At 30.0% G+C, this 72,089-nt stretch overlaps 3 protein-coding genes across 3 annotated transcripts in view; 1 reads left to right on the top strand and 2 right to left on the bottom strand.

The window, feature by feature from the left end:
* Positions 1-3,085: 3,085 nt before the first annotated feature.
* LOC119662087 lies at positions 3,086-3,880 on the bottom strand. The gene is made up of 2 exons (XM_038071638.1): positions 3,831-3,880; positions 3,086-3,735 (listed from the first exon to the last, which is right to left on the bottom strand). Exons 1-2 carry the CDS (start codon positions 3,875-3,877, stop codon positions 3,165-3,167), a joined length of 618 nt encoding a protein of 205 aa, XP_037927566.1. The 5' UTR covers positions 3,878-3,880; the 3' UTR covers positions 3,086-3,164.
* Positions 3,881-12,228: 8,348 nt separating this feature from the next.
* LOC119662161 (vesicular glutamate transporter 1) lies at positions 12,229-41,334 on the top strand. Its single transcript, XM_038071716.1, has 9 exons — positions 12,229-12,532; positions 17,412-18,203; positions 35,140-35,464; positions 37,523-37,759; positions 38,583-38,776; positions 38,848-39,307; positions 39,372-39,557; positions 39,624-39,827; positions 40,740-41,334. Exons 2-9 carry the CDS (start codon positions 18,154-18,156, stop codon positions 40,953-40,955), a joined length of 1,872 nt encoding a protein of 623 aa, XP_037927644.1. The 5' UTR covers positions 12,229-12,532; positions 17,412-18,153; the 3' UTR covers positions 40,956-41,334.
* A 14,314-nt stretch (positions 41,335-55,648) lies between these two features.
* LOC119689219 (lipase member H-A) overlaps positions 55,649-72,089 on the bottom strand; it is a 19,123-nt gene continuing 2,682 nt past the window's right edge. The window contains exons 2-4 of the mRNA XM_038103999.1: positions 56,202-56,915; positions 55,977-56,145; positions 55,649-55,898 (exon numbers count right to left, since the gene is read on the bottom strand). Of these exons, the coding sequence (XP_037959927.1) occupies positions 55,784-55,898; positions 55,977-56,145; positions 56,202-56,915 (998 nt within the window). The 3' untranslated portion in view covers positions 55,649-55,783. The remainder of the gene's footprint in view (positions 55,899-55,976; positions 56,146-56,201; positions 56,916-72,089) is intronic.

Below are 72,089 nucleotides of genomic sequence, written 5' to 3'. Positions count from 1 at the left end.
CAATTCATTGATTCACTGAAACCGAAAGGAAGTTCCATGTGTTCTGGGCTTCTGAGCGCATTGATTTTTTACAAATCGAGATAGATAACGAAATTGATAAAATATGCACATAATCACCACTGAGGATCCAGACTGACATCAAAATTGTCATCAACCGCGTATACAACGATTTTATGATAAAAACAGAAATAACTTTTGGGAAAGACAACATCTGTAAGGTAAGAAGAGCCTGCTACAATTCTTCCAAGAGATTTCTTATAAATTTTGTAGTTCGTTATTATCGTAACAGTTCGTAATAGTAATGATTTAAAGTAATTATTGTGACACTGATGGATCAGTGACTATTAAACCCGCGAAAAAACATTTTCTGATTGGGAGCAGAACCAGGAATACTTAGTTGTAGTCACCTTATTGGTGATTTGCGATCACACCCTATTAATTGCACTAAGTGGTATCGCTAAGGACTTTAATACCAAAGAGTCCAATATATTTTCCAGCTTGTAGGGTTTCTAAGAAAAGTTTATTCAAAAACGCCTCTAATTGTAAACATTTCAAATGAACAAAAATTTTCAGTATTTAAAATATTGATAAATTTGATGCCCTATTTATTATTAAATTATATAAATCTTGGAAATTGTCGTTACTGTAAATTATGATAAAGAATTTTCCCAAATAGATTCTTTTCAGCAATCTGTGTTATTGTTCACAAAGAAAATAGACTTAAAGGTCTCTTATTTTTATTTCCTTTTCCCCCCTCAGTGTTTGGGAAAAATATTATTTTTCTGTAAATTGAATGAATTTTGTATATTTAAATAAGCAAGCTAAATAGAAGTCAAAATTCGAATTAAATTTAACTTCAATTGAAAAATATTTAAAAACTATCAATCAGTCTGATTGTGTGTTAAAAAATCAGGTCCTTTGCTAGAGGTATATCGTACCAACCAATTTATTTTTAATAGAAAGCAAGAAACAACTTTTACTACAAACAGAGTCCGAGTAGTTTAGTCCATTGCCAAAGCTTAATAATGGATCGCCAGAAATTAAAACAAGTGGTGTCTTCAAATAGTGAAGCTGATGCTGCGACTGGAAAAGCACTTAGATGCAAATCTATTACTGTTAGACGCTCCATTATTGTTACACGCTCTGTCACGGCACGGATGTTAAGTGGAAAATGTGGTAAGGGTAAGGTTAATACAGATGCCGTAAGAGCCAGAAAGACTCAAGCGAAAAAAGACACTAAAAAGAAAGTAAAAGTTATTAAGAAGGAACGTGAAAACGTTAAGTGTATTAGGACCGAAATGCAGGATGAAAAAGCTAAGCCCAAGAAGAAGGTCAACAAGAAGGTCAAGAAACAGCGCGTAAGTCCACCTACACCCACCCAGACGAAACGGAAGGAAACTTGTAAAAAGAAAAAGAATGCAAAATCTAGGAAGAGGAACGAAAAGCTACTACTAGAAAATGTCAATCAACTTCCTCGCTTTAGAAAAAGGAAATATACTGAAGAAGAAAATCACTCAGTGGTTCCTATTAAACGGAAGAGGAAATAAAGTTATGTATTTTTATATTTTTCTAATTTCATAAACTTTGTACAATATTTTTTATGCTCAAAATTTAAAGTTCACAAATTTTAAGTTCCAATTTGAAATTGCAAAATTTGAAGTTCAAAATTTGAAGTTCAAAATTTGAAGTTCAAAATTTGAAGTTCAAAATTTGAAGTAAAAAATCTGAAGTAAAAAATTTGAAGTTAAAAATTGCAAGTTAAAAATTGTAAGGTTAAAAATAGGTGTGTCCGTCTTTAGTATATAAGATTGCTATAAGATTGAAATGGAAATGCCTAAAATTTTAAATAAATCAAAGTAAATATTCCACTGAATTGCAAATCATCATTGTCTTTCTTATTAAGTTTTTATCCGAGGTAACTAAGTTTTGACTGTGTTATACGACGAAAATTAATGAATTATCCAAATTAACACCAATTTGTGAGGTGGAGTGAGGTCGAGAGGTAATAACGTAATAACAGTAAACATATATATTAAATTATTTGCAGAGCAAATTTAATAATTAGTTCATTAAAACTGCTTCATAAAAGTAATTTTATTCGTAAAATCCTTCTGATATATGTTTTCGTCATCAATTTTGCACAAAAATTTTGGTAGTGTTTTTAAGATATTGAACTCAGAAGAACTCAGAAGAACTCAGAACCTCATGAATATAAAGGAAAAACATTAAAAAAATGTTAAGCTAACTTAATTATAAGTTCCTGCTGTTACGAACTACTATAGACCGTTTAATATAAAATCCTTTAAATATGGTAAAGAAAAATAATAACATCAGAAACTATTAATACAATAAATGTTATTTTTTTAATATTCGAAGCAGAAAAAAAATATAGCTGCCAGTAAAAAATATCTGTTGAGCAACTGAAACATTTGTAATTGAAACCAGTAGTTGTGCGCACTACTACTTATTAACGATGTCACCAACAGATAAGATCTCTTTCTGGCAGACGTGACTTGCTTGACGAGGCTTTTGTTGTTAGAATAAGTACGTGAACGAAACCTAAGTTAAGAATTAACGGAATCAATTGGATCCGAAAGTAAAAGACCAAGAGATCTATTGAGCTACTTGCATTCATGTGTGTAGATTATTTCTCCAAGCCGAATTTCAATGAATTGTAGTTTTGTAGTACGAGTATTTGCTACCTCTTATGTGTCTATCTTATATCTGCTACCAATATTATATCTACGACCACAAACTCAAATTGAGTTTACTTTCGTCTTCTATCTGGAAATTGAAAATCTGTCTAAACTTCAGTACTGCAGAAATAGTGTGGATAGTTGATTAACTTTCTCCCATACTCTCCGTATCATTGATTAATTGGAACTAAAAGTTATACAGTACTGGGATATGTTGTTGTTTCAATGAGTATCTAAGAAACTATCAGTTTAAATCGAACGTTTTAATTCAAAGAATTTATTCAGAGATATATACAAGATGTCAGAATATATATGCAAAATGATTATTTTTAATAGAATTTGTTAATCACTTTTAACACATAAATTTTTTTTTTTAAATATGTCTTACTATTTGAATATAATAAATACGAAAATAAATATTTATTAAGGTGGACTTTTTCTTTAGTTATATTTCAAGTTTTACTCTTCTTATTCAGCATCCCTTGTGTCCATATTGGAAGCATCATTTCCATCCTCGTCCTCAGTACGTATCCTTTTAGCTGTTGCAGCCTCATCAGTGCTACACCTTTTACGTTTTGCAATATTGAGTTTCTTCTCAAGTTTTGTTTCATTTATTACAACCGAACGGCTTATAGTATCACCACCACCATGTTGAGTTAATTCATCCTTCTTTCGCTTACCAAGATCTTGCGCATGAATGGATTGCTTTTGTCCACAGATTGTCTTTTCATCATTCACAACTCGAGAAGTTAAACCTTCTTCATTTACATTAAGGCTCTCTGAAATTGAATTTTTGCTACGACTACGTAAATTATAAACGTGTTCTATCTTGAGCTCTGTCTTTTCTACAGGTAACAGTTGCCTTTGTGGTAGATCATCACAAACGACACTACCGCGGATACTTAAATTACTGTCCGAAACTGAGGTCTCATTACACACCATCGTTACCTGTTCAATTGGAGGAGATTGCGAACTGCAGCTCGATCCTGCTAAGTCCGTATTTGGTATTGCATCGTTTCCAGATGCTTCTGTGTTCCGGCTGTGGTATGACGGAGATTAATCACAAAAAGAAATTAGAGAAAAAAGTTATTATGAATACTAATCTAATTTATAATTTTCATAAAAATTAATTACCTTTCTTCCACGTTTGATTTGCCAAATATTTTCTTAAATAACCACATAATTATTTTGATTGAAAAGTATAGTATATATCAGTCAAATTCTTATGAAAATATTAAGAAATTTTTATCGAAAATTTTTTATTAAGTTGATTTGACTGTTCTTTTTTGTCATAAAATACAAATATATTTGAAGTGTCATTATTATTTATATATAACTTAAAAATAAAAACAAGAGTACTGGATTAAAATCTGATTATAAAACTTGTTATCACAGATTGTAAACCTGGACTTTCTGGACTTTGTGTTCTACTCTTATTCTAGAACGTGTTATTTTCATACGAATATTTCTTATGATCTATTTATTTATGTAGTGGACACATTGAAACCTTTCATTAAGTAAAAAACCTACTATTACTTATCTGTTATGAAGTCAGGTAATTTGCGAATAAAATTATTTAAAGTTGTCGGACCAATGTTTAAACAGCAAATACTTGATCTGTCTGCGATGAAATATTAATATATGTGGGAAAAATAAAAGTGAGATAAATAAATATGGGAATGACAGGTAAATACGAAATAAACTGAAATCAAATTATTTCAATTACGAGTACTATCAGAGGACGTAGTTATTATTGATTCTCTTATATTATTATTAAAAGGGTTTCTCCCCTTGTGAAAACCCAATCAATAAGCAAATGTTACTATGACCTTATAAAAACACCATAAGTCCTAGAATGCAGCAGATAAGATAATATAAAAAATTTTACTAGAAAAAAACTCTTTATTGGTTGCTTCAAGTGCAGCGGCTACTCTTAAAGTCAGCAGATGCCCTTAAAATTATTTAAATCATGCCATCAACGGATTTGTATGCCGAAAAGTAGCGCAGACCAATAAAGTAGGGTTCCAAAATTCAAAGGTCTAAATTTTTAAAAAACGGACTTTGGACAAGTCAATCAACAGACATGGATTATAAATACTAAACAGCAACAAGAAGTAAATACAGATGGTTGGACAAAGGTCTGGTATCAAAACGCTGAAGGTTTCACTTTCATGGATGTGATCATGGATGGCTAAAAAATTGAAAACAGATCTAATGCTGCATTAAACTGCTAATAATTATATATCACGTAGTCATATTGGCAATCACATTATTGAAACATCTTCTATACAAAAGAAATATGTAGTCGTTTCAAAAGAAAAAACGACTATAATTGTTTATAGCTCGATTTTTGAATAGTAGTGAAATATAATAACAAAATGTCTTATTTAATACCTAAGCAGAATTGTTTTTGGTTTTTAAGTCAGTATAATTGTTGGACTACAAGTGGCAGTCTCAAGACTTTGAACCTATAAAATTAGAAGCTAAATCCGCACAAAGTAGTGAAAACTTTTATTGTTCAAATTTAAAGTGTAAAAATTATATACAATAAAAATTTTATACTGACAATCGGACTATATCGGATTATATTACCAACTACAGCGCACAACGCATTTTTATAAAATGTATTTAAATAGAAACAATCCATTGATTCACTGAAACCGAAAGGAAGTTCCATGTGTTCTGGGCTTCTGAGCGCATTGATTTTTTACAAATCGAGATAGATAACGAAATTGATAAAATATGCACATAATCACCACTGAGGATCCAGACTGACATCAAAATTGTCATCAACCGCGTATACAACGATTTTATGATAAAAACAGAAATAACTTTTGGGAAAGACAACATCTGTAAGGTAAGAAGAGCCTGCTACAATTCTTCCAAGAGATTTCTTATAAATTTTGTAGTTCGTTATTATCGTAACAGTTCGTAATAGTAATGATTTAAAGTAATTATTGTGACACTGATGGATCAGTGACTATTAAACCCGCGAAAAAACATTTTCTGATTGGGAGCAGAACCAGGAATACTTAGTTGTAGTCACCTTATTGGTGATTTGCGATCACACCCTATTAATTGCACTAAGTGGTATCGCTAAGGACTTTAATACCAAAGAGTCCAATATATTTTCCAGCTTGTAGGGTTTCTAAGAAAAGTTTATTCAAAAACACCTCTAATTGTAAACATTTCAAATGAACAAAAATTTTCAGTATTTAAAATATTGATAAATTTGATGCCCTATTTATTATTAAATTATATAAATCTTGGAAATTGTCGTTACTGTAAATTATGATAAAGAATTTTCCCAAATAGATTCTTTTCAGCAATCTGTGTTATTGTTCACAAAGAAAATAGACTTAAAGGTCTCTTACTTTTATTTCCTTTTCCCCCCTCAGTGTTTGGGAAAAATATTATTTTTCTGTAAATTGAATGAATTTTGTATATTTAAATAAGCAAGCTAAATAGAAGTCAAAATTCGAATTAAATTTAACTTCAATTGAAAAATATTTAAAAACTATCAATCAGTCTGATTGTGTGTTAGAAAATCAGGTCCTTTGCTAGAGGTATATCGTACCAACCAATTTATTTTTAATAGAAAGCAAGAAACAACTTTTACTACAAACAGAGTCCGAGTAGTTTAGTCCATTGCCAAAGCTTAATAATGGATCGCCAGAAATTAAAACAAGTGGTGTCTTCAAATAGTGAAGCTGATGCTGCGACTGGAAAAGCACTTAGATGCAAATCTATTACTGTTAGACGCTCCATTATTGTTACACGCTCTGTCACGGCACGGATGTTAAGTGGAAAATGTGGTAAGGGTAAGGTTAATACAGATGCCGTAAGAGCCAGAAAGACTCAAGCGAAAAAAGACACTAAAAAGAAAGTAAAAGTTATTAAGAAGGAACGTGAAAACGTTAAGTGTATTAGGACCGAAATGCAGGATGAAAAAGCTAAGCCCAAGAAGAAGGTCAACAAGAAGGTCAAGAAACAGCGCGTAAGTCCACCTACACCCACCCAGACGAAACGGAAGGAAACTTGTAAAAAGAAAAAGAATGCAAAATCTAGGAAGAGGAACGAAAAGCTACTACTAGAAAATGTCAATCAACTTCCTCGCATTAGAAAAAGGAAATATACTGAAGAAGAAAATCACTCAGTGGTTCCTATTAAACGGAAGAGGAAATAAAGTTATGTATTTTTATATTTTTCTAATTTCATAAACTTTGTACAATATTTTTTATGCTCAAAATTTGAAGTTCAAAATTTAAAGTTCACAAATTTTAAGTTCCAATTTGAAATTGCAAAATTTGAAGTTCAAAATTTGAAGTAAAAAATTTGAAGTAAAAAATCTGAAGTAAAAAATTTGAAGTTAAAAATTGCAAGTTAAAAATTGTAAGGTTAAAAATAGGTGTGTCCGTCTTTAGTATATAAGATTGCTATAAGATTGAAATGGAAATGCCTAAAATTTTAAATAAATCAAAGTAAATATTCCACTGAATTGCAAATCATCATTGTCTTTCTTATTAAGTTTTTATCCGAGGTAACTAAGTTTTGACTGTGTTATACGACGAAAATTAATGAATTATCCAAATTAACACCAATTTAATTTCTACTCAGCCAATTGAAACTTTAACTCAGCTAATTCGAGTATTTTTAATTACTTTTTTGAACTGATTGATGTAATATTTCATGCTTCACTAACATAAACAAAAACTTCGATATTGGTTGCATATTCTCTTAGGACCTTAAACTCAGTGTTTTGTGATCCATGTTCAAGACCACACTGTTATTAGTATCGATGTGTATGTTCTCGGCGGTTGGCGAAGGGAAGCATTGACAATGTGTGGCAATTGAATGTATGATGTCACATAATGACTGCTTCTTATTGAGTACAGAATCCTTCTAGGGGCCATTTGCAGATTTTTAAAAAAAATAGCTATACTTTACTGATACGCACCTTTCCATGAATGTGGAACTATTACCCAGTGACTCAAAAGTCTTATGAATAAAAACCAATAAAACAAAAAGAGTTAATACGAATTTTTAAAATGCATTTAAAAACTGCAGTATATGTAATTTAACATTGAGTTTATGTATTTCATCATTTGTTACTCTAACGCATAACTCTACTTCCAATAAAACTATAAATTTTGCACACTACGCTTATTATAAATGTACACTGCAATAAGATGTATATATATAGACTAAAAAAACTTCTATAGAAACTTCTCTGAGATTGAATTTTTGCTATGACTACGTAAATTATATTCATAAACGATACTACCACTGATACTCAAATTACTGTCCGTAACTGAGGTCTCATTATTCTCCAAGTTTACCTGTTTAATTGGAGGAGATATTGAACTACAGCTCGATCCTACTAAGCCCGTATTTGGTATTGCTTCGCATTGTTTCCAGATGCTTTTATGTTCTGGCTGTGATATGGCAAAAATTATTCACATATCTTTTTATTATTATCTTTATTACTAATTTATAAATTTCATAAAAATCAATTACATTACTTCCTCATTTGATTTGTGAAACAATTTTCAGAATAATTACATAACTGTTTTGACTCAAAAATGTACTATATATCAATCCAATCTTTATGATAAAATTATCAAGAAAGTTTTACCAAAATCTGTTTCTGATGTTTAAAAGCCGACGTTTTTTAAAACTTTTCAACTGATTTGACTGAACTTTTTTGTCCTCTTGTCGTACATAATTAACTGTCTATGTGGACACAATAAAATCCTTTATAAAGTAAATGTAGTACTACTTCTAAACAATTATAAAGTAACGCTGCCTCCTATCAAATATTAATAAATGTGGAAAAAACAAATGAGAGATAAATAAATGTGGAAATGAGATGTGAATATGAATAGAGCTATTTCCATCGGATCATTGCAATTACTTGCATTTCCAGAGTTATCACAGTTATCATCGTTTATCACCGTGGCAACTACAATATGGCCAGACAGAATGTACTAGTATTGTAACATTTTTTCAACACACACACTGTGAAGAACCCATTGCTTTAACTAAAGTAATTAGTTTAATGTCTGCTCACCGATCCTTAAGACACTTGCCCTAAATAAAATGCTAACACAATTCTGAGACGAACACCCACCGCTTTCAAAAACCTTTGACTTCAAAACAAATAGAGAGGACATGCATCTCTAAATCCATGACGTTCCTAGACGTTCTGAAATAAAGGCAAAAAAATTTTTTTATGGAAGAGATTTTAAATAGTGGTAAAATATAACAAGAAAATTTAATTTTTATTTTATAGAATTTTTTCCGGTTAACCAAATACTCGTATTTATCAATTGTTTTTGAAAATATTTGTTAGGTTTATAAGTCCGGGTAAAATTCTTAAACTACAAGTACTAGACTCAGAATTTTGAACCTCTCAAATTAGACCATCTACTCATTCCAAATATATCTGCACTAAACTTTCGTTCTTCAAATTTTATATTTCAATTTCTAAATTTAATAAAATTTCTAAACTGATAATTGGGCGACTATAGTATCGTTACGACCCACAATATCTCTCTGCTCCGTGTACATCGCTTGTTCTTGGGTTCTGAGATTCAGACGAATTCGCTTCTATATGCACACAATTATCACTGAAGAACTATGCTGACATCAATATGCTTATCAAGAACGCATACAACGATTTTAAAATAAAAACAGAAATAACTAATGACAAAGACAGCTCTAGTTTTATAGAAACGATTCTGAGTAATGATGGAGTCACTAATGGGCCATTGTTGCTTAAGCTCCGTAAGCAAATATTTTCTGATTAGACGCAGAACTAGGAATAGCCAGTAAGAGTTATTGCCGGTACGAATCAACAGTCGTTTTTAATTTCTTTGCCATCATATATGGCAAATTTATGAAATATTGTTGTATCGATTCTTGTAGATATGTAGTTAAACCTCAGTTTTCCAAAAAGGACACACTTTTTCAAAAATACATTAATTATGCATAATCTAAGCTGCAAGTGTGCAGTTCTTTAGTTCTTGATTAAGACCAATTTTAACTAACTATTATTTAAAATTTCTAGCTTCTATCTTTCGGAGTATAATGGCTTAGAAATTTGAAATTTGTTTTTCTTTCTTTACAGTTCTAGTTCTTTTATATGTTGTCAGCATATTAATGCATTTTTATGATGTTAATCGTGCAGTGGGAAGGACTATACTCTGACCTTGTTGCTATTGCTATTGGAATTGGTGATAGGAACTTTCAACCAAAATCGGTTGATGGATAGAACTTAGAAAAACAACTTAACAAATATAACAGAAAATCTGAAAAAGCACAATGGGTTGAATTATCTACTTTTGTAGAAAAGAGAAAGACATTAGAAAACAGATACTGGAAGTTTACTAAGCTAGCTAAGTTAGTATCTTATATACGATGAAAAAATTAGTGTCGTTAAAGTGGGTTCGATAGCACAATTTATAAAAAAAATTTAATTCAGACAATTGTTCTGAATACATAAAAGGACATAAAAGATCTTTAGGTTGGAATGTAAAATCTTCCCATTTCAATAATAACATACACATAATTAGACATAATTAGACATAATTATTTCAAGAATATGAGAAATAATTTAAAAGAGTTATAACAGTTATTTAACTTTATTTCATTACTTCATTTTTATTTCTGCTCTTTTAAATTTTAAAGTCTCTCTCTCAGTTGATTCAGTAAAAATATTGTTCCATTGAAACCGAAGAAAAATAAATCATTAAAAATTGTTTAAAACCTCTTCCATATTTTAAGTAAAAGTTTTATACAGGAAAAATGTGATACAAAAAAAGCAAAATGAAAGCTGGAAAATGACAATTTATTAATCGTACTATTTGCAAAAGACTATATGGGATTACATCTATATGGATTCAAGTATTGCACAAGAAGCATGCATATGGCAAACTAGAGTCATCGATTGCTGTCACACATACAGGCAAGCGTATGGGTGTCGCATTCTCCCACAGATATGTGAGGTACGCCTAAGCATCTTAGTAATTCATTTATCAGTGCCGTAACATTGGCATAGAATGTGGCTTAAAACAATGGAAGTGCCTGACGACAAGCTAGCTGGCAGTAGTATTCCATGCACGACTGCTATTCCATTATGCTGTTATACAACAGAATCGATATGAATACACAAGATGGCAGCAGCAAGCAAACAAACGCCAATGTTGCATGTGTGGGAGTCCATTTCGATTCTGTATATATAGTCAACAATGATTTGTGTTTATGTACAATGTACATAGCGAATTTGTACATAATAGCATTATATATATATAAAACTAAATTGCCTTAGATACAAAGCATTAACGTTATGCCAAAACTTTGAGACTCCTCCCGTGCGTACTTATGATTGGTCGCTTTTAGCAAGTGCCCACACTTTATTCAGCTATTCAAACCACCCAAGAAAAACAACAACAAAAATGCGGATACATTGCCTTATATTTTAACGGAAAGAACTACCCTTATGTTCTCTCTAAAACAGCAGTTAGGCATTCCTTGGCATTAATATGTAGTGAAAGCTTAACAAATGCCTGCGCATTTCATGGCATCGAAAGCTTTTCACCACACCATACCGCGCTCTCTTTTCGCATTTGTGGTGCGAAAGGGAAAGCCAGCATAATTTATGTTCAACTGACTCATCGTCAGTGACATGATTGTGGTCCACTTGCTATATTCCAGTCTTAGCATGACAGAAAGGATGCCAATGCTAGTTATTCGCGTGTAGTCCTGCTGTGTGGTGTAAACGGTTCAAACGGACCTTACTGTACCTTGTTACTTTTTCCTCAAATTGTGATTGTGTTTCTCAGTGGTAAATTTGAAAAAAAACTTCTAAATAATAATATTTAAAATGTTAAATAACTTATTATATAAATAATAATGTAAATTAAATAAATACCTATAAATGATTTACTATGACTATAAAATTGGTCATTTAATAAGTGATCTATTTTGAATAACAAAAATCCATATAACAAAAGACCATTTCTACGGGAAATAAGAAAGCGGGCCTAGTACTGAATCTGGAAATGGCATATATTGACATTTCCAGTCTCAAACATTAGTCCTGCCTTCCAGTGTACGTAAAAGACTGCAAGACTATTGATGGGGGTTAAAGGTTCTCTGTAGAGACCCACATTAGCAGTAGGTTGCAGTATTGTAGACTTTAGAGCAGGATAGACTATGTTACACGATTCTTCTAAACCAACTGCCTCCCACCATCTAATTAAATTTCTGTGTACAGATAAACTATGCGATCTCTACTGCTTAGCGATGCTTGCCAATGTATGACATAGCTCATACGGTCTTCAGACAGAGTTCCATTCAGGTCGCTAGTACAGCAGTCAACTCTGTCTGAATGTTGTTGCAAACGCTGCTAATAACTTTTTAATTAGTTTTTCTTTCCCGTATAATTTAAGACGTTTATTTTTTATTTAAAATTTTTTTATTTACTTTAATTTTTTTTGTGAAGTGCGCGATTGTGCAGAGAATTCGGGTACAAAACAGTTCACTTGGCTATAACGTCTCTACGTTCAGCCTAGCCGAATTATGACGTGATTTATCTTTCATCGAGAGAAACATTATTGAACATTTCATGTAATCTGTGTACCTTTTTTGTGATAATTAAATATATATATAGCTATATACACACATAGTTAAATAACATAAAAAAACGAATATTTACTTAATCTTAAAATACTTTCGTCCTCAAACTTGTGGATTTTTACTAACCGCTGGATTACATTATCAGTTGCAGAGCACCTAAAGGAATAACTTGCAAAAGAATATTTTTTTGGAGAGCAGTAAGTAATCAAAAATATCTACTTACTTACCACTTAGAATTCAGTAATACTTTGCTCTGGAATATGTTTGCATTTTATAACAAATTATAAATTTTTAAATTAATTATAAATTATAAATAAATAAATTATAGATTATTTATCAAATGCAAATAATAAATTACTTGCATTTTGCAAACATATATTTAACAAACTGTAAAAAGCTATTTACTCTCTTCCATAATATAATACATTATATAGTATTCCCTATTTACTCTCTTTCTTGCCCACGATACGCAGCACAAGGTTGTCAAGATAGTGAAAAACATGAGCCTCACATTAACCTAATTTTGCTATCAGTAATAGGTGTTACTTTCAAAAGTTCTCGGAAAGTTTCTGTTTTCTCTTTCTAGAGTAGAAATGACTGAGAAGGGAATTGTTGAAATTCCTACAGTATATATTCTAGACAAACTTTTATTTAAAAAATTTTTTAAATAGGATTATTAAAAATTTTTAAATAAAGAGAAAACGTAGAAAAACTGTTTGAATGAATAATTTCAGAAATTTCTTTGAAATAGGTTCTTAGTTTGGATCTTATAGTCTAGGGGATGTAAAGTAAAATTTTAAAAAATATTGTATAATTTTTAATACTTATGGCAGGAAAAAAAAATCAAGAAAATTTTCTTACCTAAAATAGAAGGAGTGTAATGGATGAGAGATAATACAATAAATTCTATTTGAATTGTAAAACTTAAAAAGTCTATGTCAGTTTCTATGGTTTTTCAATTATTTACACATATGAAATTATGTACATTTTTTATACATAAATGTATTTATTCATATAATATAATGATTCTAAATGCAACAAAAACATATCACCAATCAATAAAAATTTATTTTATTTTTTAAATTATAATTAAGAATTTTTTTTATATAAAATATACATATAGAATTATATACGTAAAATCTCTTAATTCTTTTATTCAAATGTTTTTCATCAAAATTTATAAATGAAAAGTGATTTAACTTTTAATTTCGCGAATTTAGTGCTGTAAGTTAGCACAGTGTATTTTCAATTCCTTTTTACTTTTTATTTTCACGTCGTTTCAGTAGTGTTTCAGTAGTGCTGGCTCTTTGACACGTCATATGCGATGCCATTTTCAAAGTAAATCCTCTTAAAAATGTATTTATTATCTTTTAATAGTTTATTATTCTATCTATTATATATCTACAAGTCCTGATTTTTTTAATACAAAAATATTTTTTGAACACACTTTTTTCGAAATAAATTTATGTTATATAATTGTGTTTAAGTTATAATTTATTTCCCAAAATATGTAATATTAAACTCAAATTTTTTTTTATCAGTGAGATATTGTCATATTATATATTATGTTAAAATGTGTAGTCCTCATATATAGCTTCAATAGTTTTTTTTTTCAATTTCTACGAAAATCAACATTGGCAAATGTGTAATCTATACCTTCCACGCAGATGAATTGGAACTATTTCCTACTGGCTGGTTCGCTTTAAAACTTACTACATCATATATTATCATATATGACATCATATATTATATTACTACTACAATAATATATCCCAGGCTTTGATCGATAAAAATATTCAATTTTGAGAATTTCGTCTATAATGTTTGATTTAATTTTAAAAGATGCATTCTAAGATGTTTCTGTTATGAAATATCGAGTATTTCGAAAATAAAATATTAAATCCATTACAGGCGTAAGTCGTCTTTACCCGCGGTCAGTAGCCTATGTCAGATAGTCTGATTAGTGGCTTGCTGTCGCTCTTTCACCAGTGGTTACCGAATCAAACACCTTTAAAGTTGATTTTATATAACAGCAAATATTTTTCTCCGGAATTTTATTTTTAGGCAAGCAAACATTAGGTAGTCGCTGCGACTCACAAAAATAGACTTTTATTTACACATAAATTAATTAACTCTTCTTTAATTTAAATTTTTTGCAGACAAAATAAAAATAAAATATATCAATGATTTCTGGAAAGTTGGTTAAATCATTTATTAATTAGTTAGTTTAAGTAGTCTTTAAGTGATTGATATTAGTCACGTAAGTGATTTATTAGATTGAAATAATTGTCACTTTAGTGTAAAATCCACAGTTAAGAATCCATTGAAAAAGTTGAATGTTTTGAATAGAGTTTTAAAGAAACTATCTAAAATAGTCCCATTGAGTTCTCATAGATGTTCTTATAAACAACGCAGTGGGTCTAAGTTTTATAAATACCTACTTACAGCTCAATTTTTGCCCACACATATAAACTTTAGTCTACGGAAACAAAACAGAACCAAAAAGAACAAATAATCACTCGAATGTGCAGTGTAAGAGGGATCCATGAATTTTGAATATAGTGATCACTGACCCACGATTTTTGATCCACTGAATTGTCTAGATGAAATAAAATAATTGATTCTAAAACTTAAGATGTTCATTAATCTGTCCAGTTATTGTTGAACCCTTTTCAATATTTTAAATCAACAGCCTGTTTAAGTCTTTCCAGATCGTCTGGTGGTCGTCTGGAGTAAAATCATATTTTTCAATCTGTTTAAAACTTTCTCATATTGTTTTAATTACTTCTAGATGCTTGAAATTTAATTATAGATATATGTTTCCTAAATAATGCAGCAGGTCCTTGTTTTGTTTATACCGTAAAGCGTTAAAATTGTTCAAGCGATTGAGTTGTTGTTCTAAACTGGCAAATACGATAACCTAGTCACAGATAGCTTTTTTATACCTATAACTTCATGCAATATTTTTCAATACTTTGCAATATTTTTCAAAACTTTCTTATTCTTATTTAACGATCCTCTTTTTTTTGTCCGCCACAGAAGTTTTTGACTATCCAGAACAATATTCATAAGCTTTGCTGTCATGACTTATTCGGTATCACCTGTTTACTATTGCTTATATTACTGCAGAGCCCTCATAGTGTACCTCTAATTTAACGAATTTCAATTGTATCGACATATTATTTTCTATTAAAATTCTTTATTTCCCCATGTATTTAACAAATAAAATAATATTAAAACTAAGTTTGATTAAAAACTCAACTGATAATTCAACTGATTTCTAAGCGACAACAGATATCTCTTCAGAAAAGGTTAATCTTTACAATTGCAGCAAAAATCATTAAGAAAAAGAGAGAAAGTAATCCATCACCAAGCCCTTTTATCAAACTGACATCTCTGCGGGTATCTAAAGATAGCTATTTTTTTTTTCTTATTCAGAATGAATCAATTATTATACAAATATTAGCATATTATTGCATCCTTACATCTTGTATTTAATTGCATAATATATATATCTGTCGGGAATTGTTTTCCTGATGCTTATGGTATACCCAGATCATTCAGTTATTTAAAATGTGTACCTAAAGTATCCTGTTCAGATAGGCCATCTGTTTTATAATTGTCTGTAATATACCTATCGCCTATGGTATACTTGTGAAATCTGAGGTGAACAATATTACACAACGTTCAATTTTAATTTGGAGACAAGTATCTATCGTAACCTTAACTTAAGGACTTCAAAGACTCACTGTCTGATAGTTTAGTTTTGATTGCTTAAACCATTTAAAAAATTGTTCATGGAGTGATTTCGCAAAGCAGGTAAATAAGATTTTAAATTTAAAACGGAAAATGACCTACCCCTGTTTTTACATACAGATGAATTGTAATGTGGATTAAAATCACATAAAATATTTTAGTGAAAATTTTAATTATCGGGTTTAATATCAAATAACGAATACAGTTGATTGATATGTGTTCCTGAGGTATCTCATCTAACTGGGTTAGGTTAGGTTATACCGGCTATCCCTGCTGGATTCACTTAGGCCTATTGGCCCATTGTGTTACCGCATATGTAGGAAAAACTTAGGGTTTAAAACCACCTAGAGCCTTTGGTGAAGCCTAAAATGCTGTTTAGGTCGTATGCGAGTTCGAGTAAATTGATGGTAACTTGAGGGAAATAGTAAATTATGTCGGTATAGTGGCGAATGTTGGTATTTACCAGAATTTTGAGTAGGGTAAATTAGATAAAAATTAGATAAATTAGGTATTACCATTGTGAAAATTTTATAAGATGTTTAATAAATAAATAAATAAATTTGAAAACTTTTAACCGAAAATTATAAATAAGTGCAATAAATAAATAAATAAATAAGTAAATAAATTTTTACATAAGTGCAGTGCAAAAAATCCCTGGGAAATTTTAATTTACTTTATCTCAATTTACTCAAACTCGCTCACGGCCTTAGTGTCAGATCTAGTAATTGATCAAAATCCTCAGAAAAACGGGATCTTAATGTGAAGAGTCGCCGGCCTGCATGAGCTGGACTAGCTGCGTTATCTACTTTTAAATTGTCTGCGATATATACATATATAGCCGAAAAATTAGAGATGAGATGAGAGATGAGAAAAATATTAAACAATAAGATGTCAATCTTGTTCGAAGACCCGTAGCTGTCACATTCCGTCATAGATGTAATTTTAACCCACATTTCAATCAATCTGTGGGTGAAATCGGAGGAAGTTAATTTTCCGTTTTAGATAAATACTTTCAGTTTCTTCCTTCGCGAAATCACTCCATCAAAATTTTTTCACAAAATCTGATATCCACACTCCCTGCTTGGTCTATTTTCTCATAACTCATCATTTTCTGTTGATGATAAAAACTGTTATAAACTTAATCCGCTTATATATTTGAATTGCGGAATATGAAAATAAAATTTTTCCAAATATACGAGTATAACAAAAATAATAACAATAATAATAAGAACAAGCATTTTCTTATCAGCATTGAAACACACTTGAATAAGCAGAATTTTATTGCAATTTATATTTGTTTTTTCCTTGCTATTTTTACAGAAAAGTCAAATATTCCCGACCCACGATCCACAAGTCACTAAAGCAACAACGATAGAAACTATAGCCATGGCAGTGAAAGCGGCAGCAGCAGCGACAGCAACAACAACAAAAATTATGCAAAGAAATAAAAAAGTTGCTAAATAAAAAAAAAAACAAAAATCAATTGACTTGGCAGAAATAAAAATAAATACAACAATAAAAACACTAAACACACTCAAAGCCAAGACAGTGCCCTGTATAGTTGGGAATTAGCGCCGTGGGGGGTGCGACGCTTTTTATCAACAACCCAAAATTTGTTGCGTGGATTTTGAAATTTAGTTGGCAATGCATAAAAATTATAGGCGGATCTAGATACTCCGTGTGAAGTTGAGATTAGAACAACAGCAATAAAGAACAGCGAAGTTTACTGCAATCCCCGAAATATGCATAGTTTAAGGAAGTGACAGAGTGGTTGGAGGTGTGAAGTTATAATCTAGTGAAGCAAAGTAAAGAAAGCAGTTTTTCTCACAGATTCCAAAAGTAAGCACACGTAAGCACAAGTACAAAACAAAAACGAAAAAAAACAACAATTGAAAATAAGGTAGCAAAAGCGCGTTTAGCAACAACAACAACTTGCACGTACATACTGTCCGAATAAAGTTTCAATAAAGTACCGTACTAACAACAACAACCACAACAATAATAACAGTAAGACTAAAAAACGTATCCGTAGGCGCAGCATCAATATCTGTTAGCAGAAATTATGAAGGGCTTGACTGCGTTTAAAGAGAAGGCAACGGGCGTTTTTGGTGGGTAAGTTAAACAGAGTTGGTATATCATAAATTATATTAAGCTTATAACGTATTACAACAAAAATATTAAGGATCATAATAAAAAAAGAACACAACAACAACAACAAGATCCATAGCAATGGTAATGATATTGTAATAATAATTGCAACAACAAAATAGAACGACGCTCAAAAATTTAATTTAACGGACCAATGCATTGGCTGGACACATACACACATAAAAATTCATGCACGCACACAAACGAAGCAGCAAGCCACGCATTGCATCGCTCGCTTGCAGTTTGTGTGTAGGTGTGTACGGTGTGTTAGGTGTGGGAGTGCGGTTGAGGGTGAGAATGGGTATGGAAGTAAAAGTGTACAAGTCGTTGAATGTTGAGAATGAGTGGGAGCTATTCTTGATTTTTTTATGCTCGTTTTGGAGTGCGAAAAAATGATTTTTATTTGTCATGGTTAATAAATAAATTCAAAACACCAAAAATTTTAAAAATGTCATAGTTGGAGCTTAACTATGCTTTTTGGGAAGCAAAAATGGACTTTATATATATTTATATCCTTTTATAATTAAATGCCAAAAAGAGCTACGACTGCACAAGGACCCTGTACTGGGTTGGTACCTAATAAGTCTATAATATTATGAATTTCCTATTTCAGAGTTTCTTTGAGTTTTCAGAGTATTGTCTCCCTACAGTGACTTACATCAGTGTAGCAAAGATCCAATATATTTGAGTGAAATCTCAGCTTATAGTGGACCTGTGAAAAACCTTGTTTGATATTCCATTAGCTGAGAAGAGAAATTGTTTTGCTTGTTATTAAGTCAGTGGTGTGCAAACTCCTTTTCCTCCCTTTTTTTATTAACTTCTTTATAGTTGTCCCTTTTTAATTTCGCAGTAAGACTCAGAATCTATTAAGGACATGTTTGTTCTTCTTTTAGCTGGTCATTCAGTGACTTCAGTACCATCATGTCTTTCATAACGTGAAAATCAACATAATTCTCTTGTTCTAAAATTTCTTAAAATTCCATTTTCGAGGTAATCATTACAAACTTAATAAAGCGTACTTAGTATCGCATTACCATTTGATAGTTTTCAAACAAATTCTTACCTACTTTGCAATAAAGGTCTGTTATAGAACATGCCTATGATTTTGATTGCCCTGCAGTTTATATAAGTCTTAGTTTTCACTATATATTTTGTTTGTATTCATTCCAATTATAAAGACTTTATCTTCAATTTGTTCAGCTAAGATGTACAACACACTTCCTTAATCTGTCCAATGTTGATTTGTTGACCACCTTCCCTATTAGTTCATGGAATACCGACATTAAAATGTGGAAAAACTAGTTTTAAGCTGGATTTTACATGAACCTTACTCTTGCGAATCAAAATATCTCAATGGCTTCATATTATTCGGAGTCATAGTCGCGGAAATAATATGTAAAAATTGTTCTAATTTCATAGCAGAAATGGGTTTCTGAAAAAACTCAAGAGTTGTGATATGTTATAAAGTATGCTAAATATAGGTTTAACTATGGTTTTGTAATATTAGATAAAAAGAATATTGCATAGTGAAAAGAAATAGAGAAGTAAAAAGTGATTAAGAATGGCAGGCAGTTACAGCACATATATCACCTTCACTGTATGGTTAGTTGTGAAACCCATAAGAAGAAAGAAAATATCTCCAATGTTAATATTACAATATTTTTCTTGTCTGTGCATCAGTTCTTAAAGATAAAGAATATCTCAATTACAAGGGATTGAAATCTGATAACCCTGACGATTATCGTGGCTTGTCATTATAACAGTACCGATTATTATCATCTGTACTTCATCTTAAGATTGTCAAAGATTTTTGAATTATTTTTTTTTTAGAAATGTTAAGCTGTTATAGATTATTCACTTAGAGCCGCATATGAAAATTGATCTCACAAAAGTATAAAAATATTTATTTTTTTTAAAGTTAGTCCGTTTTTAAATAAATTAAGTTAATCACAGAAGCTTGTTTATCTTCTCTTACGCAGTAAGGTGGTGAAACCTTTCATCAGTTATTTTAAGCCAAAAAAGATTTGACTTATTGAGTCAAAGGATATTGTAAGGTTCAACAAAAGCCTTAATATGTGCTTATGATTGCTTGAAAGACTTGCTCCTGAAATGGCACAATTCATGTCCTAGATAAATGTGTGTTATCGCTCCTTCAAATGATATCAACAATGAAAACAGAAATTATGGTACGAGTATCATTAAGACAAGTATTATTATTAATAACCAGTAGTAAAGTAGTAAAGCTTTAACTTTAAATTTTTGTAACTATTCTGTCGTTTTTCTCACACAAGTTGAAGCAAATTCAAAGTACAACTTTTGGTCAATGTCGATGTCTACGGATTTGTGTGTAAAAGTTAAAGACGATGTCTCGTCATTCGGTTAAGAAGTATAAAACTAAGTCTGGTAGGATTAAGCGAAGTACGTTTTGCCTGCGTTATGGCATCTTGCGGAATTTCTTTTAGACAAGAATAGACTACAAGAATGCATTCAGAAAACAAAATGAAGCACTCAACATGTGAGTTTGAGAGGGGAGTAAAACAGGAAAGTTGTAAAATTATTGGCATGCTTAACAAGTCATTAAAGACGATAAGTCGTACCAACATCGACACTACCGCAGAACAAACGAACACCACAACGGCTGCAATGCAACAAGGCAGCAAAAAGTGGAGTTCAGCTTTATATTCCACGCTTTCCTGAGGACGTACGCCTTGGCATCTCTGTGTTAAAGACAAAAGTCCTTTCATTGTGTTTCATGCAAAAATGGAAGTGAAACAACAACAATAGCAGCAGAAGTAATAATAAAAAATGTCTAAGCAGTTTGTTAGGTGGGAACGCACTTATGCCTTAGGAATGCGTTAGGAATTCCTTGCACGTTCCATGCACGTGTGCCGAAGGAAACGGTTATGAAGTGCCGTTTTATTTGCTGCTTCACATAAACAAAAGCATTCATTTGCACATAGTGCTAGTACTCGAGTTTGTGTGTAGGGTGACCAAGGTTGGAGTACGAAGTTACTTAGTGAGCAGTGCTCTTTAAGAGCTGTATTAATATCCACCACTGCCTTAACTGTTGGTATTTGTACACCAACTGACAGCTGCAAGGGTATTGGTTCCGTCTTCCTCACAGTTTATGCGTTTACAGTTCTTGCACTGTTTTCAAAATATATGACGAACTCGTCTCCATCTCCTAGTTGCTGCGACAAAGAATTAAAGGTGTTGCTCTCTCCTTCCTTCATTTATTCCAACTACTTTGATTGTCTTCATTACTTTCGCCTAAATGTAGGACACAAACCCAGTACATGAAATTGTTTTGAAATAATTGATATGTTTACGACGACTGTGGAGTAGGTCGCTGCTGTCAGTGGAACGTGAGTCAATGTGTTTTGCATGGTTTGGAGCATCGTCACATAAGACATCGGAATTCATTTCATATAAAACAATAGAAATTGTTTTGTGGGAAATTGATTTGACACAAAAGCATCATTCGATGAATGAAAGACAGACTGTTTTTGGAAGATAGGCATTGATTGCCTTTTCTATTTCATATTTCTGTGAAGTGATGGAAGTGCTGCAGGTAGTTACTCCTGTAACGTAATCAATTTAAAGGTGTTGTCATGCTCTTTAATAAATTGTTCAGAAGTTATGCCAATAAAATTGATATCAAATTAATTTAAAACTCATTGTACGTGACTGTAAGAATAATTTTTACATTTGTGGATTCTTCACAAAATATAATTATATTAAGGGTAAAGAATAGAAGGGGAGGTTTTGGGGAAAGTTTTGAAAGAATATTGCTTATATATGGTAAAAGTAAAAATGGAAATCAAGTAATTATTGAGAGGAAGATAATATTAGATAAAAGTAATATGAAAGTAATGGATTAGTTCTTAACTAAAGCGATGCTTTACTTGAAATCCGAAATAAATGTACCTTAAACTCTCCGCGTACTAACACAATTTTTAAATATTTTCTGCAGATATCCTACTGTTATTTTTTTTATTATTATAAGAAGAGAGGATTTTATATCGCAATCTTTGAGATCTGTGCCTCTGCCTAAAGGAAAAAAAATTTCCGTGGTTAACCCAGATATATTCAAGCTATTCATAAACATAACAATATCTTTGTTTCAAGATCCCAGTGCTCATTTCGTGAAAAAAAATGATGTGATAGTATTGTATATGCTTATCACAGTACGGCACCGAAGAAAACTCGTCATTTTACTCTGAGTTTGACATAATCCGCATTTAGCATTGTCTCTTAGTCTTACCTTTGAAGTATGGTGGTTGACTTCCCCACATCCAGGTTAAAACAAATAGAGGTTAGTCTGAGTCCAAATCTATTTAGCCTTAAACACTTGCCATTGTCTTACTGACTAAAAAAACATCGTTAATTCTGTTGTAGTCTAAAGTTCTAAATTATATCTATGAAAAGAAAAGCTGTGCATCTGCTTATACAAAAAAGGTTTCTCTGTGTTAAAATAATATATATGGTAGGTATAATATGTCCAGTAAATTTGTTATGAATGTTAAAAAATCTGTTTTATTTTATCTTATTTCCGGAAAAATTGCTCCCCGGAAAAATTGGCAAAGTGGAACTTGAGACTTAATTTCAATCGATATTTTTTTACGCTAATTATAAGTTGTAGATTTATATATAGTTAAATATTCTTCACCATGAGGTTACTGGAAAAATTTTTTCCCTATCACATCTATATACATATATATATATTCTGAAAGACGGGTTTGTTAATATTACCGCTTTATTTACTTGTTATTTAATTCAGTCCAATTTGAAATGTTAATCAAAATATGTATTAACGCATCATTGTAAGTTTCAGTTGTCAGTTGTCAGGTGGTTTACTTCTTCTTGGTTGGGTTATCAATCTGTAACTTGCTAATCATCACCTTTGTGGTATGTAACCATTCTTTGAATATGGCCCTACGGAGTGCTTTTTTAGAGTCCTTGACGGGCTTAGTACGTTCAATATGTTGTGAAAGTATTTTGAGAAAGTTTTCCAAAATGAGGTACATATGGCTTAATAGTTGAATCTTTATTGATAGAATCCTAAGCTGTCGTTCAGAAACTCTTATGCCAACAGCTTTTAAGAAATAACGTAAAGCATCTCCATCTAGTTTCTGAACTTCGTTTTCACCAACTTTCTTATTAGAAGTACCTGCAGTTGTACATTTTATTGACTTAACCTGCTTTTTTGAATATTTACTTTGCGCTGTATCTTTTTTACCACGTTGTTGTGCCATATTTTAGAAACTAAACACTTAGATAGTTGAATGAAAATGTTGATGTACAGCCTTTCTGCTGCCGCAGAAATAAAAGATATCTGTAACTTTACGAGTGCACTTTCCAAATTTAGGAAATACTAGTAACAAATTTTGATTCGAAACTGAATATAAAAGAATTCTTAATAAAATATTTTTTCTCTTTAACATAAACTTAACAATATTTTCTGACGCTATTGGCTATTGGCTGCTCAGTTTTTTATTTTTTATTTTCTAGAATCAAGTTTTTCATAAGTCTTGAACGATCGCTCTTAGTACAGTTTTCCCTCGTACTTATTGTAGTGTAGGCATAACATTGCGGTACCACATAGTCATCAATATTAGAACAGCTGATCGGACAAGCAGTAAGTATGCTTGGATTGTTGACAAGTATTGTCTAATATAGTCAATAACTTAATTTAAGTGATTAACTTTTAGTTTATGTTAATAGTACAAGTGACTTGTTCATTCATCACACTTAAGAGAATTGTAATAACGAATTGCAGATTACAGATTGCAGATCATCATATTAAAATACAATCATTTCATTGGAAGGTACTTTTCGCAATTTAACACAAAATATCATATCATAACATATGTGGCAGTTTCTACCCCTTTTAAAAGTTAATGTCTTCCGATCCAACTTTGATTTTAAAATCAATAGAACTAACGAAAACTCATTTGTGAACAGAAACTCGAAAGTTTCTTTCGATTGCAAAGGAATACATTTGCAATGTGTAATAGCGCCTTCAAGTATGCTTCAATTTTTAATAACTTTCCTTGAAGTGTTTCGTTGCCGCGTACTTTTCGCACTTCATACAATAAAGGCAGTTGAAAAAGAAAAATTATCTAAAAAAAATGAAATTAAAATAAATGTAAATTCAAATTTCTGAATAAAAGCGAAAAATGATATTCAATCGAATGGAATTGAAATGAAATGAAATAAAATACGTGAAAAGCGTGAAAAACGTGAAAAATGTGAAAAACGTTACTCGTATCAAAAGCAGTGAAGGATGTGTTTGTTAGGCATCTTAGCGTTGTCAAAGATATGCGTTAGTTACGTTAAACGTTTTCATGCTATTGTCCTCTCCTGAGATTTAAGTGGCTTTCATTGTTCGTGATATCAGAGAAAGTGTCAAGGAAAGATGCTTGTACTTTACAGACGGCGTTTGATAAAATCAACATATATCGCTCTCTTCAACGGAAGACATTTAGAAATAATTTTTGTGAAGAGGAATACTGGTGATGACACACAGAACACAAAGCAAGGTTGTTAATTATAATAAACCTTTATTTAATTATATTACTCATTGTTTTCCTAATTTTCAAAATATTTTGGTTTTAAGCAATTATTTTTATTAAGCTATTGAAGTGATAAAAAAAAAAATTTCCGAAGTTTTTTGGGAAGAGTTTCAATTTGAAAGTTATACTGTTTTATTTAAAAATATCTAACTACAATATTCGGAAATTTCGTTAAAATTGCGTTTCGTTATATATTCGTTAAAATAGACATAATATTTAATTTTACAAAGTATGACAATTTTTTTGCTCTACTCTCCATCATTCTTCTTTTTCATTGGAGCATAAAGACTTTAATCAATTCTATTTATTTATATTGGCCTCTATTCATATTTTTTCTTCTCGGCAGATAAGGATAATTTTTTCCATTCAATTTTTGATTGTTTGTCTTCCAAATTCCAGTTGAAACTTCAGAGCGTTGGTTTTGTCTTGTCATCAGACGCACGATATACTCGTTAGACTTTCGCTTACAATATTCTATTACAGCAAAAGTTTGGAGTTTATGTTGTAATTAATTCACATAATCTATGTTGTCATTATTTATTATATTGATTGGTTAAAGTGCAGCTATACCTACTAGTTATCATATTCGTGTTACCAATATTACAATCTAAACCAGTTACTATTGAACTCATATATAATTTTTTCCCATCTTCCCCATAACCTCTTGGTCTTCCTAGTCTCCCCCGGATATTCTTTATCTAATTCTGGTATTCGCTATTTATGTCTGTTTTTCTCCATTTCCTTCTAATCTTCCTAACTTGAACCCTACAAAGTAATAAAATATCGTCTGCATATCCAAGGCCATTTAGGTAACCGAATATCTTCTACGTTTTATTTTCTTTAACATTACATTTTCTTCTTGATATTCAAAGATGACAGCATTAATTCACTCTAACAAAGAGAAAGAATTGTAGTAGTAGTACTACATACCTTTGTTTGTGGGGTGAGCAGTGTGTTTCTCGTATAAATTTATACAAAACGTTCAAGAGGATATTCATTTATGACCATACTCCTTTATTTTTATGAACTATTTGACTGAATAATTGATTTGTAACAAAACTTTTAATAATCAAAATGATAGTTGATAGAACACTATGTGAACCGGCATCCATGCAGAGTCTAAATATTGGAGAAGGTTTTTATTATGTATATTAAACAAATAATCAAACTGGAATAATCAGTGAAATACTACAACAACATATATAGCATATATATAGCATATATAGCAACTGCCAAAACATAGTAATACTTGAAATTTGTGAGATATTTAAATTGATCAAACTGACCTGAAAAAGCTTAAATAGGATAGGAATTCTAACTCAACACCAGTCGGAGTAAGTAATCAGTTTATATAATTGCAACTTATACTCTCAAGTTAGACAACTAATTCAATAATTATTGCATATTTTAGGGATGCAATCAGAACTTATTCATAAGATTTCATTTTATTTTCATAACTTATTTTTAGGAGCAAAATAAATGTTTTTGATGAATATATAACAAATTATTGTCAGAGGAGATAAAAAAGTTTATATACGATAGATAAAAAGAAATACCACGGTTTTATATTATTTATTTTTGAAATTTTCTTCACTATTTTCACTATCGTACCTAAACTGTCTACTACTCTAATTTCCTTAAAGTGAAACGAAAGAAAAAATTATTATTTAATGCAAGCTTAGAGGAAAAAGTTTTGTCATACAATAAACGGAGCCAAATAGCGCACAGCTTTCTCCTGGCAAGTAGCTATAACATTTTGGCTAGTGAATGTCAAAATTGTACAATGTGGCGCCACTCTTTTTAATCTATTACACGCCATAAAGTCTGCGAATTTTTAAGTAACCTTCAACGGCGGAGAACGCATAAACACAAGGAAATAAAATTGGCGTCAGACTTGGCGGCGTTTAAGACCGCACATACGTGGAAACGAACATTCTTTCTTCAAAATAAATTGAGACATAGACCAACAAAATAGACAAACAGATACCCAGATAGATGAATAAACCGACGAACGGATGGATGGACAGATACATTAAACGGTGGCACTAAAACAGCGCATAATAAATAAATAAAAATGAAGATTGAAGCAAAAATTGCAAAAATTCATGCTTGACAATGTCACACAAACGGCACAGAATATTACCAAAACAAGTGGTAACGGAGAAAACTGGAAGATATGAGATGCAAGTTGTATTGGTGATGTTGTTCAAAAACAACTTGCTATTTCATGGAGCAGTCGATGAAATATAAGCAGGCAGTATCAGAAGCAGTGGAATGCGAAAGATATTTGAGTTATGGAACAACAGAAATTGGACAAAAATAAATGTATTTTTTTGTCCAGTAACGAGGGGTGGGATTATTAGATATATCGCTTTACAAAGCAATTGTTGGAGTTGCTGGAGTGCAAAGCTATGCTGAGTTCCGCTGAGCCATTTAAATGTGTTTGCTGATTTGTAAGTAGGTTGTTTGCGGTTTATGATTAGTTTGTCAAGCATATTTTAAGGGGTCATTCCTTGGTTTAACTACTGTAATAAGATTGCGTTCAACTAGTAGAGGGAGAGATTTTTTACTACTAAATTTTTACTGCAAAATATTTTAAGATCTGGAAAAATGCTTTAAGGTTTAATTTTTGCTATTTGCTATATGTTTTGACAGTGCAATATATAGTATAAAGGGATGATTATCAATACATTTCTACATATAGATATTTCCGGATTTTGCTAATGTAAAAATTTAGTCTTAATTTAAACTTAAATTAAAGCTTGGAAATAAGTAATAATTTTCGTCAAGTTTTAAATGAAAGTCTGTTTAGAATTTACCATTGAAATTACTCATATGCCACAGCACAAAAGATCAATCATGGTCGCAGTGCTCCGGTCCGTAGGGAGCTAGTACCCCGTTTATTCCTACCCTTTCTACTCATATGTCAAATACAATTGCAACATGTGAATTATTTTGGTTTGGCGAAGACTATGGTTGGCTGTTTGAAATGGCAGGTAAGCAGATTGACCTTAATTAGCAATTTTTGTCGTTAGCTACCACGTTCATAGCAAGAAATATTAAGATAGAAAGATTTAAACTAAATCCATTCCGTCGAATTTAGATAATTTAATAGGTCGTTTGTGTTTAACGATGAACTGTCTGATAAACTGTCAAAAAACACTTTCCTAAAAACCGTTTTCTTCTGGATGCCAGAGTCGAATATTCACAGAAAAAATTATTTAATAGTTTCCTTTTAGATTTCACAATTTCTGCAATTACTATTTTAAAGCTGGTTTTATTTTTCTTTTTTTAAGAATAGTAACTTTTATTTCGAGCGTTAATTTTTTGTATATTTCTATACGAATTTCGGCAAATTCGCTTTTGCCTTCATCAGGAGAATTCCTATACACCATTGACCAGAGTGAACTGTAGTAATGGATGAGTTTCCACCCAAAAATTATGTCTACCATTACACTTGTAAAGAAATTTTTTAGTGTAGCTTGAAGTAGTAATTAAATTTAGTTAGCTTTATATATGCTCATTATGTTTCTGTACTAACCAGACTTTCGAGTTCTTTGCTTTGTCATAATAAGAAGAATATATCTTTTGAGATATATAGCAGTATTTAATGTTAGCTTGTGAATTAATAACGACTCCAATTTAAAGCAGTTAAAAGCAGTGGATAAATATTAATCCTAAGTAGTAGGTATATACAGTATAAGTGTAAACAGGCCTGAAAACTAAAAAAAAGTATAAATTTTGTCTCTAAACAGTTGATTTATTACTTTATTAATGAGGACGAACATATCTTCCGTGACAGGAACATTGATAAACAAGCTCTAAACAGTCATAATTTTCTACCTAAGTACAGTATCATCTTCCTAATTCAGATCTTGTGATTCGACAACCTATCGTGTGAGCGCACTGGATAACTCAGTTTAATCGAACACCTTGAACTGTTTGAAAGCCAACATTCGCAGTGTGATTACCTACATAAGGACTAACTACTCAAATATCGGACTTCTTGATTGCGTTTGATTCAAACCAAACCATATGATTCAATATCATACGCAATTATTTATTTCAATTAAACTTTATCTTCTCAATACAGAAATTAATGTAGACAGGACCATTATTTAACATTTTTTGATTTAAAATTAAGCTTTTAAAATTTTTTATCTTATTATATAATGTAATAATTGTTTTGATATATACATTAAGACCGAAAAGTTTTCGGAAATTCTCATTTAAAATTCGCGCGCTGTATATTTTTCGATATTTTAAGTTTATGTAGTTTGGCAGCAATTAAGGACAATTACTATGCCAAAAATGAGCGCGATCTGTCAGACAGTTCGTTTACGGCAGCTGTTGAAACCAGTTCACCTCAGTAGTGCGTTGCGAAAAAAACAATGGAAAAAAATATTGAACAAAGAGTTTGCATCAAATTTTGTGTTTCGAACGAAATTTCGTGTGCAGAATCGTTGCGAATGCTACAAAAGGCTTATGGGGAATCAGTTTTATCGAAAACTCAAGTTTATGAGTGGTACAAAGCCTTTCAGGACGGTCGTACGACCGTCGAAGACATTTCGCAACGCACTACTGAGGTGAACTGGTTTCAACAGCTGCCGTAAACGAACTGTCTGACAGATCGCGCTCATTTTTGGCATAGTAATTAAGGACAGTGCTGCCAAACTACATAAACTTAAAATATCGAAAAATATACAGCGCGCGAATTTTAAATGAGAATTTCCGAAAACTTTTCAGTCTTAATGTAGTCATTAGGTAATGACTTTATTTTACTTAGTTGGCCATTACAGTTGTGAGTTTTACTTTGTCGCATCCCATAGCCTCCTCCAGCCAGCCTGATCAGTGACTTGCTGTTTGCAGTTGGAAGTATTGAGTGCCTTTATCTCATTGGCCGTTGGTCCAACTTCGACTTAAGATTCGGATGCCAACCACTGTAGTTTCTACTAACAAGACAAATTAAACATCTTTGTAATCGGAGCACTTTCCCTCTTTCGCACAGCACGACCAAACCAGCGAAGCAACAACATTGTAATAAGGCGATATAGCTTGTACAGCTCATCGTTCTATCAAATTCGATACTCCAAACATCTTCCGAAGTTTATTTCTCTCGAAAGCTTCTAGAGCTATTCATATCGAATTGTTGTATACTGAACTAGGCAACTAGTTTAATGGAGAATGTTGGTAATTGTTGCTTTAACCTTTGTGTTAACAACAACTCTGCCAGTTAGACATTTTTAGACTTCTTAAAATACGAAGATCCTAATAAAAATATTTGCTGTATGTATAAGACATATCTGTAAGTGTTATACGTTGGAAATGGGAATAAGGGGTAAGTTCAACATACCCCATAGAAATATGGGTACGTTTTATATGTACAATCGCGGGTAATTTAGATGTTAACTGAACAGATAAGTTTGGCTTTTTGTAATATTTGTTGCAAGAAATTTTGCTTTTTTTACGAAATATCTTAGAAGATAATATTTTAATACGTTACTGAAAACTTCATATCGACACGGCATCCGGAATTCAAGTTAACTTAATCCGAAAATGAGAAACACATCTGTATATTTGAACCTTAGTACAGTCCAGTTTTGTGGATCGATACGGCATCCGGAATTCAAGTTAACTTGATCCGAAAATGAGAAACACATCTGGATTTTTGAATCTTAGTAGAGTCCAGTTTTGTGGATTAGTTTGTTATCAAAGTACGATTAGAAACTACTATTCATAGGCAACTAATAACTGCACTAAAATTTCATCTCTTATAATTACCAGTTACTATGAGTATAGCTACTATTGTCAATAAAATTGATAAAATAATTTTAAGAATAGAAAAAGCAAATTCAACAGAAAATTGATTTAAATTCATTTTTTGAGGTTTCCGTGTTTCATTTTCTCTAGCTTTTTAACTTCAATTATTTTTATTATTATTATTTTCTTTATTTAGGTTTTCAATAACTGATGAGTTAAACGTTCAGTTTCACATAAAAGAAAGTTGATGAAGCCAAAGCACTTCAATTGATTTCTGGGATTGGTTATTTGAGCTTCCATGACAACATCGGCCTTTGTTCACTTAATTGATTTTTATTGATATTTAAAAGGAATCGGTTGTTGTCATGACTAACGTAGAGTCGCATTGACTACAGCGAGTTTGCAAAAGCAGAATACGAGTATTTTCCATTTCCTTTTAAGAATCATCAAACTTCTATGGCTGCCATGTGGTATGAAAATTCCTTGGCACACTAAGTAGAGAAGTGTGTCGAAAGGTGAGAAGGCATTACAAAGAGAAGAAGACTTTAACCCAATTTGCTGGTTTAACCCAATAGCTAGTTGGGACTTCATCAATCAGTGCGCGTTCCTTTGGTTTTGACATATCGTTTACTTAAACTTGCGGCGACGACATAAACATCACAAAATATCTAAAGTAAATGATGACATTGACAAAATTCAAAAAAAAATCTGAAAGATATTTTTAATAAAATCAATTTCCTTGAAAAATATATGTAAAGCAATCAGTCTGATTTCTTTGTACAATTTATTCAAATGTATCTGTCTCCTTTCATACGAAATCATTGCTGCAATAAAAATGAAAAAATATGTAACTCCATTGTCGTTTATTGTCAGAATAAGGGTAAGGGAGCAATTTGGCGTATATCGTCGTATCGTCATATCGGCACTTAATAAAATTGAATTTTATTTCAATTGGACACGTCTGTTTTCCAATGCTGCAGTAATGCCACAAGCTTCCAACTCCCAACGCAATCAACCCCTTGTCTTTGCTGTGTTGCACGTGGTGTCAGCGCCACTCGCACCCTTAAATCCTTAGAGATTTGTTTATATTTTTGTTTTTTCGTTAGTAAACAACAACAGGAAAACAACACCAAATCGTGTTGCGTTGCCACTAACGTTGATTAACGTCTATTGCCGTGTAAAAACTCCTTGCAAATAACACCTTGCCAAAACGTGTGCTTGTCTTTGGAAGCCTTATGGGTTGTGCTGATTCTGTGGAAGTGTTTAGAAAGTAGAATCCAACAGGTAGCCTAACTTAGATGTCATGTGCCTGCATTTGACTTTATGTGGGTCTTTCTAGGTATAACAATTCAATTGACTTGTGTGCTGCATAACATACTTTCTGCCTCTTAACTAATGATGCATAGAGTGGTCGCTTGAATATATTTTCTGGCGTTTTTTATATCTGAATCATTCGAGAGAAAGTTTAAGTTTGCAAATGTGATGATTATGGTTGGTTAAACGACTTTCATTTCAATTGAATTGAGAATATCACAGAGTATATCACTGTTGAGTTAATACAACTGCGAAATAATTAAAAAATAATTGCTATTTTAATAAAAACGAATGGTAAAAATGCATTTTTATTTTCTTTATTTTGTAGTTTTATTAGAAACTAAGAAAAAACTACTCAAAAACGTATATTTTTGTTTTTTTTTTAATTCAAAAACTAATAGTGTAGTTTAAATCATAATCTATTTTATTATTCTAAAGAATTTTGAAATTTCCAATAATATTGGATTATCTACAACATAATCCAAATATGGCAGCCCTTCTTTAATAAGACATGCGAAACACCATAGAACAGTCATTTAGGGTATCACTTTATAGTTCTGCAACAATTATAAAGTAAGTGATGTTAGTGATACCAAATCAATTGTTCTAATAACATAAGTGCAGTTTTATACTATTTAAAAATACAATTTATCAAGAAATTCTCCTCCAACTGCAACAAAAAAGAATTTTACGAATTTATCCAGGACACATTTATACTCTTCATTGACTTCAAACAATTATTTGGGAGCATTGTTTAGAATATAATCTGTCTCTTATTATCTAATTAAACCTCAAATTTATATAAAGAAATAGTTATAATCTGAAATATACGAGCTCAGACTACAGAGAATATCACAAATGGTGAAAACAGTTTTCAAGAAACCAATAGCCTTAAATACCTAGAACCTCTCTCAAAAAAATAAAACATGAAGATTGGTGTATAGGAACGGATGCTAGTAACTTATAGCGTTTTATTTGGTCATATCAAGTTATTTAAATAACGTATTGGTATGGCAAGTTTCAAGTATCGAATTAATTTCGATCTATATATTGAAATCTGTATGATACTCGTAACGCGATAGATAGAATAAGGTATATGGTTCTTCAAAATAATGATAGTACGAAAAAGGTTCAGTCTTATAAAAATATAATACGACAACTACGATTTCAATAGATCATTGAGCTGTTAAACTTATAAAAGTAAGACGATTATTTTGGCTAACCGTCTACAGAAGATAATAATCAGTTGTAGACCCATTACCTGCCTAACGAAGAAGCAAGCGAAGTATGGTTTAATGAAATCATTCCAATAAAAAAATAGTGGATGACGGCACTCACCATAAAGGTTTTTAATTATGTAATTTTAAACTTTTTTCGAATTCATATAATACGTAATGACACTATTAGGACTTTTTTAATTTAATCACTCTAAATCATCAATATAAGCTTTACAGTGTAGTTGGAGTTGCACTTCGACTAGTTTATATGTACCTTTAAGCTAGATTCAAGAATTGTTCTTATTGTTCTATACTATTCTTACGTATGAATGATACAGAGAAACAAAACTTTTGAACCTAATTAGAATTAGCTAGTCTATATAAATACTAGAAATATAACACAAAAAAATGTGATTTTTACCCATACCTCATCCCTGCAATAGACATACTGAGAGCTACTTAAGGGCTGTCCTCATATAGAAAATTTTGTTATAAAGGAATGGTACGATACAAGGTCCTTTATCGTGATATGCATTATAAATATTTTTTTTTTCATTCTTAAATGTATTGGAAAAATCGAATACTGATCATTGCGTTGTGCATATTTTTTTATTGTATGTTATTAAGTAAATAATTATTTAAATGTTTGTGTTTATTTGCTCTATTAATTATTAAGACATCAGTCTGTTCGTCTGTTTGTGTGTCTATCACTATGTCTGTATGTCAGTGCATGATATCATCATACACATACTGAAAGGCAAACGAACAGTCATAACCAGAACAACCTAGCTCCGGTTGCAGCGATACTTTTATTTCCACCAAATATGTACTCGTACGCTCAGCAAAGGGAAGTGGTGACAGTGATTATTTTACAGTCGTACGGCTTTGTTGGATATAAGGTTCGTCTACATCTCCCACTTTGTGAGAAGACAATTACTTCTGAAGAACAATAAGTCTTTTGCATTTAATAGTAAAAAAGGGTGATGTGATGATGTTACATTAGTAACATCATCATCATGATTATATTGTTCAAGTTAGAAATAAAAGGTTATAATATTTCTTAAATTAATGTTTATATAGCTTTTAGAATATTTACAATTATTTTTTATATGTCTAAAAAATATCTGAATAGTGCTTTCGTTGTTTGAAGAGCCAGTTTGAAATGATATACATGCAGAGACACCAATGTCACAGACGTTCTCACACAACTCTTTTTGGAAAAATATCTTATATATTAATGTAATTATTAAAATTGGGTGTTTAATATTAAAAATTTTTTTACATATGTATTATATACTCTGAAGCCGAAGTAATCGAATAAATTAATATTAATAATACCCTACACTGTTTAGAAGACGGACGCTTTTCAACAGAATTTTCGACAGCCGTTTCAACCTAGAAAATTAAGAAAAATTTCTTATGAATCTATCACTTCTTTCTGCGGTTCGAAGAAAATTCAGATTATTATCATTCTTAAATTGTGGAAAGAAAAACTGCTTCTGTATATAATTTATCATTTGCTGGGGTTACTCTTTTGAAGATGTTCTGTTTCAAATTAATTACTATTATTTTAAAGATCATATATGAAACCAATTGGGTGTTATCACACAATAAACACATCTGAAAAAGTAGATTTGTGTGAAACATAACATTAGTCTGTCTCGATAAAGTCCATGCTTACAACTGAAGACTTTATTGTTTCTAAAGACTATCCACATTGTTAACTACTGCTATTCTTCTTCTTCATTCCATTATGTTCCCAGGGGAACATTGGGCCATAAGCTACTGCTATTACTATATATATTCGATACTTAAAATCTATCAGAACATTTAAATTGAAGAACATATATTTTGGATTTGATTGTTAACTTCATTTGTTAACTTTTGTTATTATTACTGTTTTACGACTTTTATTTCCTTCCATAATTACTTTCTAAGTATTTCCATAAATATTATTGGTCAATAAACTGAATAATTGTGAATAGTTTTATTGATATTTATATAAAATTATTATTAAATTTTTTCTTTTTTCAGCATAAAACCAAATTTCGAAAAATTTGAAATCTCCAAAGGCTATCATGGCGGTCTTGGTGGTTATGAAGAAATGGAAGGTGGCGATCGTCCCGGTGATGGACCTGGCGGTGGGCACAGATATGACGATGACAGACCAGATTCTCCAGCTTCGTTCGAGGAGATTGAACGTCCACCATTACGTAAAATAGACAAATACTTCAAGGCCGAGTGTCCATGCCTGCCGGCGCGTTACACAATTGCCGTCATGGCTTGCGTTGGCTTCATGATATCCTTCGGCATGCGTTGCAATATGTCAGCAGCCAAACTGAAAGGCGAACACAATGGTGTAAGTGTGACTATTTAAACTCTATCAAGCGTATATCATATTCCCTAATTATAACATTTTAGAACACATACATTTCGTCCACCCATCCGTACTCATATCCATACATTGGTTGTATAGTAGTTAAGCTCAAATTTGCCTAATTTGCTGATAATATGATTTCAAAATGCGTTCAAGGAACTTCAGTGGCTTGGTTACTTTGGTGGCCCATCCGTACTCATATCCATACATTGGTTGTATAGTAGTTAAGCTCAAATTTGCCTAATTTGCTGATAATATGATTTCAAAATGCGTTCAAGGAACTTCAGTGGCTTGGTTACTTTGGTGGCTGCTTTGGGGCTGTTCTCATTAGTAACGCGCAACAGTGTAAATGTTTCTGTCAATTAATTTCTGACAGTTAACATGTCATTTAACGAAACCGAAGTCACGTTCCGCTCATACGCAAGTACACACCCATTACACAGCACTCTGCACGAGTGTAGGAGTGTATGGTCATGTATGGATTTCATCTTGACTGACTCGGTTTGCCTTCTATTGTGTGAAATTTTTTTATTGTGTAAAATTTAAAAGCACTTTTAAGTACTTCATTGTATTTGTAACAACAACAAAGCACGTCTTTATTCGCTTTCCATTCTTTTCACTACCGTACCACTCCACTCTCTCTTTCAGATTATTTTTACTCATATTTTGTGCATGTTTTCTAAGTATGCGAAATTTCGGAGTGATGGGTGTAATTCCGTCACGCTCGTTAATAATGCCTCGAGGGGTTTTTAGCTTTTTGGCGTTTGTTACAGGATATTATTTTCTAACTTCCTGTTTTGCTCCTTTTCAGCTACTGAATTTCGTAAATTTTCAAATATTTTTTTATCTGATGCAAATCATTCACATTGTAGAATTATAGACACAATTGTTGAAAATTTGTCATTCAGTCCGTGCTGAGTACAAATTTTTACTGAATTTCGACTTGATTAATTACGAGCGATATTTTTGCAAGGAGAAAAATATTATGAAACCACTATATAACATAATGTGTATTTGGAGAAGTTTGTTACTGAATTTCTATAAGTAGACTTCTGAAATTCTAACACTGGTAGTACTGGCATTGAATAATAGTACTGGTGAAAAAATAAGTATCATTAGCTTATTTATGATTCTAATTTTTCAGAGTCAATTCACATGCTATCTTACTTAATATAAAAGAGTTAAGTTTATGAAGGCATTAAAATCGTTGATACTTAAGCAATCCAGAACACATATTATTTGGACTCATAATCTTCGTTGAATCTTTTGTTGAAGCTACATAGAGTGGAACTATTTCGTGGCTTAACTTTAAAGCCAAACTCAGCACTACATAAACATTTTAGTTAGATCAACAGTATTGATGACTAGATAATCTGTTCATTGCATCTGTAGTGCTTCATTACATCGCGTTTGAAAGACAATACCAAACCCTCTTCTAAAGAATTTATATTTCATTATGCAAACACATCAAGAAGATACGCATTTATAAAATCAGATGTTTGATAGATACATATAGCTATATCTAACACAGCAATGTAGATACAGATTTAAATGTAAGAGCTTAAAATCAGTATGCATGTATTATTTATTTCGCTGACCATGTTTCAGTTTCATGATTCATCTATTTTGATAGAGTTTTCGTCTAAGGACTTTATCAAACGAAAGGCAAAAGACGAAAGAGACTGTTTTTTAATGTAAACTATTGTTTTCAATAGAAAGGTTTTTCGAGCAATAGTGAATTATAACAACAAAATCTTACTATTTTTAACTAATTGAAGGACTATCCAATATATGATATATCATTTATCAAATAGCATTAACATTTGGGAGAAATGTGTTATTCATTGTAGGATTGTGAATTTTTGTAAGAAGTACATTATTAGAATATTCTCAATTATTTCTCTGTTATAAATTAACAACCTCTCAGCAGTCGTAAAGTCTTCAACAATAAAATGGCTTTTATTGCTTCTAACGGCGCTCTAGCTCTAATGCATTCTATTATGAAATCAATCTCAATTTCTTCTTCTTAATTTTTTCCAGACTGTTTTCATGAACTGGACCGTTGCAGTAGAGAGTCATGTGGACAGCAGCTTTTTCTGGGGTTATTTGATAACGCAAATTCCAGGCGGTTTTATTGCATCCAAGTTCCCAGCTAATAAAATTTTCGGTTTGTCAATTGTCAGCTCAGCATCACTGCATCTCTTCGTGCCATTTGCAATGACCCTGATGCATGGACATGTCGTAATTTGCGTGCGAGTACTGCAAGGACTCTTCGAGGTGAGTATACGAAATAACAATCACAAGGTGAGATTATTTCCTTCAAATCTGTCGAAGTACTTATATGAATATAGCCTTCGTGTGCTTGTGTGTAAGAGACTATTCGATTTAGTTAGGCGGATCAAAGCCATTTGGAATATTTTTGTAGTAGCGGATTACAACTCCTTTTTCTGCGTTTCATTTTTATATTATTTTTGTTACTTTATCATATACTTTTCTATTTTTTTTATTGTGACGAGTCATGCGTGTCATTTGATTTCATTTAAATCACATCATACTCGTATTGCCACGTACATGGTGAAAACTATAATAAAGATGTAATCGAAGAGTAGCGAGGCAGGGTAACGTATGTACGAGGATATCTGAGCATTGATAAGATTTGCAATAGGCATTATCCTTAAGTGTTTTGTTGCAAAATGAAAACATGTTGTAATCTGCTTGCACGTATATGAAAACATCTTTAATCTTGATTTAGTATGTGGCAGTGTGTATGCATCTTACGATGGTGTTGGGGTTGTAAGTCTTTGGTTTTGTTAAAGTTCAGCAGTCTGCACCCTCCTATAGCCATAACAAAACAAATGAAATATTATTAAATTCATTCAAAATCCTTTTTGAATTTTCACATTTCCTTTGCCAAAAATTATTACAATATAACAAAGAAATTTTCTTAAGATCCTTATTCCATTCCAATCTTTTTGCCTTGTGTATTTCCTTTAATTTTATTATATATTCTTCTATTTAGTTTTGTATATCAATTCATCGGTTTAGTACTTTTTATACTTTTGATTGATGTGCATGTTGTGTTTGTTGTGTTCATTTATAGGGTGTCACGTATCCTGCCTGTCATGGTATCTGGCGTTTTTGGGCACCACCCATGGAGCGGTCACGACTTGCTACTTTGGCATTCAGCGGTTCTTATGCGGGCGTTGTGGTTGGTTTGCCGTTGTCTGGTCTATTGGCTGATGCCATAGGATATCAGGCACCATTCTACGCCTATGGCATATTTGGCATTACATGGTTAGTGCGAATTACTGTGACGGAAAATATTTTAGGTTCATATCATAATTGTTCTATATCCTGTTTCTCAGGTATATGTTTTGGCTTTGGCTTTGCTTTGAGAATCCGCGCAAGCATCCTGCTATCAGTGTACCTGAACTCAAGTATATTGAAAAATCACTTGGCGAAACATCAGTACAACCGTCTATGCCCTCGCTAACGACTACGCCTTGGCGTGAAATGATGCGTTCCATGCCCGTCTACGCGATTATCGTTGCCAATTTTTGTCGTTCCTGGAACTTTTATTTGCTTGTTTTATTTCAGTCCTCATTTTTGAAACACAAATTTGGATTTAAAGTTGAAGAGGCTGGATTTGTTGGATCATTACCACATTTAATAATGACAACTATTGTACCTTTCGGCGGTATGTTGGCCGATCATTTACGTAAGAATGGCATTATGTCTACCACCAATGTACGCAAATTATTTAACTGCGGTGGTTTTGGTATGGAAGGCCTCTTCTTTCTATTTGTTGCACACGCAGACACATCGGTAAGTGCTTTTTGATAATAACGAAAGCAAAAATGATTTAAATACAATATGTACAATGGAATAGACTGGAGCTATGGCTGCTTTGACTTGTGGTGTAGCATTTAGCGGTTTTGCCATTTCTGGATACAATGTCAATCATCTGGACATAGCACCACGTTATGCTAGTATACTTATGGGTCTTTCGAATGGTATTGGCACATTAGCGGGTATAATTGTACCGTATGCTTTGGATGGACTTATACAAAAAGATGTAAGTAATGAAGCAAAAATGAAAGTAGAGGTCTATAAAGTAATGTTTTGAAATTATATCTTATAGCCTCATGGTTGTTGGACTACCGTCTTCACATTAGCAGCTTGTGTGCATTTGATTGGCTGCACTTTCTATGGTATATTTGCCTCAGGTGAGTTACAGCCTTGGGCGGAACCACCGCAAGAAGAAAAACACGTGTGGTCACCACCTGCTGCGGCTATAAATGAGGACACTGGCAATCAAATTGGTTACATGAAGGAAACTGCTTTTGTAAGTAAAGAAAGGATAAAAGAAGAACTTAAAATTTATTTTAAAAAAATATCTGGACTTAAAAAGTTGTTTACTCTAATGAGTTGAGTTCAAAAAACAAGGTGTCTCAATAGTTTCCTGTGTACATGTGAAGACAGCAGTTTTGAAAAGAATAAATGTTCATTTATTTGAAAAAGTACAAGGTGGAGAAATAATTCAATGAAAAGAATGAAAATATATTTGATTTGTGATTAATGATGGATGTAAAACAATTTGGCATATGATTCTTAGGTCTCTGAAAATATAATAATGCAAAATTCTTTGCGGAATACTATGGACAAGTATTTCAGTTAATAACTTAATTATATTTAATTATAAATTAAAAAGCTTTTTCCCTAAATAAATTTCCACTTCACAATACCAACAACAAATAGTGAAATTTAAAATTGATAATTAATTACAAGGGCTGCAATAAACAATTCTAATTAAATACATATTTAATTATTTATATATTTTTATTTTTAATATTTTCCTATTTACATTGAAAGCAGGCGGATTAAAATATTTTTAATTATACAGCCTGTTTACTGCAAATACAAATGCATTTAATTGCATCTCAATTTACATACCGTAGTTTTTGATTAGGTGTAGGATTGTCGAATATCATATCTTGTAATGTTAGATATTTTCTGATGTAATAGTAAAGACGATAGAGACACCAATAATAAAGCTTAACGCCCTTTATAAGGACGAACATGCAAAATATGTATTAGTGAGAATAAACCCAAACCAAGAAATAAAATAAACATTAATATGGAAAGGTCATTGGAAAAACTTTAGAAATCCATTGAAGCCAAACATTATATATTATTTTTATAAAAATAATTTTATTTTATTTCCTGTTTCTTTTTTTGATTGTAACAAAAACGAAAGGGTGAACCTCAGTACACTGAGCAAAGTCAAATGCAACAATCAAATGCCATTAATTATGGCGCGACAGGACACGTGGCCAATAATCCTTTTGCATTGACAACAACAACAATCGCCGAAGAAAGTATACAACCGGAAATGGTTAATGATAGTTATGCCTACGATTATTCACAACAACACCAACAACAATATCAACAACAACAGCAACAACAACAATAACCATTAACAGCAACAACGCCGATGATGACAATGCCATCGTCCACACATGAGGAACAAAACCAGTAAAATTAAAAAAGTTAAGATACATATAACTAAGGATACGAATATAACAGTCAGATATACACAAATACACACATCCACACACACACGACATAAAAAATTGGTAGCAGGATGATATACCTTGCTATCGATGGATTGCTTTAATGGAACAGCTAAACAAAGCACAATATAATTATTATGCATTTGGTTAAATTGTTATTCAAAAAATAGAAAACCATATGTAATGGTTAAAGTTACCTTAAAGGTCTCATATCTTCAAGACCTGTAATACATAAAGTACGAATTCCACAAAAGTTCTTAAAATAACGTCAGTTATTGAAGAAATATCAAAAGCAAATAATCAAATGCATTAAAAACTAGTGACATATATAAAATTTTTAAAAATTAAATATAATTAATTAAATAATTTTAAAAAATATACAAATCAGTAAGAAAATTCGCTTTAAAAAAAGAAAACTTAACACAATCAAGATATATAAACCAGAAAAGATATCAATCGCTCTCAAAGTCCACTTATAACAGACAAGTTTTGAAACAGATGAAACATTGTAAAAACATAAGATCAATGAATCAATACAGAAATCCAAACAAAAAAAATTAAATCTATGTTAAACATTGATGGATGAAGAAGAAAAATAAACAAATCTATAAATTTACTAAGACGCCTATAGATGCAAAGAAAAGATAAAAGAGGTCATTACATATTTCGGAAATCAGTGAACCTTAAATCTCAATTACTAAAAATAGACAGACATAGAAAATAATATGAAATATATTCTAACCTTATATAAAAATCTCATTTATGACTTTTAGATAAATTGTTCAGTGTATAACATTACATATTTAGCTCAATTCCGAATTTCCTAAATAAATCATATAAGATGGTATTTCTTTCTGAGTTCGTATGTTTAAGACCCATGAGTGTAATCCTTATGAATACAACGTAAACTCAAAGCATAGAACTCCAATTTAAAACATATGTATATGTTTCTAATTTTTTCAACAAATCCAATCTATTAAGAGCACAAAAAACTTGTTTGATGCCAAACTACAACTCTCACCAAACTTCCATCTACCATTGTGGAGGAATTGAAGTCACTGCGAAAGGCAGCAAGATCTATACTTCTAAACAAACTGTACTATCGTGGATCTATGTCCAACTCGCAAGTCTTTTATAATTGATGGTGTTGTGTTTAATTGCAACATTGCACTTACAAATCTAAGTCGAGTTAGCATCTGGCTCCATCATAACTAGTATCCGAAATCACTAAACCTTGGCACGGCCTATTTAGGTTGATTTTATTTGAAACAGAAAAATAAAAATAGTTCCGTGCTCCCTAACCTCACCTATCTTCCCTCAAATATTTTATTATTAAAAAATAACTAAAACTTATATATTCAAAAACTAATAGTCTATTTGGAAAAAAATGAGGAAATTTTTAATTCAAAAATTTAATTTCTACTTAAGTTGATTCTCAAGCTGACCGTACAGCTATTCCCGATAAAGCCATATATCCATTACCAGTAGTTTTTGAAATCTACTATTGGTTCAATTATCTGCATGTAATTTTATGAAACTGGTATTGTCAAAAATAGAACCCTTTCAATTTTGAACCATAGACAAACTCAATATACATTCGATTTATGTTATTCTTACTTAGGTTGTTATCAATTTTTGTTTGATAAAAATCTGGGCCGTAATAGCTATAGTTGTACCTAACGAAGAGATTCTGTTCAAACATGTGTTTCGCACCTCCAAATCGGTTGTGCGTACTGCCGAAGTAGGTGGATTCGCCGTATATGTACGTGTATCACTTGGAGACTGTAATTCCATTGCGTTAAGACTCAATCCTGTAAGCTTTGCACGTTGAAACAGGTCACTTTTAAATAGGCCGCTCCTAACCTGAAGAACAGACGCCTTTTGCAGCCGCTCAATATGAGTGCCGACGCTAAGTTGCGGACTGCGCTTAGCTTCATTACTCCTCATTCGACCTTACCGACAAGGAGACCCTACCAGTAGCATGCTTCCGCCGGCATCGCTCGAGTGTTCTACGTAACTAATGGGCCTCTGCACCACATCAAGGTGCCACCTTCTTACTTATCTACTCAAACTCTGTTGTCTGTAGAAATAATGTTGCATAATTACTTTAAACCAATAACAAAAATTAAGTTTTTTGTTCCCGTTATAAAATCCAATAGGGATTACAGAATCTCTTATTAATCGTTCAATGTCCCCAAAAAAAAATTTTTTAGTTATACATATATCAAATTATCTTACGATAATTTTCTGAAGAATAATTGGGTTGCATGATAAAGACATAAGAGAGTTCCGTTTTATGTATTGCCTCTAATCCTCTTTGACTAACTTAATGCCCACAAGGTGATTGCATTGATTCTTAAGAAAAACGAAAATTTTTTAGTTATTTAAACTATTATATATAGATGTGAAGAAAATAAATACGCATATATATATATATATATATATATATCAATATAATATAATTGTATAAGTTGTTGAAGCGAAGAATATAAACGAAGAGAGCAAATTAAGAATCAACTAAAGTTACAAAATAAAAATATCATTCACGATCAGTTTATTAAAATATATATATATGAACAAAAACCCTCATATATATAATTATATGTATATATAATAAATTCATTCAAACTAAATAAAATAGTAAATTTTATTGTTTATAAAGTATAAAAATATATTTTCAAATTAAATAAATGTTAAAACATAAATATCAAAATGAAAAACTAATCATTAATAAAAATTATATAGTGTTGTTATTAATATATAAAAATTATATATAGAAAATGTGTACTAAACATAATTTGTTGTTTTTTTAATAATATATATGAATGTTGTGTAATATAATATGTAAAGTGTTTGATGGGGAGTTGAGCAATTATTTAAATGTTATAATTATTAATTTTAAAGCACAATAGTAAAAAAAAATAAACTTATATATAAATATAAGCAACAAGCAAATATTCACTTCAAAATAGCTTCTGCATTATTTATGCAAAATTTTTATAAACTCCGTAAAAATTTTGAATAAATAATGCTTAATTAAAATAAATTCAAATAATTATAATTAAATAACGAACATATAAAAATATTATTAAAAGCGTTATTTTTGTTGTATATTTTTATTTTCAAAATATGCAATAATCAAAAATATTTCATATGAGAAAATTAAACTATAAAAAGTTCATATTATTAATATATCAATATAGTAACTAATTGTTGTTGTAGTCTATATATATATTTAAAATATATTTTTTGCTGTTAAAATTAAAAAATTTTATATATGTAATAAACAAATTTTTGTTTCTAAATTTTTGTTAAAACTTATTTAAAGGAAACTAAAAGTTTTTATTACCGTTGATGATATTCTATGTGTAAGGAAATTTATATATACAATATATATATACATATATATATAAATATATATAAATTCATTTATAAGCATAAAAATTCATATATAACTGTATATGTAAATGTAGTATTATATTTAGTAAAATTATTTTAAAAAATTATGTAAATTAAAACAAAATCATTGTACAGTAAAAATAACTTGTACATGTGAAAGTCAAATTTTATACAAAAACTAAACAATATGTTATATATAAAATGTATAAAATAAGTAGTTACATATAAATAAACTAGATGTATGATTTATATTTAATTTTACAAACCGTATATAGTAGCTTAAAGGCGATATTCACGTACAAATAATATAATTTAGGTTTAAATTTGTCAAATGTTTGTTGTTATATTAAAAATATTTTATTTTAATTTGTTACAGATTTTTTTACTCTTAATTAATTTATTTGGAGTCAAGATATTTGCTTTAATATAATCAATTATAAGTTTCAATCAATTTCAAAATTTTATATAAAAAATTTAAGTAGCTAGTACTAATAATTTTTTTTATATTATTTCTGTTAAAGAAAATTTATTAAACAGCAATTTTGGTAGCATCACAATGAGATCCACACTTCCACACTTCGGGTAGAAGTGCAGAAACTTATATCAGTCAGCGTCCTCTCAACTTAACCTGACCTATAATAAAAATATTCTTCTCTATCGAAAAGATTTTGCTCGTGAACAAAGAGTTTACTCTTATCTACAAAGAGAGTAGGTAGTTTACGCTCTGTGGATAGATTAAAACATTATGGTCTTCAGTGTCTGAGCAAGATGTTTATTTGATGTGTACTGAATTCTTAAGTATTAGCTGGTCAATAGTATTGCCATCATTCGATAATACTAATTGATGCCGATATTATTTTCGATAACATCAAAAAAAAATATTTTTCTTTTACTTCTTCACATTTTTATACTAACTATTTTATAATATAGAGACCTAACGTAGCTCTCTATATATTGAACTGATCTTTATGTCAAAATGTAAAGCTAGCTCCTTTACTCATATGAGTTAATATTATGTGTTATCTTGCAACACTGTGATCATAATGAAATCTATTTGAACAAGTTGTACAAGAAAGGGTTGTACAAGTAACTGATTTCTGGTATAATAGGTCTCTTCTGGCTGCAGTACCGGCTGTTGGGACATTTTCACGTATACTTTTTTAATAAATAATAATAAAACTGATCATAAAAATCTATAAACAGTAGAATAATTAATACTATTAATATCATATATTAATATTATTAATATATGATATAATATAATATTATTATTAATATATTGTGAAATCAAATAAGTCATAAACCTCGGGTAAGGTATTCTGAAAGAGCTGTGTTTATAATAAACTAAGTTCGTTTTGATTAGAAGTTGTAACTAGACAAGTTAGCAAAATCAGAATTCCTACTAATTCTTAAAATGAATTTTAGCTTATTAGTTTTTTAAATAGAAAGTTTTTGTTTTATTTTGATATTTTATCTGAAATTTATTCTTATTAAAACAAGACCTCTTATTATATGAAAAGAAAACAGAAAAAAAAAATTGAATTCTTCAATTACTCAAGAATAAAATCTAATCGATCTGGTATTACCCCTTAAATGTGACAAACACCGTTTACACAATTTCAATAGAGTATAGATCAGTGTTAAGGTATGGCTCTTCCGATTTTTCTGATGAAAAAACGTGTTTTCTTAATGATTAAAATAAAACTCTTAATAAACCTAATTTTTTAATTTCAAAAAGGAAATGTTTTAAAAGTATCTTATAATATATTTGCATGCATTAAATTTTAATCTCGATGTTATATATAAACTCTTCGCAAGATCTTTCCCAAAAAAACATCAATGAAGCCCTATTCGAAAGCTCATAAATAAGAACTGTAGTTGGTTTATTAATTGATATATAAGGGTATATCCACATTTATGCAATTGTGGATTAAAAAATCTAAAACTATGGAGTTCCTTTGAACTGATGGGCTACGTAGATATGACTCCCATATTCCTACATTCTAGAAAGTTTTATATATTTTTTGTAAGGTCTTATCTAATAATTTGATTTAAACTTATTAACATTTTATATTGTATTAAATTTTTTTTTAATTTTTGTAAAAATGGTAAAAGTTACACAAAAACTTATGTATGAAATGTGAACAATTTTCAAACTAAAAGAGTCAATTCTTATTCAGTAATTTGTACAGCGCAGTAAACTACATGAATCTAAATTATATAATTAAATTTACATATACATATATATAAACATATAATATAATAAACACATACATTTAAGTACATATATATAAATAAATCTATAAATAATTCTTTCAAAAAAAAATTATAAAGAAGCGGTGTTTTATAAAATAGTTAGCTTCAGTTTAGTTGGTTTTAATATATTAAAATAATATCTTCTAATATAATTATATACGTTAAGTACTACATATATATATATATATATACAAATATATATAAGCAAATATATGCAAAAATTACTTTAATGCGAAAAGGAATTTCAAACAAACACTGCTTGTGAAAGCGACAATAAATTGAATAAAATATTTAAAAAAATAATTTAGGCATATAACATATATATAAATAAAAAACTAATTAATTATTTCAGTAAATATATTATGTTATATATATAATTTAGAAATTAATTGTAATTTTATAAATATTAAGGTGCTCATAGTAAGATAAGAAAACTTCATAATTACTGTAAGTTTAAGTCTAAGTTCTTAAAAGTCTTAAGAATTAATTACCTAAAGTATTAATTAATTAATGTATTATTTAATTACATGTAAGCTGCATGCTTACTCATTGTTAATGAGTGGTGTAATGGATTAAAAGGAACAAACTAATAGTAATTAATCAAAACTTTGTTTGCAAGGGGCAGGTTTTACTGGCAGTCATCAGACAAAACGTACTTGGTCATTTTGGCGAGATCTGGTGGTGTCAGAAACTATGGTTTCTCAGCCATTACAATGAGGGTTTACAAAAAGTATGAGGAGCAGTCCTCATCGAATTAAGTGGGTCCAGTAGCTTTACAAAGCACTGGAAATAGGTGACATTACACCGGCTCGCAAAAGTTAAGTGAATCAATAAATTAATGTTACGTAGACCAGTGTACTGAGAATCCAAAAAATATTCGTTGCATTGCAAACACCAGTACCAATATATATCAAAATTATATATTGTTTTTAAAGCCAAAAATACAATATTTAACGAACTGTAGTTCGGAAATTCTGATTATTTACATCAATTTAAATCAATAATAATCAATAATTTTCTACTATTACTACTACTTTTGTGGATTTGCTCAATTTAAAGCAATTTGTTACTTAGCGGCATAAATTTTGGCCTTTAAAAGTAGCCAACACTGTTTTGAATAGAGTGACAATATATAAAAAATCTCATCACATTGATTGTAGTTTTATCATATTTTACTTTTCCACTTAATGTTAACTTTTCAATTTTCATTAAAGACAACAAGAATTTGTCATTTGATGTGACCATGACTGTCTGCATTACATACCAAATAGGTGTGATTAAATACGAGCTCGTATATTGTGATTAATACCAAATTCAAACGCATATTTTTTCAGTTTGGTCATCTCACCGATCACCTCTCATAAACCTGATTGACAAAAAGATATTTATATAAATATGCAAGACTTAGCTTCATTGCCGGTTGTAGAGTGAACACACGTCCAAAACATTTTTACAAACCAAGAATTAGTGCTTGATTGACGGGGACGTGAGGAGCTACAATTGCAGTATCTTCAGGGAATATCTATCATTAACAGTATTAATTCGAAATATAAAATTGTACTTACAGTTTCTTCTATTCTTCAAACGTATTATTTCCAAAAAACATTAAAATGCCCTCAAAATAATATCCAAGCATGTCTTACATGTCATATATTGCCAGAAAGGTCTTGAAAGTAATCAATGATGTCGCATTAAGTCATTAAATTATTTTTTTTATTTACATAATATTCCTTAGTTTTGATTACGATTCTATCGTTTGTAGAAATCTTTAAAAAGTATAAAGAGAACTTCTCTAAAAAGAGAAGTACAGAAGAAACATCGAAATTATCTTTGCAGGTTTCCAATGCTTTTCTCTGTTTTTGAATTTTCTTACTCTTCTTTCAACAAAGACTTTTACAGTTTTTTCTTCTGCCTTTTTTGTTAACAATCTTTAAATTTTTTGACAATATTGTTTCATTTTTTGATCAGTTAATTTTAAATTAACATATTGCAATAATAGCTAATAATGAAATAATAATAACTTGCTATTCTTCTTCCTTTCTTAGTCACTTTTACTAATTTATTTCAGTTTAATATCTTTAAAATTTAATTCCGAAAACAATGAAATATAAATTTATTAATATTTCATTAAAAAAGTTTCATTATTTAAAAAAAAAAAAAACAAGAGCTATATACATACATATAACGAAATAATTAAAATTCTATAAAGTCCTAAATATCAGATCAGATCAAACATAATATCTGAATATTTTTTTAAGATTTTCATTGCCTAATAGTTTCACTAATTAATTAATTTAATTTAAATTATATTCTTATAGAATAATTAAACTAATGGCGTTTTCGATTGGTAAATCTGGATTCAATCTAAATTTACTCTAGATCTCTCAAATTTTGTTGCCCAATCGAACATTTTTAGAGTAATCTAAAATTTTTTTCTGTTCAGTTGTACGCAACATTCACCACAAAATCTTCAACTCTACTTTTTTCCGTTTTCGCAAATGGTAACAAGTTGAAAAATATATCTTTATTTGCATTTGCAGCCAAATGTACTATATATCTTTCTTCAAACCGACAGTCAAATACATAAACAAACAACACACACATTTGAACAAATCATACTTCTTTATCCGTCAAATCATGTAAAACAGCTGTTAATTTCAGAGTAATCCTGCTACTCTGGCAAAATATACAGAGTGTTATAAATTAATCTCGAGTGTTATAAATTTATCTCGAGTGTTATAAATTTATCTCGAGTGTTATACAGATTTAACAATCGAAAGTAAAAATTGCGTTAGAGTGTTATAAATTAATTTCAATTGTTATAAATTTTGCCCCAGATTTCCCAATTGTAAACCGCATGACTTACTGAAAAATAGAAATGAAATTGTTTTTCTCACCACCATCAAAGGAAGAGACCAAAATATTTGAGCACCTGATCCTTTAACTAGCTATATAATTTTTGATGTATGAAAATTAAACCAGTACTTTCAATTCTTCATGCATTTGGTTAACAATGACATGCTCTTCTATTTTCTTATTATAATTTTAATAAAATTTCAAGATCTTTCTTTGGACACAGTTGACATAATAATTAATTAATTTAATTAAGTATAACATAATTATTATGACTATTAACTTTAGAAAATTATTAGGCTTAAAATGTAATAATAAGACATTCAAACATTTGTAGTTACTTAGTTGCTTATTAGTTATAAAAAGTTTATTATAAATTAGCTAATTAAGATAAAATTAGTAAGTTTTCTGTCAATTTAAATATTTAAATTTATAAAAAAAAGTAATTTCAAATTTTAAACATTTTTAAAACATTTCTCTTTTTTTTTAAAAGAAAACTGAACATTTTAAAGTCGGGAGTTGTGCAGAAAAATACTTATTCGCGTAATTAAATTACAAAATAATTAATTTGTATATAGAAGAATGATTAGTTGAATTAAAACTACACAATGAATTTAGTTAAAACTTTTGTTGATTAATTAATAAGAATTATTTTTAAAACTTATAATAAATATTATACATTTTTGTTTTCATTTTGGGAGGTACTCACTCTCAAGGCTGTGTTGACAATATAAAAAACAATTTGAAATAAAATAATACTTTATTTCAAAAGTGCATGTATTAGTTATTCATTAAAATAAGTATTAAAGTAAAATTTAAAATAAATAAAATCAATACATAAAAAATTTAATTTAGATTGCAATGCTTATTGCTTATATTTAAATAAAAAAAATAACATTATAAGTATTGAATAAAAAAAAATTATACTATAATAATAATTATATATATGTTCATTTAAATTATGAACAAAATTCAAACAGTATAGCCAATAGACTATAGGCTTTAATTAATAAGCCTAATAAGATAATTAAAATAATAAGTATAATTAATTACAAATAGTAATTAGTACACGAACCCAAATGTATATATAAAGGAATTAGCAAGAAATCATTAAATGCTTTTGTGAATAATTTAAGTAAACAGTCAAAAATGAAAAAATATATTTGTATATAGAGCAATTGTATAATAAAATGGCTAGAAACCCAAATAGTTGGGAAGCATATAGTTGCAGCAATTAATTATAATTATAAAGATTACAAAATTAAAATTATAATCATAAGTAATATAATATAATATATAATATATCATAAGTAATGTACTTAATAATATATATAAACAAAAATTACCTATATTATTAACATAAATTATTTTAAATAATTATTTATATAACTTTTATTAATATAAGGTAATTCTAATATAATTTAATTTATTAAAAATTAAAATACTAGTTAATTTTAATATAAATTTTAATTTAATAAAATAAAATATGAAAAATATGCTTTAGTAATTCATCATAATTCATAGTGTACTTTTGTTTTTTTTCTCAATTTATTTATATGAATTATTTACTAATAATTTAAATTAAAAAAAAAACTTAAAGTACATTTTCATATATAAAAATAAATAATTAATAATTTAAAATATATTATTAGAAAATTTATTATTACAATTACTATGTTTCTAAATATTGCTATAAAAAACATTTAAAAATTATCCTAAACAAAATTAAAAATTTAAATATAAAAATTTAATTTCTAAATTAATTTGAATTACTGGAAATCTTTTCTAGAGATATAAATCATATAATATATAAAAACATCTTCTACATATATAAAAAAATATTTATAATTAATTTTAATTTATAAACAAACTTTTACTTAAATAAGCTAATAAATAAATTAATAATACAAGATCCTACATAAAATACAAATTTATTATTAAATTTAAATTGCAAATGATGCCAATATAAATAATAAATTATACACAATCACTTATATACATACACTTATATGATATACACTTACATATGTAATGCTATTAAAAAGAGAAATGACATATATATGAAATATTTATATATACTAAAATTTTATTAAATTAGATTTTATTAAATTTAACTGAAAATAGTTGCTAGTTATATATTATATAATAATGAAAATTGCTTCAAATGAGCAATATAAAATGAGCTATAATCGGTCAATAACGATTATTACATACCTAACATGTTATGTGAATATAATGAAATGTTTTTTTCTTAAATGTTAGAAATTTGTTTATGTCATAGTTAGAATAGAATTTCCATATAAGATTACAATTGTTATTAATCTAACTTCATTGAGTATGTAAAGATGTAAGGTTTAATGTAAAACTCCTTGCCTAGCGATTTATAAATAAGATTTACAAGACTTTTCACTTATAATTGCAAATAATAAATTTTACCTTAACTCAGTTTAATAGTAATTTTATAGCATAAACTATTCATTTTTATTATTTTTATTTATTTATATATGTACCGAAATGAAAAATATTTTTTTTATCAACAGACTTTTTCAACAATTCTTAATCTGAATTTCAAATCTAACAAACAAAAAATGCTTGTTCTTCTCTATTTTTTTAATGTTTGGAGGATGAGAGGTCCAGAAAAAATTACAACTTTGCATCTAAGATAGATATTGTTTATAACCAGATTTCTATAATGTGAGCACACATAATAACAATTTTTGAGACATATAAATTTTTCTTATAAGTGACTTTTTCGATATTTTTAATTTGAAAATGCAAATCCAAGAGTCCAAAGCGCAATCCCACACAAACTGAACCAAATATATTTCCCTAATGGATAGAAAAAATAAGACGGAAAATAAACTTATGATGCTCTGAAAAGTAATGAACTGCATGTAATGATATCTGTTTATGAAACTTATAAATTGTCTATAATAATTCTTATACATGATTATTATGTTTGGTTCTGGAAACAGTAATACTATGACGTTTATGTACTATGTACTTTTAAGTATAATAAAAATAAAAAATTGTAATGAACTGAAGACGTGTATTAGACTAAAGATATACCGACATCTGTAGACACCTTCTAGAATTGGTTTACTTATAGAAATTCAAAAAAGAAATCATTCCAAAGTCACATGTGAAATCTAAGTGTAACTTATTAGACTTATGACTTACCTCCTTATTTGTATGTAAAATATATTTATTCCATTCGAAATGCCTGTTGGTCTATAATAGTAAAAATATATAAGTTTTAGTAGTCCATTTTAATATAATATTGTTACTTATGGACTTCTAAAATTTTATATCAATTCTTAATTTGAACTGCATAAAAAAACTTTATTAAAAAATGTTTACATATATATATAATTATTATGTCAGTTTGTGCAATAATCTTGATTCCAAAATAATATTAGATATACACACAATAATTACAAAAAATCGTCCTCAAAACTTAACGATAATTACTTTCACTGAAAGTATTTGACTTAAGATCATTTTAAAACTACCGAAAAAGTAATTATATCTTGAAAAGCTAGTTTATAAGTGGTATGAAAATGCATACATGCCACCAGACGCATCACCGATCTACACCTAAATAATGTCTAATCATGTTACTCTTTGAGTTTCTCGTAAGTAAATTTAAGATAGATGTTAGCTATGATGCATTCACTAGAGATGATAAGAGAACCAATACTTAAGCACAACAATAAATGTTGCTTAGTTTGCGCTTCTATAATAACTTTCGAAAATATCTAAGTACCTCTCTGCGTTACAGATAATATGTTTTCTTCTATGATTCACTCTTCGTTAATTTCAATTACAATTTTATATTCTGCGTTTTAAGTCTTTTGCTATTATATTTCTCAATTTCCATTTTATATTTGGAACGTATATTTCCGAATCTGCAACCTCAAGTAATTTCAAAGACCTTATTATGGATTTAACTTATTTAGATTTAATTAAAAAGGAATATAGTATAAATTAATGTTGTCTCTTAAACAATTTAATTAAAATTGTACAACATTACTAATACATGTAAAATAAATAACGTTTGTAAGTATTAGTTAATTTGCTTTTCTTATAAGTCCATTTATAGTACATTTAAAGAAAGTATTTAAATAAAATATCTATTATGCATATAAATAGTACACATATATAAATCCCTTTCCGGCAAACACCCGCCCAATAAATATTTATTAGATATATAGTATGTATAGAGAAAGAACGAGTAGTACATACATTTGTACATAACACATTCTACAGACTAACTGAAATAAACAAAAAAAAAATATTATCATTCATTTAAATTTTTAAAAAATTTATATAACTATATGTGTATTATAAAATAATATATATGAAAAACAAATTATTCGTTTTAATTTACATTTAAAGTATATAAATACTTTTTTTTTTTTTAATTAAATATAATCTCTAATAACAATTCCAAGCCATATATTTAATTTAATTATTTAAATAATTTAATTGAACTACACATGTAACTAATGTACAACAACAAATGTTAAATAAATTAAATTTATGTGTTGGCATTTTAAATTAAAACTATAATAATTATTTGAGTTTTAGTTAATTTAGTTATATCATAATAAGAATTTACAGTTGACTGAAAAATTATTATTATTATATACATTAAAATATTTACGATACCTATTATGAATAATATATTATTAATACTAGTAATAAAGAAAGGAATTAAATAATAATTAATAATAAATACATACTGATATGTACACACATATATATATAAATATATATTGAAAAGAAACTTATATATATATATTCAGATATACGTACTTATATGCGTATATATGGATATATATATACAATATATATATATATATAAGCATGTTAATTTATTACATATGTATGTATATATATATATATAGATGTACATATACATATATATATATGTATATATGTATGTACATATTGAATATATATTATAAAAAAATAAATTCCATATAAATTAGGCAAATTTCGTCAAAGTTCATATATAAAGAAATTATTAGCATAAAATTTCAATTAAAAAAAAAAATTACAAATTAAAAATATAAAAAATCTTACACAAAACACATAGACACGAATTAATTATGTGTAAAAAGTATATACATTAATAACTTTTAATCCATTTCTGAATGTTTTTCATTGAATTTTATTTACAAGAATATATATACGTATATATGTATATGTATGTATACACATATATACATATAAAAGATGTTTAATGGACTTTTTCAGACACAAAAATGTTTGAAAATTTTTTCTTTAAGGCAACAAAATTGTACGTGCATTAAATTTAATTGCAATAAAAAAAAACTGTATTCGAATATTCAGAAGAAAAAAAATAAATTGAATAAAATGTTAAAATTAATTAAAACAAATCAAGTTTTAAATGAATGGGTAAATGTGGGTATATACTTTAAATATATTTTATATATCTTAACTAAGAAATTGGTTATGTGCAGCATCTTCGAAACAGGTTAAAAATACACGGATCAAACTTATTTACATATACTATATTATATAGACTTATTTACAAATATAATATTGAATATATATATACCGTAATATTTTTGAATATAGCAGATAGCAGATAGCAGATAGCTGTAGATAACGATGATTATTCATCCACATATGAATATATATAAGTCATTCTTATATAGTCTTAAAGCTCACTTTCATTTTTATCGAAGTTTAGTTTTTTAAATGCTATATTCTACCACGTTCAGTTACACTTGTGAGCACACTTCCACACCTCTTCCGGATTATTGCAGTCCCTTAGGCATATATGCTGCGATTCGATTCTATAACATTGCTTAAAGCTTTACTTTAGTTGCTATAGGGTAAATATAGGGTAAATACAACGAAAAAAAAAACTCATTTCTATTCAAAATTAAATGCTTTATTTAAAAATTTAAAGAAAAAAATAATCACTAGAATTCGTTACGAAAAAAAGAAAATAATTATTTTACAGTTGACTTTGAATTTGCAATTGAAATAAAAAATGCATAAGACTAAAACGAAAACAAGAAATGAAAAGAAACTCGTTTCACACAATAAATACAATTTTTCATACTTAAAACGATTATTTTTTTTAGTCTACAAGTCTAAAAAATAATCTTAAAAAACATCACAACAAATGGTACTAAATTATCTCCCCTTTGCGAGTAACCGAAACAGCTCGAATAAAGGTATTTTATCTACGCCGCACACCATGATATTCGCCATTCCGCACTGATCTCGCTTTGCCTGGAAAACCGCGCGCATAGGGTGGCTTTGCGTTAGTCGTAACATAATACGTACCACGTGCCCTGAAATGTCAATAAAATCTATTCGTTAGTCTATTCGAACACACCAATAATAAGGCTCTAGCCCTTGAGGATACTTACTTATGTGAGACATGTTCACCCATTAGCACATATTCAGAATCCTTGGGCTCACACCAACCGATTAGATATGTGAAAAGGTTTGGGCAAGGACCCGCATAAAAACCCCGCTGTGTTGTGATTGACTCAATAAAATAAGGAGTTACTTTCGTGTGATCGCAAGCTAGTGTTTCTATAAGTTAACAAATTGTTATATTTATTTTCACATATTTTGTCACTTTTACTTACGAAATAGTGTAGATGAACCCACACAGGCAGGTTGTCGTGTACCACCATTTACATAAAAGTCAGCATGTCCACTTGAGTGCCATTGACCTAAGATCCCAGCGCCTGTGTGCAACACATCTACGAAATTCGCATCCGTTGCGTCTAAGTCACGTGAATTATTTGAACCGGCATAGAAGAAAATTGTTGGATCCAATGCAGTGATACGACCCAATTTTCCCTCTTCTGGCCTTAGATAGTTAGCAATCAAACCAGCAATATGCGCTCCTACACTATAACCAATGAAATGCAAGTCATTTGGTTGCACACCACGTGGATGTCGCGCTAAATATTTGACTAGTTGGGATATGCACAAACTACCAAATCTTGGCGCCCACTCCATTTGACTCAGGCACGGCTCTTTTACGGCTGTGCTATAGTCAACAATTATGATATTGTATTCACCAATACTGAAGTATGCTTCTCGTAAATCTGGACTAGGACTAAAATTGCGTCCTCCGCCAAAACCGTGAATGATAATTTTAGTTGGATGTCGTGGATTGAAGTGCGTATAGTAGAGTGCGTTATCATCTAGTACGTCGATGAACTCAGGATTCTCCTGTGTGCGTCGTGTGTAAAGGTAAAACTGAATTTTCGGATGCGGACAGCGATAGGGTTTTTCCAGGCAGGAATCAGTGACATAGACTTGATTTGTATCATTTTTTGTTTCTTCCGCAACTGCAAATATTGAAAATTGAAAAGAATTTGATTTAAAATGAGAAGAGGGAATTTTTTTATACATATATGTGTATATATTATTACAACATTTATGAGAATTCGATACTTTATAAAACCAAATCTAAGATTTATCAAGAAGTTGCGTTTAGCTTGATCAGATATTTATTCACGTAGAGTTATTGCTACCATACGGATGCATTTATTAAATTTAGGTAAAATGTGTAAGTTCTTTGTGATATAGAGTGATTTTGAAAGATACTTCTATAACTCAAATCTCTCTATAACTCGAATAAAAATATTGTCACGTGCTAATAGGAATATGGGAAAGTGCATTCTAGAAGTCGAATTTTTGTTTTAAGTATGAATCCATTTTGGTGTTATTGGAAATCCCTTTTCCCAAACCAAATGTTGAATTTTTTCTTTCTTATGCGTCGTTGGCATATTTGTGAAAATGCATAGAATTTGCATTTCTTCCACCGAATATGACCTCTAAATTGCAACCGCTTGACCAGGGAGCAATTCAAAATTGGAAGTACAAATATAGAAACAAACAAAAAGCAAGATTTTACACTTATGGATTGCATAAATCATGCAACAAAAGCTTGAGATAGTGATGTAAATAGTCAAACGATAGCTGGATAGCTACATGGGACTAACAGGACGACATTTCTTTAGTTTTTTTGAATTGATAACATTGATAAAGACCGTGAATTAATGGAACAAAATTATGAAGCGTGGTTTAAAGCAAATAAAATAACTTCCAATGTGCTACTCTTAACACTAATATATTGAGCTTGATAATGATGTTTGCTCTGAATTTGTGGATCGGATTCTAAGCGCAACGGAAAGTGATGCTGAGAGTTTGGTGGATGAAATTGTTCATCAGCCTTCTAAGAGTGAAGTAGAAGATTTATTCATAATACTGAATTTTTATTAGCAAACGAATGATACTACAACTGATGATCACTGTAAGGCTTTGAAATAATTGGTATGTCTTTTTACTGAAGATGAGAGAAAAAAATTAAAATCCCAAACTCTAATTTCTGAATATTTTACTTCACTATAACTTCTGTGCTGTATTTGATTTCAAATAAATAAATAAATATCTAACAATGTAATTCTTGTTTCTTTCAAAAATAAAAAGAAATTTTTCTAGCTGAATTCTCCATTAGTCCAACCTTTTCTTTGCAAAATGGTACTTCTAGTTATATAAGTTGGACTGTATTTTATATTTCATTACGATCACACACAGAGCAGTCACGTTCAGATATATTAAATTCTCTAGCCCCCTGTATTTAAAGTACTATAATCGCTGTCTAAAAGTGAACCGATAATTTTCATAAAATTAATCAATCGGATTTGTTTTAATGTTTTCACAAGTATACTTTATACTATATAATATAAATAATATTATTTATGGCACACGCAAAAGGTCATATTCTAAATAGTTTATGTCGCATATTTTATTTCACGTTATTCCAATCGTTGTGTGGATTTTCGGCAAATAAACTTTAAAGCAAACTTGTTGAGCAGGGCTCTGTAATTCAACATATCTAATCAGATACTCAGCCAATTAAAAAAAAACTGAAGAAATAACAAAAACTACTGCCGCGAAACGCTCCAGCAATTTCAATTAAATCGCTGCGACGTGTACTGAAATTTTGTTACCGATTGTATCTGTATCTGCAATTATACGAGTACTTGTATCTGTAACGTGCAATGTATTCGGCTATCTACGTTGCAAGCAAGCACATAAAATTATGTATGACTTCCCAATTTTCGCAACTAAACGTTAATTCAATGAATTGTCACAGTTGGATTTTTTGTTGCTGCAATCACCTTTGTTAGATACAAAAAAAACCGTAAGATTAATATACGTCATCAAAAAAGCTAGTTCATTTAGCAAATTAATAGGCTTTACATCAACAAACATTCACAAAACATCACAAGGAAATCTCTTAGTAACTAAGTCAGTAGCTGATAGCTAGCCTAACCGACCAGCAGCGCTTCTATGCGGTAATATCTGCACCGATACAGCAACGCTACGCTGCACTTTTATGAATTGTTTTTGCTTTTGGTTTTGCTTTTGTTTTTATTTTTATTTTTTGCTCATGTTGCCAACATACATAATATTTTATTAATTTTATCTATAATAACTATTATATAAAGTATATAAACTATAAACTATAAACAGCATTTAGTATCTGTCTATGTTTGCGCGCCTGATTGGGAAATCAAGTTAATAAAGCAGATACTTATTATGCAAGACAAATATTTGATGAATGAGAAACGGAACTTGAAGCTTAAAACTTAATAGCGCGATTACTTAATATTTGCAACTAATTGAACGCAATTAGAAATTAATGGTTAGGGAAGTATAGAATCAAGAATTAAGCTCACTAAAATGTTAGAAAAAAAATTAATTTTTTGCTTAATTATGGTAAACTTTAATTGTACGATCAGTGATAAAAAGATTATTAGAGAAATAGTTTATATGAGCTAAAACGTTTCGATATTTCTATTAGCCAACCATATAACAATTGCATAGAAAATTTAGAGCCGGTACCGGTGCCGTCGCTCTGCCGCTTGAACGAGACATATTAAGAGCTGATTTTACAGTCACAAAACTGACTTATATATGAATTAAGTTAGAAAAGTTGAACACTTAATCATGATTTACAATCAACCATCATTATACAGAATTATCAAAGAATTTTGTTATGTTTTACCTGATGCTCTAATAAGGTTGGTTTCCTACGAAAATAAGTGCTGTGTTGAGCATGTTCCTTAACTCCTATATACTTCCCCAACCTCAATGGTTGTAGTTGTCGAAGAATTTGTACTTAGAGAGGCGAATGATAATTTATATATACATCTTCAATCTCGCGCAACGAAAATTGTTGCAATTTTCCAACTTAATATATAGGGCCTATAACCACTCGAACGTTATGTTTGTTTACGAATTATTCCATTGAAAAATTTTTTTATTCAAAATAAAAAAAGATGTTTCATTCTATGAATCCAGTTTTTGAAAATTCTTTTTGGAATTTATAAAGTTTGCCCTTGAGCTCGAGTCTAACTATTTGTGGTATGATTAGTTTCAAGATGTTTTGTCGTGTACTAACTATCTAATTCATTTCTACTGCAGATGTGGGTTTTTTTTTACCACTACCACCATAGCTTTGTATCACTGCGTCAGTTCGGAATACGTAACATTTCTACGCATTGACAGATCGAAGACTGAAATAGTAGCCAATTGTACTTTTTCGCTCGAACACTATAGCACTATTACACTATTACGTTTGAGTTCCAACACGTACAAAATTTAAAAAAAAAAAAAATTAAGACACAAATACTTTTATATAATAAAAATAAATATTGTTAGTTGAGATATGGATGTAGTGTTGCCACCACTTTGCAAGCTATAGCATTTCATAGTTCATTTAGTAAATTCCTTCTTCCTTTGGTTTGGTCCTTTGATATAACATACTATAATCCTAATCGAACGTTAAAAGAAGGGTCGGGAAAGCGACCGTTATGCATCTTTATCTTCAGGAAGCTATTTTCCGAAAACTTATTACATTCTACAAAATTTAATTCTTTCATGTACATGCATATATACATTAGTGCGTATATTCATTATTGTATAGAATTTAATTAGTTTATATTAATATGTTCATATGTATTCCATAGCTTGTGCCTTTCTTTTTCCGCCTTCTATTGAACTCCCGCCTATCGTTCAACAAATAAATTTTGAGAGCCATGCGGCCCGGTAAATACCCAACAAACAACATTGACTTTCAGTTTCTTTCGCAATACCCATACGAAATTATGAGCATTGAACTACAAAAAAAAAACACAACAACAACACTAAATCAAATATAGAAACAATAATAATTTAACCTGTTACTTAAAGTTACAACAACAAATATGAAAATAAACATATCATATGAATGCACCGCTTCTTGGCGATGCAAAAGAAGCGCAAAGAGCGCACTAACTGCTGCCTTATAAGCAGTAACATGAGCACATACAATACCAATAACAACAACAAGCACTACTGCTACAACAACAACAACAACAACAACAACAACGGTAACAATAATAAAACTGTTATAGTAAAAAAAATGCGAGGTAATCGATGAAACACAAATGAACATAAAGCAGCGATGCAACAAAAAATTATGGCACAAGTACAACAACAGCAAAAACAACGATGTGCAGCAAAGCGTGATTGTAAAAGCGTGGCTCACATAGGCAAGAAGACGGCGAAAATGATGAAGACACTGTCCATGATTCGGAGAAAATAGTTTTATGATTTGTGGTTTGTGCTGGCTTGGTTATTCCCGGATTGACTGCTCCTTCTGTTGTAGGAGGTGTGTATAAGGCGCAGACAAAGTATACTCTCTTTATGAAATTGGATTAGATCCATGGATTATGTTAGATAATCTATAAAGAGTTCAGTTTATAGAATAAATTAACTTTTAAATAAATAAATCCATACCTGTCGTAGATGGGTTTGTACGCATAAAAACCCCTAACAACATGAAATGCTTAAAAAAAGCAAAAAAATATTTTTTCTATGCACATACCTACATATATGTTTAGTGCTGATCAAAGCTATAAGTTCCGAAAACTACTTGTAATTACCTAAGGTTAGCTTGAGAGGTCCACATATTAATACAAGTATTAACACTTATACTTGAATGACATTATTAATCCATTCTGATGCCTTTTTAGTTGCCAGTGAGAGACGAGCTACACTAACCGTTGTTTGCATTATAACTCAATCCTCCAGATTATACAAGAATCTTTGCTAAGATTTAACCCACTGATTAAATGTGTTAAAAATATGAATAATGAAATCCTTTCGTCTGCACCCCTGAATATGTATATAGAATATCACTAAAGAAGTAAACTTCCTCCAGTATGCGTTTATCAGAAAACGAAATATGTTGAAGCTTCAGCGAAATGTCAATGAGCCCCATTAATACTCTAGTAAGCACACTCACTGGAGGTGTGCTAAAAGCTAAAATATCTCTCGTTTATGGCCATTACAACCGGTTATCGGTTGCCACGATCTACGAGTATGCAACTGCCGCTTAGAATAATTCTTTCGCAGGGGAATTGTCAACCATTCTCACGAAATGATCAAGATCAAAATGATATGAATGAATGTCGTGATAAAGCTCGTGAATCAATCGGATGCAATAGTTGTCGCCAACTTATAGAGAAGAATAGATCTTAGGAAGAACTTTTTTCTTGACAACTCACAGTGCAGCTTTATCAGTCATATGGAAGCATATTTAGCATAAGTAGTATATTAAGCGTTGGTTTTCATAATAGGACCTATTGGGAATTCTTCGTCTGCTACCTGCCCTGACATGATTATAACTCGCTACGACGGCGCCAAGATATATGAAATCTTTGACAGCTTCGAAAGCTTGTACTTTTCGAAAAGTACAATTGCAAGCACCTTATATGCAAAAGGTGTCAAGGAATCAATCTAATACATTGATACCGTAGTGGATAGTACAAGTAGTTGAATCAATTATTTTTCAAAACAGGACGATTTCAATTTTTGTGAAAATTTCAATTTCAAACGCGTGAAATCCCTATACCGAGACAATTTGCTTATCAATGAGTCAAAACAATATTTAATATATTCTACGATTTCCACTCTATTGAGCTGTCCATATGAAATACGTCAAAAGTATATAAACGACCGATTTTTAAATAAATCATCTAGTTATACTTAAGTGATAACATAACCACGAAGCCAATAAAGATAACGCAACTTTGGTTAGAACGAGGAGTTAAATCATTCATATATTTGGGATTAATTTATGGGTCAAAAATCAGTACGGATTGGAATAAATTGTATTATTCCAATCTGCAAGAAATCCATTGGTTCTTTATTTTAATAGTCTGCAAATCTACTGCGAATATGAGTTCCTTAAAAAATTTGAAAGTAAAACTTCTGCCAAAAAAGTGTCTAATATGCAACGATAGGTGTATCTGACGGATTTTCTAATAACTGGATATGTTGTCAATATGTGTTTAAATTTCATTGTTTAAATAAAGAATCTATTCAACTACCTCTTTCATTCTACTGAAATATCGGAAATTAAAAGTTTTGAATTTCACAATAATAATTTTATTACCATGGCTTCTTTTTTTCATCAACAGTTAAACTTTCTTGTTCATCCTTTCTACTTAAAGCGGTACTTGAATTCCAAATGGTTATTATTATTCGCTTTATTATTATGTTTTTTTTTTTGTGTTTTTTTTCTTCTCCAAGATCCATGTATCGATTTAGTTAATAATCATAAGCAAACCTATTTGTAGCCTCCACTTTTCAAGCAACTTTAACGCGAACCTCATTTAATGATTAATTATCTTCGTATGTTACGCTCCAATCCATCATTGAAGCGATAAGAGTTTAATGATTTATTGCCCTCGTAAACTCTTGGTACGAGTTAACTGAAAAAGGTTTTGTCTAGTAGCTCACATTAATTGAAGATAAACTTTAAAGCTGAAGATTTTGTATATCCCGCTTTTTCACAAAAATTCAGAAAATAAAAAAATGTGAAAGATTAATGATCATAAGGTACAAAGAAAAGTTTTTTTGGAAGATTTTTTGGAAAACAGATTTTAGGTTGAAGATTTAATTCCATGATAATAATGGTTGAAACCCGTACATGTTAAATTCTATTTATTTAGATTGATTAAAGTTATTCAAAATATAGAGTTCATAGCGACTATAGATTAAACAATAGATGTTTATATTAGAATATTAAAATAGACTTAATTTTATATATCACATTATTAGAAATAAAAGATAGACATATGTGGAGTATTAGGTGTAGCACTATATCTGTGATGCTTATCTTACAAAAAACATAGAGAGGACGGTTTTTGATTTAGATAGCGTGCTTTTTTTTATATACAACTAATATAACTATTTTATATTTTATATATAATAGTTATTTTTTTAATTTAATAAACATTTTCTAGAAATCTCTAAACTTATCTAATATACACATATTTATAGCAGAAAAAAATTTTAACTTTTGATGCAAACATGAAAATAGCGTCTGGCATCGGGAGCTTGTAATTAGAGATGATGGAATAAAAATTCAAAAAATATACCAAAAACTGGCAAAGTATGAACCGTTGCATTATGTAGACAAAACAAAAATCTTTTCGTTTACAAATACCATAGATACTTCTCGCGATAAATGCAACATTCAATTTATTTGGTTAAATTATGAGTTTGGCACTACCATATTATATATATATATTCCAATTACAATTTATTAAGTAGAAAATATAACAACCAGCTAACAGCACAGTCTCCCTTTTCTTCACAGTTCTTCCACCTTTATAGAGGTGGATTAACAATTTTATCGACAGTTCGTTTTAATAATAATATAAATGCTGTTGAAGTTTTAAAAAAACCAAAATCAAGGTCGAAACCTCTGTAGACCTTTGCGTTAAGAATTCCGTAAACAACTTACAGCATCAGCGTGTCCGTGTTTAAGGAACTAGCCATATACAAATAATCTCTAATTCTTGATTGACTTACTTAGGCCAGTTAGAGGCATGTTAGAAACAGCTACGGAACAACTGGTTGAAGACGGTAAAGTAAGCGGAAGTATAAAGCGATAACAACCGTTTATTCGATGAGTGCGACAATTGCTGTGTGGAAACAATGACCAAAATGATACACACATCATCAAATCACACAAAGTGACAAACCATATCGATTTATGTCCATTTATACCATAAACTTCACTACGATCTGTCGCGAGCAAAAGATTGAAGGAAGAAAACAAACCGTACTTTTTTTATCATTCAATTGACGGTATCTTCCTTAACCTATTGGAAGTATCTTCGAGCATAGATTGTGTAAATCAATTCCGCTCAAGTTTCTCATACATTAAGTGTTGCCTCTTTGTGGCAGGAAATCTTGAAAATCTGAAAAATTCACATATCAAACTGCGTTAATGGACTGACATGCAATCCTCCAGAAAAACTTCCGCATTTTTGTGTACCACTAATTTTGTTTTCTTTAAGAGTTTTGCTCTGCTTTAATTATTTTATTTTCATTTTAGTGCTTTTCATTACAGTTTACTGGTTAAATTGTTTAAGTATCTGAGGTATTTGTTATTGTTTAAAGTTATTCCGGCATTTTGACTATTTCTTGTAAATATTTTGTTAAGTCGTTTATTTTTTTGTTGTTGCCTTAAATTTAAGTTTTTCAAGTTAGGCTTGAGTTGTAACACAAAAACCGAAACTGGTATTTGGTCACTTCTTTTACTTCTGTATATGTTTTTCAGTCACCTTGATTTACTAGTAAGCGTGCTGGTTATGTTGCAATCGTTTGTGTGCATGGATTCCCCCCAATCTAATGCGAGTGCATTTTTGTGACTAGTGCGCTACGGCCGAGGGAGTATAAATCCAGTTATTACATCACAAGTTCGTGTATGTAGTCCACAACTAGTAAACACGGTCCAAAACCAGAGTAAATATTTGAACTTAAGCAAGTGTAGCGAACAGTTTCCAAAAGTCAAATACTCGTTATTGTTTTGTTTCAATTGAACACAATTAGGTAATTGGTAGCATCAAAATATATTAAAATCTATTAAAGCCAATAGTTTATGTATCTTGAAGAATGAAGTATGTACTCATACATCATATCAACAGCTGTGGGAAAGACTTAAAGCAAGATTAGGGAGACTTGCAGCTCCAAAAATTATTTCAAACTAATTTTTCAATTTTCTATAACTATAACTATAATCAGTTTAAACAATACAAAACGAATGGTAGCTAAAGATAGCTAAAGGCACAATTTTGAGTTGAGTTTCATAAGTGGCTACATCTATGTTCCAGAGTTACTTGTCTATGAAAACAAATGCCTATCTTAAATACCATGGATCTCGATTCCAATCTTAACAGAACAGAAACAGAAAACAACCTTACTGTAACAGAAACGGTAACAACCTTTCTAAATTCTTCTTATTTAGAGCAGCTATTTAGTTTAAACTGCAACTTAGCTGAATAGTCATGATATCAGCAAAACTGTAAAGATTTTTTATATGTGAGCATATAGTTAAGAGATAATTTCAGCATAAACACCTTAACCACCTGTTTGGACACCTCATCAAATACTGTTTGGAAGTAGCTATAGATTTATATACCAAGTAGATTTTCTGATAGTTTAACAGAAACTTTATAACTTCGTTTACTTAATTCAACTAGCTCACTTAGAACAACATTATATTAAAATACTTTCCAACATAACAATTACGTATTAGGTGGGTTAATATGTTGCATAATAATATTATGCAACCCACCTATGTATTAGGTGGGTTAATATTAATTTTATAAAATGATAGAATAAAAATTAAAGCGACCAGATACGCTATGCTGCACGCGGCCGTTTAGGTGCAAGAAGTCCAGTCGGTGCTAAGACCAAATAAATGGCCACTGCATCTATTTAGTCTGTCGTACGCCCTGGAAAAGTACATATGGTCGTTCGTTGTCAAAATCAGAAGGCTTTTAGCCATATAAGGAGGAAGATGAACGGATTATATAAAACAAGATGTGGCTCTAGCTCGCAATCACTGACACCAAAATTGACAAAAGAAATTCACGGTACAATAAAACCACAACATCAAAATTTTCACAATTAAAATTTTTTATTTTGACAGTGGACAAAAAATCTATGTAAAAAAAATTATTATTATATTAATTTAAATGAGCATTAAAATCAATAAACAACAAATAGCAAGTATATCTGGCAACTTTATTTGTTTATGAATTTTGAGTACGTTTTTATGTACAATGTGCATAAGTGTTTCTAATAATATTTGAAGTTGGTAATAAACTCTATTGTTTTCTCTTCGATGCTTAAGATCTGCATATATGAATAAAGATTCTCTAAAGGTCCGCCCTGTTCTCATGTTGCTTGCAAGCGCTGTTAAAATTCATTGCATTGATATCTACACTTTAATGTATACTTCCTATTTATTTTTACTTCATGAATTGATTTTCCTTGGTCTATTATACTTACATTAATAACTCATTATTTATAATATTCATTTAGTATATATAAAATGGTCCAAAACAAACGAACCACTACAAAAAAAAAGTAAGGCGATCTTAGTTTGTATTTACAAAAATATACTTCCTTCGTTGCTGATATCTTAAAGTATAACTAAGTATAGTAAAAGTACACCTCGAAATTCAAAACATTACACCAAATTTCTTTGATAGAAATCAGAATACCAGTTTAAAGAACTAGTTGTTCTATTATGTTCTATACGAAATCGTATTTTCTGTTTGACGAGTACCTGATTTCACTTGCCAGAAAACATTTCACAGGGGGTGACAATCTTCCCGACATCTTCCAAGTAGACCCCCATCCAACTATACTGCTTGAGACCATATGCCAGACTAACTCCAAATTGTTACTCTCCATCTTGAAGAGGAACTTGGAGTTGCGATGTGGTTTTCAGTTGAGTTTTCGATGCTTTCCACCTACTTTGTTTCCACAATACAAACACTTTAGGTTTCTTTATATTGCGTTAAAAAAAATTAAATACATTATAATCATAATTTTATAAAGTCACAGATCAGAAACAAACGAATTCAACTTTTTTTTTTAAAAAAATAAAACACGATAAAAAAATAAAAAATTATAGTTCTTCATTTGATTTAACAAACTTTTAACGAATTGAGCGTCTTATTAATCATTCATGTGTGCATACATATGTATTGGATCAATTACTCATATATCGCATAGAAACAATTTATGTAAATTGAAACAAATTTAAATGATTATTTCAAAATTCCTAATTGCTTCATTAAAGTTTATTCGCTTTGAATTTATATGATTTTTAATAGCTTAGTAGCAAAGAGCAGAAACTCACCAAAAGGTGACGAGACGAATTCACCTTCAAACGATGATCGCCAATTAAAATTACACCAATTCAAATAAACAACAATAACAACAATGATTTTCGTTGGTGAAGCTAACACCGCGACGTAGGCAGAAAAAGGAGAAGACTTTTTTTTGTCTACTGTTTATAATTCCCTTGCGATATTCATACTTATATAGAAATGTATGTATGTATGTATACTTTTGCCTACTTATGCCCAAAAAATGTCAACAACGGTAAATGCAGCAATGCCAATTAATCCACACAAAAGCAAGACAAAACTACTTTACGAAATTTAAATTGATTTTCTAATGTTTTTGTTGTTGGTTTTGCTTTATACAGTTTGCGCTTTATTTTCCAATATTTGAAAGCGTTTGTTTTTAAAGCTTACACACAAAATTAAAAATAGTTATAAATTATTAACAAATTTCAAATAATATCAAGGTCATTTAAAGTATTGGGAGTAGCCACTTACACTTTATTGTAAATCCGGTGTCTTCGAATATGTGCGTGTATGTGTGACTGTGCGCATTGCAATGCAGCCATGTAATGAATATTAAAAGTCATCAAAATTTATTAATATTTTTTTCAGGAAATTTAATTATAAAATAACTATAAAATGTTCCTTATTTCATGCCATGTGGCCAATGTAATATTTCTACAATTTGTTTGTGTAAATACTTGTACATTTCAATGTGGCCATTTATATTCCTAACGATTTTTATTTGTACGTTTATTTAAAATTTGTGATTGCATTATCTATGATTCACACATTTTAAAGTATGTAATGTAACTTATGAAATACAGTTATTTTTATTAATCTAAGAACAAACAACACACATATCCTATAAATAATTTTAATTTTTATTTGAATGAAAAGTATCTGCCCGCAACAATAATTATCACCTATTGCATGTAACATACATATGATATTAGTACATAATTTTACTTCATTCTCAATTATAATTTATTTCAAAATACGTAGGTATATACATACATACATACATAAATCAAAATATTAAAACAAATACCCAAAAATTATGAAAAAAATTATGAAGAATCCGTTCCATGACCGAAATTCTCTTGAACTTTTGATTAACTCATTTTAGAAGTTCAAATTTAATTGAAATTAAACAAAATTAAACAAGTCAGAAATTCATTAATATTTGTTTTAATTACACGTAACTAGCAAAGATACAAGTAACATCAAAAACACAAACAAAGATACCTTGACACTTTTGTATTGTCACAATTAAAACCAAAAAGCAAAAAAAAACAAAAAAAAAAACAACAAACAAAAAAACCATAACAAAGCTAAGCTGCCTGCATATTTTAGGTGCTAAAAGCTAACAAAAGACAAAACTAAATCTACACATTAAAAACTGTTACAAATGACAACAACACCAATAATAATAAAAACAACAACGAAAAAGCATAACAGTAGCGAAAAAAAAATAACAGCAATGAACTCTGCTCATCACTTCACTCCGCTGCATTACACTTAAAATATTATTATTGTAACTCCGACTATCAATGCTATTAAAACCACTTAAAATTATAAAATTACAATATCATTTAGGGTAAGTAATTTTATTGTTGTTGCTCTCATGTCGTTGTTGTTGTTTTGTTATACTACTATTGTTAACATGGGGGCTCTTACATATAGGCTGTAGCTATAACAACAACAATAATAAATATTAACTTTTGAAATGAGTTAACGAGTGGATGGATGACTGTGTTCGGTTGTTTAATTTAAGCTGCGCATAGCCCCGAATTACAACATTTGCACATCGAAAGACTTTTATGATTTAATTTGTTGTTGTTTTCAGAAAATATATGTTTTGTTGTTATTTCGATTTAAAACTGGGATATAACTGTTTTAAATCAATGTTTTAATGATATTCAAAAGTCGATATTGTATGTATCTATATAACATCATTGTTGCTTCGTAATAGTACATATACCATCAAAACCTATCCTATAGTATGCGGAGAAAGGCCAATCAGTAATATTTTATAGATCTTCACAAATATGAAAACATATCTAAAAGGACCAACTTTCAAAACAATAACAATGTAATAGAAATATACACAAAATCAATATTATACATCCATGGACGTAGTGATAAAGTAAAGCATAGGTCCAAACCTGGAAAAATTTCCAGGTTGCCTAGAATTGCCTAGTAACACTCGTTGAAGTGCATACTTCTGAAGAATTCAACAAGATTGGTGACTAGCTTGCGCAATAGAGAATCGTTACAACCACGTTTTCTCCAGTCTTAGAAAGGTCGTGTATAAAGTATTTGTTAATGCAATGCAAACAACTACATATTTGCATGTCTGAAAATATTGTCTGTCAAACTCTTTATAATATTCATGAATCGCAATAATCGTAAGTTCATTATTGGGAAATCATATAAGAATTAGACTTTTCTTTTAAACTTGAGTGAAAAAATAACATAATCCAGCTTAATTGAACTAGAAGAGCGCATAAGAAAGCACTTGGTACTCTTAATTATAGATTTTTGTCTGTGTGATGAAAGATTCAGGATATTTTCTTGTTTACGAAATACACCACCAATACGATTATCCTTCGTTTCGTGTTTTAAATACTTTAATAATACATAGACGAAGCTAATAAAGAAAAGAAAGAAATTTAAAATATATATTCAGGCTTATTGTTGAGAAATATATAAACTTTAGTATACGCTATGTTTTTAAATAGCAAATAATACCGAATAATGATCTTATTTTGATGCTATCCTTACTGCAATTGACTAAGATTTCTTTAAGGATCCGTAGCTATCTCTAAAATACATTTCATGTCCTACTCCATATTTTCAATTTTGTGTGTTAATTTTTATATTCCCTATAGTGATCAATTGTTATTCCATATATAATGTTAGGGATTTATAATTTTTTTCATAGTTCTATATTATTAGAGACGCTGCACTTTATTGTGTTTCATTATATCGCTCGATGCTTAAAAATTAATATATATTCTAGATATAGTTTTTGATTCATAAAGTTTTTTGAAACTTATATATGATTTATTTAACATTTATATATGCATATATATACATATGTGTTAAGCCGTAGATGAAAGGACATGGAACCTCTATATGATTCTTAAATGTTAAAAATATTTTATTATGAAGTTCATTTGCTTTCGTCATAATAAAGTATAAAAAAAATTACTAAATTGCCGGATGCTTTGACTTGCATAATTCTTTAACTTCTTTTTGTATATTTTAATAAATAAACGAAAAAACGGCGTCACACAAATCTTTTCGAATGGTTGTGAGCTATAAATTAATGTTGACACCACCGAAAGGTGTCGCACGATTCCACTTTAGCATAATTTTTTTACTGTTAATGAATGGTCAGAGACTTTTACTCAATACGTCAGAGTCATAGGTTTGAAAAACCAACAAAGTCTAAACTAGGTACACTTGTTAAGTCGATTGTTTCATCAGACTTATGCGGACAAAAGCCAATCAGTACTATTTTATAGATTTTCATAAAAGTGAAAACTTATTAATGAAAACCAATACTCTAACTAATATTATGTCAACGCAATATTTTAGAAGTCAATATCAAAATTATAGATCCATAGACAGATCAATTTAAACAATTTTTGTTAATACTCGTAAATATGTTTTGAATATCAGACAAAAATAGGGTTCTTCCATTGAAATAATTAATGAGAAAATGTTATTACATAAAATCGGAACATCTTTTCAATTCATACTCAAGAGGGCACATGCCCATACCTATGTCATTGACTAATCACAATTAGAGTGTACCAGTCTTTTCATTATAAAATACTACTTCGTACACACTTTTTAGGGGCCCCCTGGGTTATATCCATGTATACTTAAATCCATTATCAAAATCTAGGAAATGATTATATCCTAGTAAAAAACAAAGAGATTCAAATTTTTTTATGAAGTAAATCACTTTTATTTATTGTTGTAAAATATTTCATCTTTGATGAAAGCTGTAATCATTAGATGACGCGTCGCAGTTGGCGGATAGCGGATCCCTTTCCCGTTATCGGGTGGCAGAAGGGAAATAAAATACCTCCCGCGGACCAAACAGTCTGAGGTAAGTTATTTCCTAAAAAATCACTACCCACAAGCTAACCGTTGGATATTTTGAGGCCGTAGGCTGTGGATAGAGTCAGTAAAAAAGATAGCGCTAGAGGAACCGTAACTGGTCAACGGCGG

Source organism: Teleopsis dalmanni, chromosome X, assembly GCF_002237135.1.
Source record: "Teleopsis dalmanni isolate 2A chromosome X, ASM223713v2, whole genome shotgun sequence".
Taxonomy (NCBI): Eukaryota; Metazoa; Arthropoda; class Insecta; order Diptera; family Diopsidae; genus Teleopsis; species Teleopsis dalmanni.
The sequence above is the reverse complement of the archived record's forward strand: the minus strand, read 5'-3'. Positions and strand labels throughout refer to the sequence as shown.

Coding starts and splice junctions, on each gene's coding strand:
- LOC119662161 (XM_038071716.1), top strand. CDS start 18,154: ATGAAGGGCTTGACTGCGTTTAAAGAGAAGGCAACGGGCGTTTTTGGT. Junction 18,204..35,139: donor GCAACGGGCGTTTTTGGTGG/GTAAGTTAAACA, acceptor TTCTTTTTTCAG/CATAAAACCAAATTTCGAAA. Junction 35,465..37,522: donor TGAAAGGCGAACACAATGGT/GTAAGTGTGACT, acceptor AATTTTTTCCAG/ACTGTTTTCATGAACTGGAC.
- LOC119662087 (XM_038071638.1), bottom strand. CDS start 3,877: ATGTGGTTATTTAAGAAAATATTTGGCAAATCAAACGTGGAAGAAAG. Junction 3,736..3,830: donor AAATCAAACGTGGAAGAAAG/GTAATTAATTTT, acceptor GTCATACCACAG/CCGGAACACAGAAGCATCTG.